Raw genomic sequence first — 72089 nt, forward strand, 5'->3', positions numbered from 1 at the left:
CAGAAATGGAGTGCAGAGTAACAATGGTCAAGATGATGTGTAGGCTTGAAAAAGGTATTAACGAAAATATTAATGAGAATATAGAATCTCTAAGGGTGGAAATGAGAGCGAATCTGGCAGAAATTAAAAATGCTATGAATCAAATGCAGTCAAAACTAGACGTTCTGACGGCCAGGTAAATGAGGCAGAAGAACGAATTAGTGAATTGGAAGATGGGATGGTAGAAGAGAAAGGTAAAACAGAAACTTGGCTCAAAAAAATCCAATCTCAAGAATGTAGGTTACAGGAGATTACTGACTCAATGAAATGTTACAATGTCAGAATCATCGGCATCCCTGAGGGGGTGGAGAAAGAGAGAGGTTTAGAAGAGATATTTGAACAAATTGTAGCTGAAAACTTCCCCATTCTAGCAAAGGAAACAAGCATTCGTGTCCAAGAGGCAGAGAGGACCCCTCCCAAATTCAACCATGACAAACCTACGCCACGTCACGTCACGTCATAGTGCAAGTCACAAATATTAGATCCAAGAATACAGTATTGAAATTGGCCAGGGCAAGGAAATTTCTCACGTACAAAGGCAAAAATATTAGGATTACGTCACACCTGTCTACACAGACCTGGAATGAGAGAAAGGGTTGGGGGGCATTTTTAATGCTCTTTCAGAGAAAAACATGCAGCCAAGGATCCTTTATCCAGCAAGGCTGTCATTCAGAATTGATGGAGAGATAAGGATCTGCCAGAATCACCAGTCACTGACCAATTTCGTAACCACGAAACCAGCCTTACAGGAGATATCCAGGGGGGGTTCCATAAAAGTAAGAAGGCCCCAAGAGTGATACAGAACAGAAAGTTACAATCTATAGAAACAAAGACTTTACAGGCAACATGACATCATTAAAATCATATTTTTCAATAATCAGTCTCAATGTGAATAGCCTAAATGCTCCCATAAGATGCCACAGGGTTGTAGGTGGGATAAAAAGACATGACCCATCCATATGCTGTCTACAAGAGACTCATTTTGAACCTAAAGATACATCCAGACTGAAAGTGAAGGGATGGTAAACCATTTTTCATGCCAACGGACCTCAAAAGAAAGCTGGGGTAGCAATTCTCATATCAGACAGATTGGATTTTAAACTAAAGACTATAGTTAGAGGTGCAGAAGGACACTATATTATTCTTAAAGGATGTATCCAACAAGTGGATATGACAATTATAAATATCTGCGCCCCTAACAGGGGAGCAGCAAGATACACGAGACAGCTCTTAACCGGAATAAAGAGACAAATAGATAAAAATACGTTAATAGTAGGGGACCTCAACACTCCACTAGCAGCAATAGACAGATCACCTATGCAGAAAAGCAACAAAGAAACAAGAGCGTGGATGCCATACTAGACCAGATGGACTTCATAGATATATATAGAACACTACACCCCAGAACAAAAGAATACTCATTCTATTCGAATGCACATGGAACGTTCTCCAGAATAGATCACATGGTGGGCCACAAAACAGGTCTCGACTGATACCAAAAGATTGAAATCATTCCCTGCATATTCTCAGACCACAATGCATTGAAATTGGAACTCAATCACAAGGAAAAATTTGGAAGAAACTCAAACACTTGGAAACTGAGAACCATACTGCTCAAGAATGATTCGATAAACCAGGAAATCAAAAATTATTTTAAACAATTTATGGAGACCAACGAGAATGAAAACACAATGGTCCAAACCCTAAGGGACACTACAAAGGCAGTCCTAAGGGGAAAATACATAGCCCTCCAAGGCTCCCTCAAAAGAATAGAAAAATCTAAAATGCAGTTTTTATATTCTCACCTCAAGAAGCTGGAACAGGAATAGAAGATTAGGCCTAATCCATGCACGATAAAGCAGTTGATTAAGATTAGAGCAGAGATCAATGAATAAGAAACCAGGAGCACAGTAGAGCAGATCAACAGAACCAGAAGCTGGTTCTTTGAAAGATTAGATAAGATCGATAAGCCACTGGCAAGACTTATTCAAAAGAATAGAGAAAGAGAAACGACCGCAATTAACAAACTTATGAATGAAAAAGGAGAGGTCACAACCAACACCAATGAAATAGGAAGGATCATTAGAAGCTTTTATCAACAGCTTTATGCCAATAAATTAAATAATCTGAAAGAAAAGGATGCCTTCCTGGAAACCTATAAACTACCAAAACTGAAACAGGAAGAAATTGATGATTTAAACAGACGAATTAATTATGAAGAAATTGAAGCAGTGATCAAAAACCTCCCGAAAAACAAGACTCCAGGGCCTGATGGATTCCCTGGGGAATTCTACCAAACATTCAAAGAAGAAATAATACCTATTCTACTGAAGCTGTTTCAAAAAATAGAAACAGAAGGACAACTACAAAACTCATTCTATGAGGCCAGTATTACCTTGATCCCCAAACCAGGCAAAGACCCCCTCAAAAAGGAGAATTACAGACCGATTTCCCTAATGAATATGGACGCCAAAATCCTCGACAAGATCCTGGCTAATAGAATCCAACAGCACATTAAAAGGATTATCCATCAGAACCAAGTGGGATTCATCCTTGGGATGCAAGGATGGTTCAACATTCACAAATCTATCAGTGTGATACATCATACCAACAAGAAAAGTGTCAAGAACCATAGGATCCTCTCAATAGTTGCAGAAAAAGCATTCGACAAAATACAGCATCCTTTCCTGATTAAAAGCCTTCAGAGTGTAGGGATAGAGGGCACATTCCTCAATCTCATAAAAACCATCTATGAAAAGCCTAGAGTGAATACCATTCTCAAAGGGGAAAAGCTGGAAGCCTTTCCCTTAAGATCAGGAACACGACAAGGATGCCCACTCTCTCCATTATCATTTAACATAGTACTAGAAGTCCTTGCAACAGCAATCAGACAAGAAAAAGGGACAAAAGGTCTCCAAATTGGCAAAGAAGAAGTCAAACTGTCTCTCCTCACAGATGACATGATACTTTATATGGAAAACCCAAAAGGATCCACCCCAAACTACTAGAAGTTATAGAGCAATTCAGTAATGTGGCGGGATACAAATCCAATGCTCAGAAATCAGTGGCATTTCTATACATGAACAATGAGGCTGAAGAAAGAGAGATTAGGGAATCCATTCCATTTAGAGTAGCACCAAAAATCATATGTTATCTCCGAATTAACTTAACCAGAGAGGTAAAGGACCTATATTCTAGAAACTACAGATCACTCTTGAAAGACATTGAAGAAGACACAAAAAGATGGAAAAATATTCCGTGCTCATGGATCAGAAGAATTAACATAGTTAAAATGTCTATGCTACCCAGAGCAATCTACACTTTCAATGCCATCCTGATCAAAATACCAAGGACATTTTTCAAGGAACTGGAACAAACAGCCCTTAAATTTGTGTGGAACCAGAAAAGGCCCCGAATTACCAAGGAATTGTTGAAAAGGAAAAACAAAGCTGGGGGCATCATGTTGCCAGATTTCAAGCTATACTACAAAGCTGTGATCACAAAGACAGCATGGTACTGGCACAAAAACAGACACATAGACCAATGGAACAGAATAGGAAACCCAGAAATGGACCCTCGGCTCTTTGGACAACTAATCTTTGACGAAACAGAAAAAAAAATCCAGTGGAAAAAAGAGAGTTTCTTCAATAAATGGTGCTGGGAACATTGGGCAGCTACATGCAAAAGAATGAAACTTGAGCACTCTCTCACACCATACACAAAGATAAACGCCAAATGGATGAAAGACCCTGATGTGAGACAGGAATCCATCAAAATCCTAGAGGAGAACATAGGCAGCAACCTCTACGACATCGGCCACAGCAACTTCTTTCATGACACATCTCCAAAGGCAAGAGAAACAAAAGAAAAAATGCACTGTGGGACTTCATCAAGATAAAAATCTTCTGCACAGCCAAGGAAACCGTCAAAAAAAACTAAGAGGCAGCCCATGGAATGGGAGAAGATATTTGCAAATGACACTACAGATAAAACACTGGTATCCAAGATCTACAAAGAACTTCTCAAAGTCAATACACAAGAAACAAATAAACAAATCATAAAATGGGCAGAAGATATGAACAGACACTTTTGCAATGAGGACATACAAATGGCTAACAGACACATGAAAAAATGTTCAAAATCTTTAGCCATCAGGGAAATTCAAATCAAAACCACAATGAGATAACACCTTACACCAGTTAGAATGGCAAAAATGGACAAGGCAGGAAACAGCAAATGTTGGAGAGGATGTGGAGAAAGGGGATCCCTCTTACATTGTTGGTGGGAATGCAAGTTGGTACAGCCACTTTGGAAAACAGTGTGGAGGTCCCCAAAAAAGTTAAAAATTGAGCTACCCTATGATCCAGCAATTGCACTACTAGGGATTTAACCTAAGGATACAGACATAGTGAAGAGAAGGGCGTTATGCACCTCAGTGTTCACAGCAGCATTGTCCACAATAGCTAAATCGTGGAAGGAGCTGAGATGCCCTTCAACAGATGACTGGATTAAGAAGATGTGGTCCATATATAGAATGGAATATTACTCATCTATCAAAAAGAACTATTTCTCAACATTTGCTGAAACATGGACGGGACTGGAGGAGATAATGCTTAGCGAAATAAGTCAAGCAGAGAAGGACAATTACCATAGGTTTCATTCATTTGTGGTATATAAGAAGTAGGAAGATCAGTAGGAGAAGAAGGGGCAGAAGAAAGGGGGGGTAATCAGAAGGGGGAATGAACCATGAGAGACTATGGACTCTGGGAAACAAACTCTGAGGGCTTCAGAGGGGAGAGGGTGGGGGAATGGGATAGGGTGGAGATGGGTAGTAAGGAGGGCATGTATTGCATGTTGCATTGGGTGTTATACGCAAGTAATGAATTATGGAACTTTACATCAAAAACTAGGGATGTACTGTATGGTGACTAACATAATATATATATATTAAAGATTGATAAGCCACTGTCCATACTTATTCAAAAGAATAGAAAAGGGACCCAAATAAATAAAATTATGATTAAAATGGGAGAGAACACGACCAACACCAAGGAAATAGAAACAATCATTAGAAACTATTATCAACAACTACACGCCAATAAATTAAACAACCTGGATGAAATGGATGCCTTCCTAGAAACCTATAAACTACGAAGACTGAAACAGGAAGACATTGATTATCTAAACAGACCGATTAATCATGAAGAGAATGAAGCAGTGATCAAAAACGAGTGTCCAGGGACTGACGGATTCCCCTGGGAGTTCTAGCAAACATTCAAAGAACAAATAATACCTATTCTCCTGAAGCTGTTTCAAAAAATAGAAACAGATGGAAAACTAACAAACTCATTTTATGAGGCCACTATTACCTTGATCCCAAAACCAGACAAAGACCCCATGAAAAAGGAGAATTACAGATCGATATCCCTGAGGAATATGGATGCCAAAATTCTCAAGAAGATCCTAGCTAATAGGATCCAACAGTACATTAAAAGATTTATCCATCGAGACCAAGTGGGATTCATCCCTGGGATGCAAGGGTGGTTCAACATTCACAAATCAATCAGTGTGATAGATCACACTAAGAAGAGAAGAGACAAGAACCATATGATCCGTTCAACTGATGCAGAAAAAGCATTTGACAAAATACAGCATCCTTTCCTGATTAAAACCCTTCAGGGTGTAGGGATAGAGGGTACATTCCTCAATTTCATAAAAACATCTATGAAAAGCCTACAGCAAATATCGTTCTCAATGGGGAAAAGTTGAAAGCATTTCCTTTAAGAGCAGGAGCACGACAAGGATGCCCACTCTCGCCATTTTTGTTCAACATAGTACTAGAAGTCCTGGCAACAGCAATCAGACCACAAAAAAGAATAAAAGGTATTCCAATTAGCAAAGAAGAAGTCAAACGCTCTTTCTTCACAGATGACATGATACTTTATGTGGAAAACCCAAAAGACTCCACCCCCAAATTACTAGAACTCATAGAACAATTCAGTAATGTGGCAGGATACAAAAATCAATGTTCAGAAATCAGTTGCATTTCTATACACGAACAATGAGACTGAAGAAAGAGAAAGTAGGGAATTGATTCCATTTACAATAGCACCAAAAATCATAAGATATCTCAGAATAAACTTAACCAGAGAGATGAAGGATCTATACTCCAGAAACTACAGAACACTGCTGAAAGACATGGAAGAAGACACGAAAAGATGGAAAAACAGTCCATGCTCATGGGTCGGAAGAATAAAGATAGTTAAAATGTCTATGCTGCCCAGAGCAAACTATACTTTCAATGCCATCCCATTCAAAATACCAATGACATTTTTCAAAGCGCTGGAACAAACAATCCTAAAATCGTGTGGAACCAGAAAAGACCCCGCATCGCCAAGGAAATGTTGGAAAAGAAAAACAAAGCTGGGGGCATCACGTTGCCTGATTGCAAGCTATACTACAAAGCTGTGATCACAAAGACAGCATGGTGCTGGCCCAAAAACAGACACATAGACCAATGGAACAGAATAGAGACTCCAGAAATGGGCCCTCGGCCCTATGGTCAACTCATCTTTGACAAAGCAGGAAAAAACATCCAGGGGAAAAAAGATAGTCTCTTCAATAAATGGTGCTGGGAAAATTGGACAGCTATTTACAAAAGAGTGAAACTTTTCCGCTCTCACACAAAGATAAACTCCAAGTGGAAGAAAGACCTCGATGTGAGACAGGAATGCATCAAAATCATAGAGGAGAACATAGGCTGTAACCTCTTTGACATCAGCCACAGCATCTTCTTTCATGACATGTCTCAAAGGCAAGAGAAACAAAAGAAAAAATGAACTTGTGGGACTTCATCAAGATTAAAATTTTCTGCACAGCCAAGGAAACAGTCAAAGGAAAGACAAAGGAAAACAAAGAGACAACCCAGAGAGTGGGAGAAGATATTTGCAAATGAAACTAGAGATAAAAGGCTGATATCCAAGATGTATAAAGAACTTCTCAAACTCAATACATGAGAAACAAATAATCAAGTCAAAAAATGGGCAGAAGATATGAACAGACACTTTTCCAATGAAGACATATCAATGGCTAACAGACACATGAAAAAAATGTTCAAAATCATTAGCCATCAGGGAAATTCAAATCAAAACCACCTTGAGATTCCACCTTATGCCAGTTAGAATGACAAAAATTGGCAAGGCAAGAAACAATAAATGTTGGAGAGGATGTGCAGAAAGGGGAACCCTCTTATACTGTTGGTGGGAATGCAAGTTGGTACAGCCACTTTGGAAAACAGTGTGGAGGTCCCTCAAAAAGTTAAAAATAGAGCTACCCTATGACACAGCAATTGCACTACTGGGTATTTACCCCAACGGTACAGACATAGTGAAGAGAAGGGCCATATGCACCCCAATGTTCACAGCAGCATTGTGCCCAATAGCTAAATTGTGGAAGGAGGTGAGATGCCCTTCCACAGACGAATGGATTAAGAAGATGTGGTCCATATATGCAATGGAATATTACTCAGCCGTCAGAAAGAACGATTACCCAACATTTTCACCAATATGGATGTGACTGGAGGAGATTATGCTAAGTGAAATAAGTCAGGCAGAGAAAGACAATTATCATATGGTTTCACTCATTTGTGGAACATAAGGAATAGCAGGGAGAGCGGTAGGAGAAGGAAGGGAAGAATGAAGGGTGGGTAAACAGAAGGGGGAATGAACCTCGAGAGACTATAGACTCTGGGAAACAAACTGAGGGTTTCAGAGGGGAGGGGGTGGGGAATTGGGCTAGGCTGGTGATGGGTATTAAGGAGGGCACGTATTGCATGGAGCACTGGGTGTTATACGCAAACAATGGATCATGGAACACTACCTCAAAAACTAAGGATGTACTGTATGGTGACTAACATAACATTAAAAAAAAGAAAAACTCTGTGAGAATGACTAAAACGTTGACACACAGACATGAAATGAGCAGATGTTATTGGAAAAAATAGTGCTGATAGACTTGCTGGACAAAAGGCTGCCACATCTTCAATTTGTAAATATCTCAGTATCTGTGCTCTGCAAGAAAATGAGGATGCCTCTATTTTAAACTCTAAGGCAGACACTAAAAATAATTAAAATAGAGGTATAAATAATGAGTGAGTCACATGAAGCAGTAAAATGAAACTTGAAAAGTACAGGCATAGACTTCCAGTTTCTGGTACAACATGTGAGAAGCTCTGAAATCACACTGCATCCCAAGAAGTAAAAAGCCAAAACACTGAAAAATCAACCAGTCTTCTTAGGTTCATTAGAGAGTGAGATCACTCTTCTTAGGTACAATTGGAGAGTCACATAGGCAGATACAGAGAGTGTCAGTTTACCAGAGAAGAAATTCACCAGCAGAACTGTCCATGGGACATGGTGCTGGGGTAAGAAAACCTGCACTGCAGTTGATGAATGGCTAGAGGCTTGGTGTGCAGAAGCCCAAGAGTTAAAAACTCTAGGGGGACCCACTCATAGGAAGAACCCACACTTTTGTGAGTTTTACCTCTAGGAATTTCACCAGGTCCTCACAGTGAATATTGGGGGAAAAAACTGCTGCTGCTTTGGCAGGGGGGCGGGGGGGAAAGTAACCATTTGGAAGTATATCAGAACATTCTGTTCTTCTTAGAGAGGACTGTCCTCCTTAAAAGGAGAAACTATTTAACCAGAGCCAACCTCCCTGGGAGAAAGGATGACCGAAGTCCAGCCACCTCTAGACATCAATCTGTTTCAAACAAAGAGGGGAACAGAGAAGCACTGCTGACCTCTACTGCCCATGGACACAGGATCACTAAGAGACCGACCTACTCAGAAGTTTACAGAATGCATCTCCTCCCCCCCCACCCCCTTACTAGCACGTTGCTAAAGGCCTATTTACTACAATTCCTTTTACCTAGTATATCATGTCAGCCTTTCATCAAGAAATTACAAGGCACACTAACTAGAAAAAAACAGTTTGAAGAGATTGAAGAGGCATTGGAATCAGAGTCAGATATCGCAAGAATGGTGGACATATAAGGTGAGAAATTTAAATTTTATTTGTATGTATTTATTTCTTATTTTTTTATTTTTAACATTGATTATTTATTTATTTATTTATTTATTTATTTATTTATTTATTTATTTATTTACTTATTTTTAAAGTTCCATGACTTATTACTTGTGTAAAACACCCAGTGCACCATGCAATATGTGCCCTCCTTAATACCCATCACCAGCCTATCCCATTTCCCCCCCTCCCATCTGAAGCCCTCGGTTTGTTTCCCAGAATCCATAGTCTCTCATGGTTCAATCCCTCTTCTGTTTATCCCACCTTGCTTCTTCCCTTTTCTCTCCTACCGATCCTCCAACTTCTTATGTTCCATAAATGAGTGAAACCATATGATAATTGTCTTTCTCTGCTTGACTTATCCGTATCACCAAGGAATTGTTGAAAAGGAAAAACAAAGCTGGGGGCATCACGTTGCCTGATTTCAAGCTGTACTACAAAGCTGTGATCACAAAGACAGCATGGTACTGGCATGGAAACAGACACATAGACCAATGGAACAGAATAGAGAACCCAGAAAGGGACCCTTGGCTCTTTGGGCAACTAATCTTTGACAAAGCAAGAAAAAACATCCAGTGGAAAAAAAGACAGTCTCTTCAATAAATGGTGCTGGGATCATTGGACAGCTATATGGAAAAGAATGAAACTTGACCACTCTCTCACACCATACACAAAAATAAACTCCAAATGGATGAAAGACCTCCATGTGAGACAGGAATCCATCAAAATCCTAGAGGAGAACATAGGCAGCAACCTCTTTGACATTGGCCACAGCAACTTCCTTCATGACACATCTCCAAAAGCAAGAGAAACAAAAGAAAAAATGCACTTGTGGGACTTCATCAAGATAAAAAGCTTTTGCACAGCCAAGGAAACAGTCAAAGAAACTAAGAGGCAGCCCACGGAATGGGAGAAGATATTTGCAAATGACACTACAGATGAAACACTGGTGTCCAAGATCTACAAAGAACTTCTCAAAGTCAATACACGAGAAACAAATAAACAAATCAAAAAATGGGCAGAAGATATGAACAGACACTTTTCCAATGAAGACATACAAATGGCTAACAGACACATGAAAAAGTGTTCAAAATCTTTAGCCATCAGGGAAATTCAAATCAAAACCACAATGAGATATCACCTTACACCAGTTAGAATGGCAAAAATGGACAAGGCAGGAAACAGCAAATGTTAGAGAGGATGTGGAGAAAGGATCCCTCTTACATTGTTGGTGGGAATGCAAGATGGTACAGCCACTTTGGAAAACAGTGTGGAGGTCCCCTAAAAAGTTAAAAATTGAGCTACCCTGTGATCCAGCAATTGCACTACTGGGGATTTACCCCAAAGATACAGATGTAGTGAAGAGAATGGCCATATGCACCCCAATGTTCATAGCAGCATTGTTCACAATAGCTAAATCGTGGAAGGAGCCGAGAGGCCCTTCAATGGATGACCGGATTAGGAAGAAGTGGTCCATATATACAATGGAATATTACTCAGCCATCAAAAAGAACGATTTCTCAACATTTGCTGCAACATGGATGGGACTGGAGGAGATAATGCTAAGCGAGAAATTTATATTTTAAAACATATGATTAATATGCTAAGGGCTTTAATGGAAACAGTAGACAATATACAAGAACAGATAATGAAGCAGGGAGACAAAAGTGCTAAGAAAGTATTTCAAAGAATGTTAGAGGTGAAAATAATGTAACATAAATGAAGAATGCTTTTGATGGGCTCATTAGTATACTAGACATTCTTGAGGAATTGGAACTTGAGGATATATCGATAGAAATACCTAAATTTAGAAGCAAAGAGGAAAAGGAAAGCAAATAACCCCAAGAATACCCAATAACTGTAGGACAACTACAAAACCATAACATACCTGTGATGGGAATACCAGAAGGAGAAGAAAGGAACAAGCAATATCTGAAGTAATACTGATTGAGAATTCTCCAAAATTAATGTTAGGCACCAAACTACACATCAGGAAGCTCAGAGAACACCAAGCAGAATAAATTACAAAAATGTAATATTTAAACTAAAAAAATCCAATATAAAGAATAAATCTTGAAATCAGTCAGGAGAAAAAAAATGTCTTACTGACATAGAATCAAAGTATATCCGACTTTTCTTCAGGAGCCATGCAGGCAAGAAGAGAGTAGAGTGAAATATTTAAAACACTGACAGAAAATAAACACAAACCTAGAAATATGTATACTGCCCAATCATCACTTAAAAGTGAAGGAGAAATAAAGACTTTCTCAGATTCAAATTAAAAAAAGGAAGAATGAGGGGCACCTGGGTGGCTTAGTTGGTTAAGCATCTGCCTCTGGCTCATGGCATGATCTCAGGGTCCTGAGATTGGGCCCTAGGTTGGGCTCCCTGCTTAGCGGGGAGTCTGCTTCTCCTTCTACCTCTGCCCCCCACCCCCATTCGTGCTCACACACAAACACACACACACACACACACTCTCTCTCTCTCTCTCCCTCTCTCTCTCTCCAATAAAAAAATAAATAAAATCTTTTTTTAAAAAGGACAGAATGAAAAAAAAAACTAAGGGGATATATAGCCAGGATCTCCACCTTGTAAGGAATGTTAAAAGAAGTTCTTTTAGACAGATGGAAGGTGAAATAAACCAGAAACTAAGGTCTGGATAAAGAAGAGACTCAGTAATAAGAAAACAACTTAAAAATGGACAAAACCTCTGACAGACACCTCCCTACAGAAGATATGTGTATAGAAAATTCAACATTGTGTGTCATTAGGGATTTGCAAATTAAAACAATTAAGGGGCCCAACATGGAATACTGACAACATCGAATGTTGATAAAGAGGTGGAGCAACAGGAACTCTCATTCACTGATGTTGGGAAATGCAGAATGGTATAAGCAGTTTGGAAGAGTTTGAGAGTACTCTTCCAGCAATTGTGCTCCTTGGTATTTACCCAAATAAATAAAAATCTTATGTCTGCACAAAACTCTGCACATGTTTATAGTAGCTTTATTAATAACTGCCAAAACTTGGAAGCAATCAAGATGTCCTTAGGTAAGTGAATGGATAAATACACTTTAGGATATCCGGACAGTGGAATAGTACTCAACACTGTAGAGAAGGAGCTGTCAATCCATGAAAAGATAAGGAGAGAACTTAAATGTATATTACTAAGTGAAGGAGGCCACTATGAAAAAACTACGTGCTATGTGAATCCAACTATATGCCATTCTGGGAAAGGCAAAACTATGGAGACAGCAAGAAAAAAAAATATCAGTGTTTTCCAGGGGTTGTGGTGAGGAAAGTGATGAATAGGTGAAGTACAGAGGATTTCTAGGGCAGTAATACTATTCTGTATGATACTACAATAGGGGATACATGTCATTATGTATTTGTTATAACCCATAGAATGTACAACACTAAGAGTGACTCCTCATGTAAATTACAGACTTTGGGTGCTAATGATGTGTCCACGTAGATTAATCAATTGTAACAAGTGTGCCACTCTGGCTGGGCTCTCTATAGTAGAAAAGGTTGTAAGTGTGTGGTATACAGGAACTCTTTGTACTTTGTCCTGAAATTTTTTTTTTGTGAACTTAAAACTTCTCTGAAAATAGTTTATTTTAAAAAATGAAAAAGGTGGAAATTTGATCTCTTCTAAACAGTTTTATATTTTAGAATGTCCACTTAATTTGCTCAGCATAATATTCTCTAGCTCCATCCATGTAACGAACTGGAATTTAAATAAAAACGTATAAAAAAATATGCCCACTTAATCTCAAGAAGGCAGAAAAGAGTAAGTGGGAAAGAGAGAAAAATGGAAAACAGACATCAAATGTTACATTTTAATTTAATTATGTCAATAACTATGATAAATATGAATGCTTTCAGCTCACCAGTTAAAAAACAAAGATTGTCAGAATGCATAAAACATAATCTGGTGGGGCGCCTGGGTGGCTCAGTCGTTAAGCGTCTGCCTTCGGCTCAGGGCATCATCCCAGGGTCCTGGGATCGAGCCCTGCATCTGGCTCCCTGCTCCGCTGGGAGCCTGCTTCTTCCTCTCCCACTCCCCCTGCTTGTGTTCCCTCTCTCGCTGGCTGTCTCTCTCTCTCTCTGTGTCAAATGAATAAATAAAATCTTTTTAAAAAAAATCATAATCTGAAATTCTGTGCAGTCTACAATAAACCTACTCTAAGTGTAAAGCCCTAGGTTGAAAGTAAAAGGATAAGAAAGAGACACAGGAACCCTAATCTAAAGAAAGCTGGAGTAGCTCTGTTAATTTTAAAGAAGACATAGGAACAAGGAAGAAAGTTTAGGATTAAGAAAGTATTACACAGTGATATGGAGGTCAACTATCTAAGAATACATAGAAATCCTAAGTGTGTATGAATGAAACAAAAGAATTTCATGATGCATGAAGCAAAAACTGATATACACAAAAAGAGAAAAAGAGAAATTCACTAATATCTTTGGAGATTTCAACATTCCTCTTTCAGTAATTAATAAAATAAGTTGGTAGAAAATTATAAGGATACGGACACCCTAAAGAGCACTACCAACTGACTGGGCTTAACAAATATTTATAAATCAGTCCACCCAACAACACAGACTATATGTTTTCCCAAATGTACATGAAACATGAATCAAGATAGATTGCATGGTGCACTGGGTGTTATACGCAACTAATGAAGCATCAAACTTTACATCAAAAACCAGGAATGTACTGTATGGTGACTAACATAATATAATAAAAAACATTTTAAAAAAAAGATAGATCATATTCTGGGCAAAGCCCAGACAAAGCCTTACATGTTTAAAACAATAGAAATCTTACAAAGTATGTTCTTAGACCAGAATGGGAATTAGCTATATAAAAGATATCAGGAAAATCTCAAGATACTGAAAATTAAAAAAAAAAAAAAAAGCATACTAATCCATTGGTCAAAGAAAGAACCATAAAATACAAGGAGCTCCCATAGGCATAATCTGGGATCATTTGAGAATGGAATAAGTAATACTATTAATGAAGTATAACCCACTGAATAGAATAGGAACCCATATACATCCATGCTACTAGAATGCCAACTAATAAACAGAAACGAAGGGCAGTGGGTGGGGGATGGGTTAAATAGGTGATGGGGATTAAGGAGGGCACTTGTGATGAGCACTGGGTGTTATATGTAAGTGATGAATCACCAAATTCTATTCCTGAAACTAATACTATACTATATGTTAACTGACTAGAATTTAAATAAAAATTTTGAAAGAAAGAAAGAAAGAAAGAAAGAAAGAAAGAAAGAAAGAAGAAAGAAGAATCACAAGAGAAATTTTAAAATATGTTAACTTCAATGAAAAATGTCAAAATTTTGGGATACAGATAAATTAGTTCTTAGTGGAAAAATTATAGCATTAGATGCACATATGCGTGTGCATATGTGGAAAGGAAAGATCTAAAACCAATAATGTAAGGTTCAATTTAAACTAGAGAAATAAAAGCAGGTTATACATAGAGCAAACAGAAATGAGAAACTAATAAAAGTTACAGCAGAAATGAGTGAAGTTGAAAACAGAAAGACAATTGAGAAAACAATTGATTCCAAAATCAAACAAAAACTGTACAAGAAAGCATATTCCTTTTTTTTTCTCTCTCTCTGCCAGCTCAACTTCAAGCACTTTACTTTTTTAAAAAATTTTATTTTATTATGTTATGTTAGTGGCCATACAGTACATCATTAGTTTTTGATGTAGTGTTCCATGATTCATTGTTTGAGTATAACACCCAATGCTCCATGCAATATGTGCCTGGCTAACCCATCCCCCCCCTCCTCTGAAACCCTCAGTTTGTTTCCCGGAGTCCATAGTCTCTCATGGTCCATCTCCCCTTCTGATTCCCACCCACCCTTCATTTTTCCTTCCCTTCTCCTGATTTCCTCCATGCTATTCCTTATGTTCCACATGTAAGTGAAACAATATGATAATCGTCTTTCTCTGCTTGACTTATTTCACTTAGTATAATCCCCTCCAGTTCCATCCATGTCGATGCAAATGGTGGGTATTCAACCTTTCTGATGGCTTGAGTATATATGAACCACAACTTCTTTATCCATTTCTCTGTTGAAGGGCATCTTGGCTCCTTCCACAGTTTGGCTATTGTGGACATTGCCGCTGTGACCATTGGGATGCATGTGGCCCTTCTTTTCACTACATCTGTATCTTTGAGGTAAATACCCAGTAGGGCAATTGCTGGGTCATAGGGTAGCTCTATTTTTAACTTTTTGAGGAACCTCCACACTGTTTTCCAAAGTGGCTGTAATAACTCCACATCCTCTCCAACATTTGTTTCTTGCCTTGTCAGTTTTGCCCACTCTCACCTCTATTTTTCAGCATAGTACTAGAAGTCCTAGCAACAGCAATAAGACAACAAAAAGAAATAAAAGGTATCCAAATTGGCAAGGAAGAAGTCAAATTCTCCCTCTTCACAGATGACATGATACTTTATGTGGAAAACACAAAAGACTCCACCCCAAAATTACTAGAACTCATATAGCAATTCAGGAATGGCCAGGATACAAAATCAATGCACAGAAATCAGTTGCTTTCCAATACACTAACAATGTAACTGTAGAAAGAGAAGTTAGGGAGTCAATTCCATTTAAATAGCTCCAAACACCACAAGAATCCTTGGACTAAACCTAACCAAAGAGGTAGAGGATCTATACTCTAGAAACTACAGAACACTTGTGAAAGAAACTGAAGAAGACACAAAAAGTTGGAAAAACATTCCATGCTCATGGATCGGAAGACTAAGCATTGTTAAAATGTCTATGCTCCCCAGAGCAATCTATACTTTCAACGCCTGTCGCAATCAAAATACCGATGGCATTTTCCAAAGTGCTGGAACAAACAATCCTAAAATTCGTGTGGAACCAGAAAAGACCTCGAGTCGCCAAGGAAATGTCTAAAAAGAAAAACAAAGCTGCGGGCATCACTTTGCCTCATTTCAAGCTATATTGCAAAGCTGTGATCAGCAGGACAGCATGGTACTGGCACAAAAACAGACACATAGATCAACGGAACAGAATAGAGAGCCCAGATATGGACCCTCAACTCCATGGTCAACTAATCTTCAACAAAGCAGGAAAGAATATCCAATGGAAAAAAGACAGTCTCTTCAATAAATGGTGCTGGGAAAATTGGACAGCTATATACAGAAGAATGAAACTCGACCATTCTCTTACACCATACACAAAGATAAACTCTAAATGGATGAAAGACCTCAATGTGTGACAGGAATCCATCAAAATCATAGAGTCGAATATAGGCAGTAACCTCTTCGACATCAGCTACAGCAACTTCTTTCATGACACATCTCCAAAGGCAAGGGAAACAAAAGCAAAAATGAACTTGTGGGACTTCATCAAGAAAAAAAAGCTTCTGCACAGCAAAGGAAACAGTCAACAAAACAAAGAGGCAACCCACAGAATGGGAGAAGATATTTGTAAATGACACTACGGATAAAGGGCTGGTATCCAAGATCTATAAAGAACTTGTCAAACTCAACACCCAAAAAACAAATAATCAAGTCAAAAACCAGGCAGAAGACACAAACAGACACTTCTCTAAAGAAGACTTATGAATGGCTAACAGACACATGAAAAAATGTTCAACATCTTTAGCCATCATGGCAATTCAAATCAAAACCACATTGAGATACCACCTTACACCAGTTAGAATGGCAAGAAAGCATATTCCTAAATGCCCCTTGAATATAAAGGCAAAAATCCTTAATAAAATATTTGCAAAAAAAAATCCCCAACAATATTTTAAAAGGTAATATAGCATGATGAAGTTTGTTTATTCACGAAAACATGAGGGTGCTTTAACATTTCAAATATAATCCATGTACATTACCTTATTAAATTGCTACAGAACAAAAACCATATCATAACAATATAAGCAGAAAACACACTCAACAAAGTACAACCTCCATTCATGATAGAAAGTCTCAGCAACCAGGAAAAGAAAGGTGCTTTCTTGACTGAATGAAGGGTTTCTATGAAAAAAACTAAAGCTGAGAGAACATTCTTAATAGTGAGAATCCAAATTCTTCTCTTGTAATTTCAGCATGATAATCGATGTCCTCTCTCACCACTTCTATTCAACATTGTACTGGAAGTCGTAGGTAGTGCAGCAAAACAAGAAAGAAAGAAAGAAAGAAAGAAAGAAAGAAAGAAAGAAAGAAAGAAAGAAAGAAAGAAAGAAAGAAAGAAAGAAAGAAAGAAAGAAAGAAAGAAAGAAAGAAAGAAAGAAAGAAAGAAAGAAAGAAAGAAAGAAAGAAAAAACTTTGGATGTGTTGTGGGATCCCAGACCAGGTGGACAGTGGATGGAATGGAGGCAACCTTGGAGCAGCACTTGGAGGACACAATGAAGAATCCTTCCACTGTTGGAATCTTGCACACAGATTCACAAGGACTTAATTTGGGCTGCTGTGAGACCCTGTCAGATGAGCATGCTGGAGTCCACTGTTCTAGACTACCAAGCAGCAAGCTAACCTCAGATCCCACTGATACTCCTGTGGTGTGTCTAGAATCAGATATTGGGAGCACTATGATCCAGAAACATGACAGCATCACAGTGGCAGTGTGAAAAATGACCTCTTAACATGTCATATCAGTTCTCCAGCAGCCTGTCATAGGGGTTGCCTCCTACCTATGCTAATTATCTTGTAGAACTATTCAAGTTCCAGTAGGTAGGCCATTCATTTGGCGTGCATTGGGCACTTTTCTATTAATTTTGGAATAAGCTTCTTTTTGACACTCAATAGACCGAGTTATCAAGATATTAGTAAGAAAGGATCGTGTTTTGAAGTAGCAAGTCCAAGTCACTTTGTATATATAATTTTCATATGTTCAATAAATCTGGTTGGAGGGAAAGAAAGACAAACATTGGGAAGGAAGAAATAAAATGTATGTGCTTACAGAAGACATGATTGTGAGTGTAGAAAATCCCAAAGACTTTACTAAAAAAAAAAATCCTGGAATTAATGAATGAGTTTAGCAAGGTCACAGGACAAAGGTCAATATATAAAAGTCATCTTGATTCCTACATATTTGCAGTGAAAAAGTTGTATCTGTTGCTAGTGGGAATATAAAGTGATATAGCCACTTGGAAAACGGTTTGTCAGTTTCTCAAAAAACTAAACATGCAACTACTCTGTGATCCAGTAATCACATTCTTGGGCTTCCATGTCAGAAAAATGAAAGCTTATATTCACACGAATCCTATACACAAATGTTCATAGCAGTTTTATTTGTAATAGCCCAAAACTGGCAAAAACCCAAATGTCTTTCGATGGAGTGAATGAATAAACAATCTGTGGTACTTCCACACCCAGAATATTATTCAGCAATAAAAAGAAACAAAGTATTGATACATGAAATAAACTGGATGAACATCCAGAGAACTATGCCTAGTGAAAAAATCCAATTCTGGAGGTTACATGCTGTAAGATTCCATTTACATATTCTTGAAATGACAAAATTATATAAATGAAAAGTAGATTGGTGGTTGTCTGGAATTATGGAAGCTGGGTGGGAGGAAGTAGCAGGAGGAAAGTAGGTGTGCCAATAAAAGGGCAACATAAGGAATCCTTGCGGTGACAGAAATATTCTATATCTTGTCTGTATCAATGTCAATATCCTGCAATATTGTACTACAGCTTTTCAAAATGTTACCATTACAGGAAACTGGAAAAAATGTAATTTAGATCTCTCTGTATTGTTTCTTATAGCTCCATGATAATCTACAATTTTCTCAAAATAAAAAGTTTAATTAAAAAAAAGAAAGAAAAAGTTGTATCTGAAATTTTTAAAAACCCCACATGTATAGTTTCAAAATTTGTATTTGAAAATTTTTAAAAGCCCACATTTGCAAAAACTTCAAGAAGTGAATTAACTTGATTCATAAACTCTAGAGATCTGATATACAACATTGTTACCAGTACTATCTTGTATACTTAAAAATGTGTTAAAATGGTACAATTCATGTTAAGGGTTCTTACCAGAATAAAAAAGTCAAAAACAAAAACAAGGGTCAAAAGAAACTTTCACAGGTGATGGATGGACAAGTTCATTATCATGATTTTGTTGGAAGTTTCCTATGTGAACCTATGTTGAAAATTTCCAAATTGTGCATTTTTAGTGTGTGCAGGTTACTGTATGTCAAATATATCACAGTAAATTTGTTAATTTTTTCTTATTATTTGTTCCAGTTAATATTAGTGTAATATTAGTTTCAGATGTACAATTTAGTGATTCAGCACTTCCATAAACACCCGGTGCTCAGCACAATAAGTGCACTCCTTAATGGTGATCACCTACTTGATCTAGCTTACAACCACCTCCCCTCTGAGAACTATAGAGAACAAACTGATGGTTAAGAGTCTGTTTCGTGGTTTGCCTCTCTTTTTTCCCCTATGCTCCTTTGCTTTGTTTCTTAAATCCCACATGAGTGAAATCATGTGCTATACACCATACACAAAAATAAATTCAAAATGGATTAAAGACATGTGAGACACGAAACTATTAAAATCCTAGAGGAGAAACCAGCTCTAACCTCTTTGACATCACCTGTAGCAAGTTCTTTTAAGATAGGTCTCCTCAGGCAAGAAAACAAAAGGAAAAAAATGAACTATTGGGACTTCGTCAAAAAAAAAGCTTCTGTACAGTGAAGGAAAAAAGCGACAAAACCAAAAGGCAACCAGTGGAATGGGGGGAGATATTTGCAAATGACATATGTGATAAAGGATTAGTACTCAAAATATATAAAGAACTTATAAAAACATTCAAAAAAATGAGTAATTCAATTAAAAAATTGGGAAGACCTGAATAGACGTTTTTCCAAAGAAGACATCCAGATAGCTAACAGACACATGAAAAGATGCTCAACATCACTCATCATCAGGGAAATACAAATCAAAACAATAACAAGATATCACCTCACACCTGTCAGAATGGCTAAAATCAAAAACACAAGAAACAATAGGTGTTGGCGAGGATGTGGGGAAAGAGGAACCCTCTTGCAAGGTTGGTGTTAATGCAAACTGGTGCAGCCACTCTGGAAAACATTATGGAGTTGCCTCAAAAAGTTAAAAATAGAACTACCTTACAATCCAGCAATTGTACTACTAGGTATTTACCCAAAGGATACAAAAATACAGATTTGAAAGGATACAGACTTCCTGATGTTTATAGCGGCATTATCAACAATAGGCGAATTATGGAAACAGCCCAAATGTCCATCAACTAATGAATAGGATAAAGAAGAAGTGGTACACACACACACACACACACACACACACACACACACACACACACACTGGAATATTGCTCAGCCATAAAAAAAAGAATGAAATCTTACCATTTGCAATGATATGGATAGAGACAGAGAGTATTATACTAAGTGAAATAAGTCAGTCAGATAAAGACAAATTGTTAACTTTTAAGAAAGTAAATTAACTAGGTATAAACTTCACAAAATATGTGCGGATCAGGACAGTGGAAGGTATAATGCAATGATGAAAGGAATAAGATCCAAATTAATGGAGAAATAAACCATGTGCATAGAATGACAATTATCTCAATTTGATCTATAAATTCAGTGTAATCTCTAAGAAAATTATAGAAAATATTTTGTAGTTACAAACGAGCTGGCTCTAAAGTGTATTGTAGTACACCAAAGCAAATTGAATAGCCACAACAATCCTAAAACAACAACAACAACAAAATCACAATATTCACATTGTTGGATTTCAAAACTTACTAGAATCACCCAGAATCAAGACAATGTAGTATTGACAAAACGATAGATACATGGATCATTAGAGCCAGACAGAAGGTGGAGCAGAGACCTGCCCAGTCATGTCAGCTGATTTTTCACCAAATCGTAAAGACACTTTAATAGAGAAAGGACAACCTTCGATAAAACATCAAAAGCTCACTTCATGAAAGGAAAATTGTTAAATTTGACTTTATCTTTGATAAATAAATGAAAACTTTTGCTTTCTGGAAAGATAACATTATAAGAATATAAACCAAGCCATATTCCACGAGAAAATATATGTAGTCAAATAACTGATAAAAAATTTTATATTCAGAAGATATATACAAAAACATTTAAAACCTCAAAAATAAGAAAGCAAACTATTCAATTTTTATTTTTTAATAATATTTTTATTATATTATGTTAGTCACCATACAGTACATCCCTGGTTTTTGATGCAAAGTTCGGTGATTCATTAGTTGTGCACGACACCCAGTGCACCATGCAATACGTGCCCTCCTTACTACCCATCACCAGCCTATCCCATTCCCCCACCCCCTCCCCTCTGAAGCCCTCAGTTTGTTTCTCAGAGTCCATAGTCTCTCATGTTTCATTCCCCCTTCTGATTTTTAAAATGGGCAAAAGATACAGACATTTCACCAAGGCAGATATCTGGATGGCAAATAAGCATATGTAAATATTCTGAATCATTGGTCATCAGAGACACTGGAATTAAAACCATAATTACACACTACTATATACCTAGTACAATGGCTAAAATAAAATAAAACTGACAACACCAAATGCTGGTAAGGATGCCGAGCAACAGGAACTCTCATTTAGTGCTGGTGGGAATGAATAGCACCAGTTACTTTGGATGACAATTTGGCATTTCTCTCTTCCCCCCCCTTTCACTCTCTCCCTTTAATAAAGTTAAACATAGACTTACAATATAGCCAGTATTTCACTCACAGGTATTTTCCCAAAGGAACTTAAAACTTATGTTCACACAAAAACCAGTATGTGAATGTTTATAAAGTTTTGCTCATATTCAAAACACCTGTAAGGAAACAAAATGTCCTTCAGCAGGTAAATGGATTAACAGTATGTGGTTCATCCATAAAAGAAAATGCTATTCCGTGATAACAAGGAATGAGTTACTCATGTACATAACAACCTGGATGAATGTTAAATGCATTTTGCTGAGTGAAAGGAGCCAGAACCAAAGGGATACATATTTTATGATGCCACTAGGGGAAATCCTCAAAAAAAAAAACAAAAAACCTTAATTATAGGAATGAAAAACAGAATATTGGTGTCTCAGGGTTATAGGAATGGGGGGACTGGTTGACAGCAAGGGGTAATGGAACCGTTCTGCTCTTTTGGTTAGGACTGAGTGACGGATTCATGCTTCTCTGCATTTCTCCAAAGCCATAGAATTCCACATCACCAAGAGTCATCTCTAATATATGCAAATTAACAAAGCCAAATAGGATATCCAAGGAACCTAGGATGGAATGCCAACTGCCACAATTATCTCATTGTATTACAAATGAATGGCATGACTTCTTTGAGGGAGTGGAGGAAAATCGATCTAAGTAAATTTGGAAAACAGTATTTTGATTGGAAATTCTAAAGTGAAGACAAAAAATAATTATGCATAAACACTAGGCTCTAGTTTGTAAATCTGTTTCTCACAGGGATGTATATTAACATTTCTGAAGGAACTTATATCTGTGTCAGGATTGAACATACAAGTAAACAAAAGGTAGATAATAAAAGCCTGGTTTTTCATGTCAGGGAAGGAAGTGACAAATAAGGGATGGTGGAAGGCTGGAATAACCACTGTGGTTCTCAGTAAGACTCTGCAATATACTATTATTTCATGTTTAGTTTAACACATATACAGATGGTCAAAGAAATTGTTATATTATGCATACATCTAGATATAAATGGATTCATATATAGACATATATTTCCTAGTTCTATTTGCTAAGAGGGTTGAAGCAGTAACATACTGATAACAACAAACACATATGACCCTGATCTTGGTTGGGTTAAATATCATTCTCCAATAAACATGACCAGAGCAACTTGGAGAAATGGCTGATTCTAGGGCTTGAGGAAGGAAAATACATAAGGAACTGTCAACCCTTCACAGTACCAGCAGGTAAGGCATGGCCCAAAGAAAAAACAAAAGTGGAAGCATGCCAAAAACATAAAGGAGCCAACAACCTGAACATAAGGAATAGCAGGGAGATCGGTAGGAGAAGGAGGGGAAGAATGAAGAGGGGGGGTAAACAGAAGGGGGAATGAACCATGACAGACAGTGGACTCTGGGAAACAAACTGAGGGCTTCAGAGGGGAGGGGGGTGGGGGATTGGAATAGGCCAGTGATGGGTATTAAGGAGGGCACATATTGCATGGTGCACTGGGTGTTATACACAAATAATGAATCATGGAACACTACATCAGAAACTAAGAATATACTGTATGGTGACTAACATAACATAATAAAAAATTATTATTAACAAAAAAAGTCCTCCATGGCCAAGGCTGGAATAATTTTAGCAAGAAAATAAATAATCTAATATAGGATTATAATCCAAAGTATGAAATAAATACACGTGAGTTCATATTGATATAAATTAAATCACTGAATACATGCATATATGCAAATATATATGAGAGAAGAGATCAAGTCTTCCTTCTAGAGTATTTCAATAATACACGTACACACTACACTCCTTACCAGGAGATCGAACTTAATTCCCACCATCATTACTCCATATACCTTTGAGATGGGGATAGACAGTGATTTACTTACAAAGAATAGAGTAGAGAAAGAGAAAAACTACTTTTACAGTACATAAAAAATACCTTCACCAAGTAATGAAAGTGAACTCATCAATGATAAATCCTGTTATGGTCGTATAAGGCCTCACGTAGAGCCTTATATGATGACATGAAAAGGATACTTCAGATCTGTAGTATTCTTTCCCCAAACCCATAACCACAGTCTAATCATGAAATAAAAGAATCAGTCAAACCCCAGTTTGAAGACATTCTTACAGCACACCTGGCCATTGCACCTCAAGATTGCCAGGATCATGAAAAACAAGGAAAGACAGACAATGTCACAGATCAGAGGACACTGGGGACACCTAACATTTCGATTCAGTATGACACTCTGGATTGGATCCTAAAATAAATAGAGCATATGAGTGGAAAAATTGATGAAAGCCAAGTCAAGTCTGAGTCTAATTGACAGTAATGTGCCAGTGTCAATTTTTTAGTTTTTGACATGTACACCATGGTAACATAAGATGTTATTAAGGGAGACACCTGAGTGAGGGGTTGTTATGGGTTGAAGTGTGTCCTCGAAAGAAGATATGTTGAAATCTTATCCCCAGGACCTCATAATGTGATCTTGTTTGGAAATAGGGTCTTTGCAGAGAAAATCAAATTAAGAAGAGGTCATTAGGGTAACTCCTCATCCCACATTATACTAGCCCTACAAAAAGGGAAAAGTTGACACAGAGACAGGCATGCACAGAGGGAGGTCCGCTATGTGAAGACCAAGGATTGGAGGGAAGGATCTATGTACCGAGGAACGTCAAAGATTGCCAGCAAACAGCAGAAGCTAGGAGGATGTAGTCAATAATTGTTCCCTGTAGGTTTCAGAAGAAGTGTGGTCCTGTCAACGCTTTGAATTTGGTTGCTCCAAGAGTATAAGACAATACATTTCTTTTGTTCTAAGCCCCTCAGTTGGTGATACTTTGCTATGGCAGCTCTAGAAAAGCAAATGCAAGGGTATAAAGGAACTCTCTGAAGTATTCATGCAATTGTTTTCAAGTCCAAAATAACAAGTTTATATGAAAGAAACAACAACAAAAACCCCCATCATGTTTCTATATACTGGCAATGTATTACATGAAAACCAAAGTAAAGATACCATTTGCAAAATGTTAAAGAAAGAAAGAAAGAAAGAAAGAAAGAAAGAAAGAAAGAAAGAAAGAAAGAAAGAAGAAAGAAAGAAAGAAAGAAAGAAAGAAAGAAAGAAAGAAAGGGAGAGAGAGAAAGAAAGAAAGAAAAAAGAAAAGAAAGAAAAAGAAAAAGAGAGAAGAGAAAGAAAAGGAAAAGAGAAAGTAAATGAAAAATATAAGGAAATTTATCAAAACGTGTACAAAATCTGTATGCTGTAATCTATAAAGTCCTGAAAATCAAAAAGACCAAATAAGTGGAGAGAGACATCATTTTTATGGTTTGGAAGACAACATAGGAAACATGACAATTCCTTCCACTTTGATTGATAGATATAATGCAATTCCTACAGAAATCTCAGGAGGAATGTTTGTAGATTTAGACAAGCTAATATTAAAATTTATGTGTAAAGGCAAAGAAACTAGGAGAATCAACAATTTTTGAAAATGAAGAATAAAGTTAGAATCATACTTCCTAATTTTATTTTTTCCCATACTTTCTAATTTTAAAACTGACTATAAAGCTATGGTAATCAAGGCAGTGTAGTGTTGGTAAAGAGACACATACATAGATCAATTGGCACAGAATAGAGCCCATAAATTGACTTACGTAGGTATGGATAGTTGATTTTTGAAGAAAGGTGTAAAATCGATTAAAGGGAGAGAGGTTTTTGCAACAATTGAGCATGCAAATGCAAGAAAAACTTAACCTCCAGGACCGGACTGTTTTCCTGGGGAATTCTACCAAACATTCAAAGAAGAAATAATACCTATTCTCCTAAAGCTATTTCAAAAAATAGAAACGGAAGGAGAGCTACCAAACTCATTCTATTAGGCCAACATTACCTTGATCCCCAAACCAGGCAAAGACCCCAGCTTTGGGGGAGAGAGAATTACTCTCTCTAGATTACAGGAGAATTACAGACCAATTTCCCTAATGAATATGGACGCCAAAATCCTCAACAAGATCCTGGCTAATAGAACCCAACAGTACATTGAAAGGATTATCCATCATGTCCAAGTGGGATTCATCTCTGGGATGCAAGCGTGGTTCAACATTCACAAATTGAGCAGTGTCATAGATTTTATCCAGAAGGAAAAAGCCAAAAATCACATGATTCTCTCAATAGATTCAGAAAAAGCATTTGACAAAATACAACACCCTTTCCTGATTAAAAGCCTTCATAGTGTAGGGATAGAGGGTACATTCCTCAATCTCATAAAATCCATCTATGAAAAGCCTACAGCAAATATCATTCTCAATGGGGAAAAGCTGGAAGCCTTTCCCTTAAGATCAGGAACACGACAAGGACGCCCACTCTCGCCACTATTATTCAACATAGTACTAGAAGTCCTTGCAACAGCAATCAGACAAGAAAAAGGGATAAAATGTATCCACATCAGCAAAGAAGAAGTCAAGATGTCTCTCTTCACAGATGACATGATACTCTATATGGAAAACCCAAAAGAAGCCACTCCCAAACTACTAGAAGCTATAGAGCAATTCAGTAATGTGGCGGGATACAAAATCAATGCTCAGAAATCAGTTGCATTTCTATACACGAATAATGAGACTGAAGAAAGAGAAATTAGGGAATCCATCCCATTTACAATAGCACCGAAAACCATACGTTACCTTGGAATTAACTTTACCGGAGACGTAAAGGATCTATTTTCTAGACACTATAAATCACTCTTGAAAGACATTGAGGAAGACACAAAAAGATGGAAAAATATTCCATGCTCATGGATGGGAAGAATTGAGACAGTTAAAATGTCCATGCTACCCAGAGCAATCTACACTTTCAATGCTATCCCGATCAAAATACCGAGGACATTTTTCAAAGAACTGGAACAAATAGTCTTTAAATTTATATGGAACCAGAAAAGGCCCCAAATCGCCAAGGAATTGTTGAAAAGGAAAAACAAAGCTGGGGGCATCACGATGCCGGATTTCAAGCTGTACTACAAAGCTGTGATCACAAAGACAGCATGGTCCTGGCACAAAAACAGACACATAGACCAATGGAACAGAATAGAGAGCCCAGAAAGGGACCCTCGGCTCTGGGCAACTAATCTTTGATAAAGCAGGAAAAAACATCCGGTGGAAAAAAGACAGTCTCTTCAATAAATGGTGCTGGGAACATTGGACAGCTGCATGCAAAAGAATGAAGCTTGACCACTCTCTCACACCATACACAAAGATAAACTCCAAATGGATGAAAGACCTCCATGTGAGACAGGAATCCATCAAAATCCTAGAGGAGAACATAGGCAACAACCTCTACAACATCGGCCACAGCAACCTTTTTCATGACACATCTCCAAAGGCAAGAGAAACAAAAGATAAAATGAACTTGTGGGACTTCATCAAGATAAAAAGCTTCTGCACAGCCAAGGAAACAGTCAAAGAAACTAAGAGGCAGCCCACGGAATGGGAGAAGATATTTGCAAATGACACTACAGATAAAAGACTGGTATCCAGGATCTACAAAGAACTTCTCAAACTCAATACGCGAGAAACAAATAAACAAATCATAAAATGGGCAGAAGATATGAACAGACACTTTTCCAATGATGACATGCAAATGGCTAACAGACACATGAAAAAATGTTCAAAATCATTAGCCACCAGGGAAATTCAAATCAAAACCACACTGAGATACCACCTTACGCCAGTTAGAATGGCAAAAAATGACAAGGCAAGAAACAACACTTGCTGGAGAGGATGTGGAGAAAGGGGATCCCTCCTACAGTGTTGGTGGGAATGCAAGTTGGTACAGCCACTCTGGAAAACAGTCTGGAGGTCCCTTAAAAAGTTAAAAATTGAGCTACCCTATGACCCAGCCATTGCACTCCTGGGTATTTACCCCAAAGTTACAGACGTAGCGAAGTGAAGGGCCATATGCACCCCAATGTGCATAGCAGCAATGTCCACAATAGCTAAATCATGGAAGGAGCTGAGATGCCCTTCAACAGATGACTGGATTAAGAAGTTGTGGTCCATATATACAATGGAATATTACTCAGCTATAAGAAAAATGAGCTCTCAACATTTGCTGCAACATGGACGGCACTGGAGGAGATAATGCTAAGTGATATAAGTCAAGCAGAGAAAGACAATTATCATATGGTTTCTCTCATCTATGGAACATAAGAACTAGGAAGATTGGTAAGGGAAGAAAGCGATAAAGAAGGGGGTGTAATTAGAAGGGGGAATGAAGCATGAGAGACTATGGACTCTGAGAAACAAACTGAGGGCTTCAGAGGGGAAGGGGGTGGGGGAATGGGATAGGCTGGTGATGGGTAGTAAGGAGGGCATGTATTGCATGGTGCACTGCGTGTTCTACGCAACTAATGAATCATCGAACTTTACATCAGAAATCAGGGATGTACTTTATGGTGACTAACATAATATAATAAAAAAACATTTAAAAAAACTTACCCTCCAACTAAGCTTCACTCCTTATGCAAAAATTAATTCAAGATCACTCATAGATATAAATGCAAAATGTAAAATTACTTTAAAAACTTTTAGAAGATATAGATTAAAAATCCTTGTGTCTCTGGTTTATGCAAAGATTTCTTTTTTTTTCTTTTTTTTTAATTAATTTATTTTTTTTAATGATTTTTTATTATATTATGTTAGTCACCATACAGTACATCCCCGGTTTCCGATGTAAGGCTCGATGATTCATTAGTTGTGTATAACACCCAGTGCACCATGCAATACGTGCCCTCCTTACTACCCATCACCGGTCTATCCCATTCCCCCACCCCCCTCCCCTCTGAAGTCCTCAGTTTGTTTCTCATAGTCCATAGTCTCTCATGTTTCATTCCCCCTTCTGATTACCCCCCCTTTCTTTATCCCTTTCTTCCCCTACCGATCATCCTAGTTCTTATGTTCCATAGATGAGGAAATCATATGATAATTGTCTTTCTCTGCTTGACTTATTTCACTTAGCATTATCTCCTCCAGTGCCGTCCATGTTGTAGCAAATGTTGAGAACTCGTTCTTTCGGATAGCTGAGTAATATTCCATTGTATATATGGACCACAACTTCTTAATCCAGTCATCTGTTGAAGGGCATCTCGGCTCCTTCCATGATTTAGCTATTGTGGACATTGCTGCTATGAACATTGGGGTGCATATGGCCCTTCTCTTCACTACGTCTGTATCTTTGGGGTAAATACCCAGTAGTGCAATGGCTGGATCATAGGGTAGCTCAATTTTTAACTTTTTAAGGGACCTCCACACTGTTTTCCAGAGTGGCTGTACCAACTTGCATTCCCACCAACAATGTAGGAGGGATCCCCTTTCTCCACATCCTCTCTAACAATTGTTGTTTCTTGCCTTGTCTATTTTTGCCATTCTAACTGGCGTAAGGTGGTATCTCAGTGTGGTTTTGATTTGAATTTCCTTGATGGCTAATGATTTTGAACATTTTTTCATGTGTCTGTTAGCCATTTGTATGTCTTCATTGGAAAAGTGTTCATATATTCTGCCCATTTTTTGATTTGTTTATTTGTTTCTCGTGTATTGAGTTTGAGAAGTTCTTTGTAGATCTTGGATACCAGTCCTTTATCTGTAGTGTCATTTGCAAATACATTCTCCCATTCCGTGGGCTGCCTCTTAGTTTTTCTGACTGTTTCCTTGGATGTGCAGAAGCTTTTAATCTTGATGAAGTCCCATAAGTTCATTTTATCTTTTGTTTCTCTTGCCTTTGGGGATGTGTCATGAAAAAGGTTGCCTTGGCCGATGTCGTAGAGGTTGTTGCCTATGTTCTCCTCTAGAATTTTGATGGATTCCTGTCTCACATCGAGGTCTTTCATCCATTTGGAGTTTATTTTTGTGTATGGTGTGAGAGAGTGGTCAAGTTTCATTCTCTTGCATGTAGCTGTCCAGTTTTCCCAGCACCATTTATTGAAGAGACTGCCTTTTTCCCACCGGATGTTTTTTCCTGCTTTATCAAATATTAGTTGCCCAAAGAGCCGAGGGTCCATTTCTGGGCTCTCTATTCTGTTCCATTGGTCTATGTGTCTGTTTTTGTGCCAGTACCATGCTGTCTTTGTGATCACAGCTTTGTAGTACAGCTCGAAATCCGGCATTGTGATGCCCCCAGCTTTGTTTTTCCTTTTCAACAGTTCCTTGGAGATTCGGGGCCTTTTCTGGTTCCATACAAATTTAAGGACTGTTTGTTCCAGTTCTTTGAAAAATGTCCTTGGTATTTTGATCGGGATAGCATTGAAAGTGTAGATTGCTCTGGGTAGCATGGACATTTTAACTATGTTAATTCTTCCGATCCATGAGCATGGAATATCTTTCCATCTTTTTATGTCTTCCTCAATGTCTTTCAGGAGTGATTTATAGGGGCGCCTGGGTGGCACAGCGGTTAAGCGTCTGCCTTCGGCTCAGGGCGTGATCCCGGCGTTATGGGATCGAGCCCCACATCAGGCTCTTCTGCTATGGGCCTGCTTCTTCCTCTCCCACTTCCCCTGCTTGTGTTCCCTCTCTCGCTGGCTGTCTCTATCTCTGTCAAATAAATAAATAAAATCTTTAAAAAAAAAAAAAGGAGTGATTTATAGTTTCTAGAATATAAGTCCTTTACGTCTCTGGTTAGTTAATTCCAAGGTAACGTATGTTTTTTGGTGCTATTGTAAATGGGATGGATTCCCTAATTTCTCTTTCTTCGGTCTCGTTATTCGTGTATAGAAATGCAACTGATTTCTGAGCATTTATTTTGTATCCTGCCACGTTACTGAATTGCTCTATAACTTCTAATAGTTTGGGAGTGGCTTCTTTTGGGTTTTCCATATAGAGTATCATGTCATCTATGCAAAGATTTCTTAGCTACAACACCAAAATCATGGTCCAATAAAAATAAATATTAATAAATTGGACATCATCAAAATGAAAGACAACTGCTCTTTAAAAGATACTATTTAGACTGTGAAAAGACAGCCACCAGATAAAAAGAAGATGTTTGTAAATCATATACCTGATAAAGGATCTCTGTCCAAAACCTGTTAAAAATTTTCAAACACAAATGAACAGGCAACAAACCAACTAAAAATGTAGGCAAAACTTCAACAGACACTTCACCCCCAGAAAATATACAACAGGCCGGTAAGCATAAGAAAAGATGCTAAACATCATTAGTTATTAAGGAAACACAAATTAAAACCAAAATGAGATCCAACTACACACCCAATAGAATAGCTAACATTAAAATCAAACCAAAACAACAAAACAGACCACGCCAGGCCCTGGTAACGATATGGAGGAACAATGGCACTACTGGAATCTGGACCTTACCAGGAAGTGTGGCCTGAAGAGAGAGAAGCCTCAGCCCCACCTTCAGACAGTGCTTGTTCTATTCTCATGGTCCCTGTGTTGCCCATCCTCTGAAGGGACAGTCAGGCTAGTTCCTGTGACCTCCCACTCTCCTGCGTCGTGAATGTTTCTGATGCTGGCTCAGAGGCATATCATCTATTTGCTAAAATCTAGTGTTTATATTAACACTCTGCACTCAAGGGGGAGGCCCTGTCCTTGCCACAGTCCTCTGACTGTCCCTATATGCACCTATATTCAGTAGAACCACGAGGTCTGATAGAATCATTCCGAAGTCCTTCTCCTTCTTCAGTCCAGATCCCAGTACAAAGGTCTAGAGTGTCTCTACCCACATTCCAGGGCTCTGTTCTTCCTCTTCATGTTCACCACATGAGACAAGATGATCATCTAAATATCACAGAATGAGAAAGGGGGGCTGCTGTTCTTACCTGTCTTAATCCCATAAACATGCGAGGAGATCATGTCTAATAGGACAGGAGGTATTTGGGTTATGGAAACAGGAAGAGAGGAAGAGAAAAGTAATGTCCAGGTAAAGAAGTAGAAAGGAGAGTGGGACAAGAGAAGCACCAGGACTACAGAGGAACTTGGGGAAAGCGGTACAAAAAGAGAAATGTAGTTCGAGCCCAAAAAGCTTCCAGTGGTGCTGTGGGCAGATATAGAGAGGGCACAAAGTAAATTGCCCTTACTTTAACTGAATGCACCCATGAATCCAAGAGGAAGATAATCCTTGGAGAACAGCAGCCAAGTTGTAGGGAATATGGGATGCTGATAGAGGAGGTGACAGGCAACATTTCCTGTATGTTTCAAAGCTACTCTCAGGTGGTATAAAATTCCATTTCATGGAATTGACACAAAGCTGCTGTTCATTAAGACCCAAAGGGGACAACACAGCTGAGAGTAATATGGCGTCACAGTTAAGAGTGTGGTTTCTGAAGCCAAACTACTGGGTGAGAGCCCCAGCCCCACTGCTTACCAGCCCAGACACCTTGAGACACCTGTTTCTCATTTGCAAACAAAGTGTCTGTCTCTCAGGGGGAGACTGGACCAGGGCCTTGAACAACTGTCCACCATTACTCTTGTTAAGTATATAAACAGAATGACAATAAAGGAGAGAGGGAGCACGCTCGAGAGAAGGGCAAAAAGAGAGGGATGAAAGGAAACGTAGAGAGACAAGTAGCAAGTGGTAAAAACCCAGCAACAGACTGAGAGAAAACCTACATTTGAGTCAGAAATAGGTAAAAGAGCCACAAAAAACCCTAAAAGGTTTTTAAAACTTTAAAATTGGTAAGGGAAAAATGATGTTGGGACATCGACACATTGGATATAATCCAGGGTGGAGATTGCATCTGTTTCTCGCACTCAGGGTTTCAAGACCCCACCCCCACCCTCATGGTCATGCCCCACAGTAGTAACAGATCTCAACTATCACTTCTTGCAGCTCCCCGACCTGGCTAAAAGTCACAGCAGAGAATGGCCAAAGTTCTCAACTAAGGAGCTCAAATCTAACAGTTGGCCTTTAGACAGTCTGACCTTCTTTCATTTAGCTCTCAATTTGTATGATGCTACCTTTGGGCTCCCACAACCCCCAGAATGGATCTATAGATTGCTCCCTCATGATATCGAGCCTTTCCATAGCTATTAATCAGAGTTTCTCAGAGCCACAGAGGGTCTCAGCTGCCTTTAGACATAGGTAAGATCAGGAAACCCCTGTAGGTTCATTGTGGAGCCACAAAGGGATGGGAGAATTGATAGAGTGTATGAGGACTCTAGGCATGGTAAAGCATGAGAATTGAGTTCATGAGTTCTGGGAACTTATTTCTCACCAAGCACCCAGCGAAGCTCACATCCAGGACTCAACGTTCCTTTTGCTTAATGAAGCTGTAGCTTGTCAGGTGTCCTTGAATAGAGTTCCCTAGATTAGGGAGGTTTGGATGTAGATTAGTCCCCATTCTAGCTTTGAGAGCAAGCACCTAACTGGCACAGAGAACAGAGCTCCTCATAGCTTTCCCCCATTCTTCATTCTCTGGGAGACATGGCCCCAGCAGCATGAATATAATATTCCTAAGTGGGACACTAATCACACACCCCCAAGCCCCATCCTAGTTCTCCTGAAAATAGGCATGTAAGCAGCCTCCTGGGGTCAGAGGTTCTAGGGAGGACACCCCTCTCCTCTGATCCTCAGAGGGAAGTAATAGCCAGGGGAGGAAAAGTGAAACAGGGAAGGAACAGAGACAAAAACAAATGGGATGAATTGCTTCCTTTATGCCAACTCATTTATACAAATCAAAGCCACAAAAGATAACAATCAAAATAACCATCTGTACTGTTCCTCTCGAATCCACTAAGTGAAACCTTTCTTTAATATTCACCTCCGCTTAGCCCAGCCCTTACTTCAGATCAGCTTCTCAAAGGGCAGAAAAGAATGAGAAAGAGTGATAAAAAGGAAGGAAGGAAGGAAGGAAGGAAGGAAGGAAGGAAGGGAGGAAGGATGGAAGGAAGGAAGGAATGGGAGGAAGGAAGGAATGGAAGGAAGGAAGGAAGGAAGGAAGGATGGAAGGAAGGAAGGAATGGAAGGAAGGAAGGAAGGAAGGTGAGACAGAGAGAGAGAAGGAGAAAGAAAGAGAGAAAGAAAGAACGAAAGAGAGAAAGAAAGAAAGAGGAAAAAGGAGAAAAGGAAGAAAGAGGAAAAGGAAGAAAGAGGAAAAGGAAGAAAGAGGAAAAGGAAGAAAGAGGAAAAGGAAGAAAGAGGAAAAGGAAGAAAGAGGAAAAGGAAGAAAGAGGAGGGGCGCCTGGGTGGCTCAGTTGTTAAGCGTCTGCTTTCAGCCCAGGGCCTGATCCCAGGGTCCCTGCTTCTTCCTCTCCCACTCCCCCTGCTTGTGTTCCCTCTCTTGCTGGCTCTCTCTCTCTCTCTCTCTCTGTCACATAAATAAATTAAGTTTTAAAAAAAGGAAGAAAGAGGAAAAGGAAGGAAGGAAGGCTCCTAGATCTCATTCAGGCTTGAAAAACATGACGTCTGTTTATTGCTACTTTTCTCCAGAGAGACAGAGAGAGAGAGAAAGGGAGAGAAAGAGAAAGAGAAAGAAAGAGAAAGAGAAAGAGAAAGAGAAAGAGAAAGAGAAAGAGAAAGAGGGAGAGAGAGAGAAGGGGAGAAGGGGAGAAGAGTAGAAAGGGAAAAAGAGAGAAAGAGAGAGAGAAAGATAAATCCTGGATCTCATTCAGCCTTGAAAACCATGACCTCTTTTTCTTGCTATTTTTCTCCAGACACAAGAGCGCCTCAAAAATTACAAAACCTTTGGGGTGCCTGGGTAACTCAGTTGGTTAAGCATCTGACTCTTGGTTTTGGCTCTGGTCATGATCTCCGATTCATGAGATCGAGCCCTGCACCCAGGGCAGAGTCTGCTCGAGATTCTCTCTCTCCCTCTCTCCTCTGCCTTCTCTCTCTCTAAAATAAATAAAATCTTTAAAAAATATTACAAAGCTCTCTGGAGGGATGGGAATATCTGCCTTTCTTCTCTCCCCTTCTCATGTGCACATGCATGCTCACACACACTCAGATTCAGACTTCTTCAAAAGGATACAGACATTGTTGTGATTAGGGATTAGTGAAATACATCTCAAATTATTTATTCTGTAGAAGTTTTGCTAATCCTGCATTTTCCCAAGAAGGATATCAAAAGTGCACCTGATTTCACAGCATGGAGATCTCTCTCTCTCACCGCCCCCCCCCCCAATCCCTCTCTCAGTACATATGAAAGCAACCTTAGCAGTCAGTTCCAATTTTTTGGCTAATTTTCTTAATATCATTTCCTTTCAATGAATTACAAAATTTTAAAAAATGTAACCAGAAGTATTAGCAAATATTAACAATATCACTGAGAAAAACTCTTTCTGTATTATGGGTTACAATGATTTAATGTAACTTCCTTCCATTATATAGCATTTTACAAACATACTGCAAGTAGCAAAATTGTGTGTGCACAGTTGTGTTAGGAGAGCAGAGGCAGACTGCTATCCCTACGGCATTTACAGACCTTTGCATGAAGAGCATGAAGCCTCTTTCAGTAACAGAAATGAAACTCAGAACCTGCCAAGGGGCTCTGGAGGCATGTCTCCAGGCGTAGAAGGGGGTTCTCCAGTTCCACTTCTTTGAAGGCTTTCTGGATAACCACTGTCACCATCGAGGTGATGATGGGTTAGTGTGTGTGTGTGTGTGTGTGTGTGTGTGCGTGCGTGCGTGTGTGTGTGTTCCACAGGCATATGCTGCTTGAAGCTGGTCCCACCTCCAAATGGGGGGCAGAGATGAGGCTGGCACTTTGATTAAAGCCTTCAGGAAAACTACAAGGAAAGAAAAGCAAATAGTAACCAGAAGCAGGGCAATCTTGTTTTAGACAACTTACTTTGCTCACCTTCCAGTTGGTACTTCTCCTCAGGGAACCTCCCTCGCCTGTTCCCGTCTGCCCCCACCATGCGGAACTGATTCTCTGTATCTCTACCTAGACTGTCTAGGTTCAGAGAGGGGAGGATTTGAGGGGGAGAAGACAAAAGAAGCTTCCCTTCCCAGCTGTGCTGTGTTTCCTTTCTGAGAAAGCATCCTTCTCAGAGATTAACCTTAAGACTGCATTAACTTAGGAGGTGCATCTGAATCACCTGCAGGGCTTGTTAGAACACAGACCACCAGGCCTCAATCACAGAGATTCTTGATTCAGCAGGGCCAGGGTGTGGCTGGAGAGTTTGCACATCTAACAAGTTCTAAGGTGCTGGTGCTGGTCCTGATGCCTGGACCATCCTCTGAGGACCTCTGACTTAGGCCACTGTTCATGAATGATGATGCTTTTAGGTTGTATGCTGGAAAGCACAAGGATGGAAGTTCAGGCTGCGGACTTGCTGCTGTGGCTTTTTGTGGTGTGTGGTGGGAGAAGGGAGTGGTGGGAAATGCAGGCGCTTCTGCCCCTGCAGCCCCAGTGCTTTGGGAAGGGGGCAGGATGGAACCTATGCAGCACCCTTGGCAAAGGCAATCTGCACGTTCTTAAAATATTAATATAAATTGACCAGAGAACCCAGAAATCCCACACCTAGGTGTGTACCCAAGAGAAATAAAAGCATGTCTGTACAAAGACCTGAACTCAAATATTCATAATAGCCTTAATTTTGACAGCTAAAAATGGGAGCCCTCAGATTTAAGAATAGCTCTTCATAATGTGATTTTGCTAAAAAAAAAAAAAAAAACAAAAAAAAAACTTTTAAAAATTATTTTGGCTAGATTTTTTTTATAGAAATGATTCTGCTGATAATATGTACATATTCACATTTGCATTATGTGAATAACATATGTTATGTTTTAATAAAACTACTTTTAATAAAGCTAGTAATACAAAGAAGAACCACCAGCCCTAGTAAAATATTTACCACCTGAAATCCATTCCTAGCTGCTAACAATTAAATATACTGAATAAATGTATAAGTTTTATGGAACATTAAATGATTTACCTTAAATCTCACCATTGCTCCAGTCACTTCCATTTTTGATTTTTTATGTCATTCTTTTTACCTATTAAGCAACTGACTCATTGGGAGCCTGGGTCATATTTCATTTTTCCACTATCATTCACTCTTCATCTTGCAAATATCATTACAAGGAAATATTCAGTTATGAAAGGTTTTCATGGTCAAATAATGCACTTGTTTCTGAAAATAATTGTAATAATGAGCAAAAGGGGAACGAGTACCCACATGATCCCAACAAAAAGTAATAGATCACATACACACTGCTAATGTGTGTCTTATTAATAACAGGTCTTATTCCCAAATATGTTGGGGATGAAAGAACATAAAGGGACAAATCAAGAGGTATAAATTAAAGGGAAAATAGAGGTCAAATTGCTATGACCAAAAATTAAACTAAATGTTATTTTGTAGATTTTCAGAGGCCAAAACAGGTAATTATTCACTTTTAGATAGGCAATTTGCCTTTTGGCTTTTACATTCATCATTTCACCAATTTGTTTGCTATTAACAAGGTATGAGTGAAGGGTAAAAATTCTAGAGTAACCCTCCCAATAAAGCAGGTGTAGTGATGGAAATATATTCTGGGGAAACAAACTGAGGGCTTCAGAGGGGAGGGAGGTGGGGGATTGGGATAGGCCAGTGATGGGTATTAAAGAGGGCACATATTGCACGGAGCACTGGGTGTTATATGCAAATAATGAATCATGGAACATTACATCAAAAACTAAGGATAAACTGTATGGTGACTAACATAACAAAATAAAAATTATTATAAAATAAGAAATATATTTTTGGAAACAAATGATGTAAGTTTAAGGGAATATAGATTTCAGTTGAGAGAAAGAATTTCCATGCAGCTGCCCTAATACACCATTCCTCAATTTTTAGCTGCAGGAGTTCCATATCCAGCTTATGGCAAATTTTCTTCTTAAGAGTTCCCTCTCATGAGCCATTCTGGCTGTATATTCCTGGAGTTACTGACAAATATGCTTGTCCTCCCTTTCAGGTCTCTCTGTATGATTCTATTCCTCACGGAGACATGGAGGCATCTTCTAATAACCGGCTCTGATTGCTTCTCTCCTTAAATTCATAACCCAGCCAAGACATTGGGTCACTCAGAATATAAACCCATTTTTATTTCTTCTATTGAATCTCACTGATTCTCTGCCTCATGACAGATCAATCTGTTACGCCTAGGGCTTAGCCTTGCCAATTCACAGAGGCCTCAGAACTTTCTCCCTCCCCCCTCCTTTTCTGTACCAGGATCGAAATTCTTTTAATCAACCAATTTCACCCACTTATTAAGTTCTTGATGAAGTGCACATTGAGAGCCTCCCTGACAAGTGAATTCCTGACTCTTCTCTTCCAGCTCACATGTTTGCAAAGTAACCCCGCTGGGTGCTCAAGAGGTGGGTTTTGGAGCTATATGGGCTGGACTGCAATCCATTATTTAGCCCTACTTCTGAGATCTGGGGCATCCTTCATTCTCATCCCCACTCCCTGCTCCTCCTTTCCTCTTCCCTTCCTTACTGTTCTACAGAGTACTACCAGACTCTAACACATCATATGTTCTACTTAATTAATGTCAGATATATCTCATTCCCTGAATGAGATTTTTGGTTTTATAGTAAAAGGATTTCATGTGTCTTGTTTGCAGCTCTGTTTCCATTAACTAGAGTACACAAAATATAGATACAAATAAATGTGACATAGCTAATCCCATCCCTCTCTATTCCTCATCTTATTTCTTTCATTTTACTTGTCACATCTAACACTATATCATCTATTTTTATTTATTTTTTATTTTTTTAATGATTTTTTATTATATTATGTTAGTCCCCATACAGTACATCCCCGGTTTCCGATGTAAGGCTCGATGATTCATTAGTTGTGTATAACACCCAGTGCACCATGCAATACGTGCCCTCCTTACTACCCATCACCGGTCTATCCCATTCCCCCACCCCCTCCCCTCTGAAGTCCTCAGTTTGTTTCTCATAGTCCATACTCTCTCATGTTTCATTCCCCCTTCTGATTACCCCCCCCTTTCTTTATCCCTTTCTTCCCCTACCGATCATCCTAGTTCTTATGTTCCATAGATGAGAGAAATCATATGATAATTGTCTTTCTCCGCTTGACTTATTTCACTTAGCATTATCTCCTCCAGTGCCGTCCATGTTGTAGCAAATGTTGAGAACTCGTTCTTTCGGATAGCTGAGTAATATTCCATTGTATATATGGACCACAACTTCTTAATCCAGTCATCTGTTGAAGGGCATCTCGGCTCCTTCCATGATTTAGCTATTGTGGACATTGCTGCTATGAACATTGGGGTGCATATGGCCCTTCTCTTCACTACGTCTGTATCTTTGGGGTAAATACCCAGTAGTGCAATGGCTGGATCATAGGGTAGCTCAATTTTTAACTTTTTAAGGGACCTCCACACTGTTTTCCAGAGTGGCTGTACCAACTTGCATTCCCACCAACAATGTAGGAGGGATCCCCTTTCTCCACGTCCTCTCCAACAATTGTTGTTTCTTGCCTTGTCTATTTTTGCCATTCTAACTGGCGTAAGGTGGTATCTCAGTGTGGTTTTGATTTGAATTTCCTTGATGGCTAATGATTTGGAACATTTTTTCATGTGTCTGTTAGCCATTTGTATGTCTTCATTGGAAAAGTGTCTGTTCATATCTTCTGCCCATTTTTTGATTTGTTTATTTGTTTCTCGTGTATTGAGTTTGAGAAGTTCTTTGTAGATCTTGGATACCAGTCCTTTATCTGTAGTGTCATTTGCAAATACATTCTCCCATTCCGTGGGCTGCCTCTTAGTTTTTCTGACTGTTTCCTTGGATGTGCAGAAGCTTTTAATCTTGATGAAGTCCCATAAGTTCATTTTATCTTTTGTTTCTCTTGCCTTTGGGGATGTGTCATGAAAAAGGTTGCCTTGGCCGATGTCGTAGAGGTTGTTGCCTATGTTCTCCTCTAGAATTTTGATGGATTCCTGTCTCACATCGAGGTCTTTCATCCATTTGGAGTTTATTTTTGTGTATGGTGTGAGAGAGTGGTCAAGTTTCATTCTCTTGCATGTAGCTGTCCAATTTTCCCAGCACCATTTATTGAAGAGACTGCCTTTTTCCCACCGGATGTTTTTTCCTGCTTTATCAAATATTAGTTGCCCAAAGAGCCGAGGGTCCATTTCTGGGCTCTCTATTCTGTTCCATTGGTCTATGTGTCTGTTTTTGTGCCAGTACCATGCTGTCTTTGTGATCACAGCTTTGTAGTACAGCTCGAAATCCGGCATTGTGATGCCCCCAGCTTTGTTTTTCCTTTTCAACAGTTCCTTGGAGATTCGGGGCCTTTTCTGGTTCCATACAAATTTAAGGACTGTTTGTTCCAGTTCTTTGAAAAATGTCCTTGGTATTTTGATCGGGATAGCATTGAAAGTGTAGATTGCTCTGGGTAGCATGGACATTTTAACTATGTTAATTCTTCCGATCCATGAGCATGGAATATCTTTCCATCTTTTTATGTCTTCCTCAATGTCTTTCAGGAGTGATTTATAGTTTCTAGAATATAAGTCCTTTACGTCTCTGGTTAGTTAATTCCAAGGTAACGTATGTTTTTTGGTGCTATTGTAAATGGGATGGATTCCCTAATTTCTCTTTCTTCGGTCTCGTTATTCGTGTATAGAAATGCAACTGATTTCTGAGCATTTATTTTGTATCCTGCCACGTTACTGAATTGCTCTATAACTTCTAATAGTTTGGGAGTGGCTTCTTTTGGGTTTTCCATATAGAGTATCATGTCATCTGCAAAGAGAGACATTTTGACTTCTTCTTTGCCGATTTGAATACCTTTGATCCCTTTTTGTCGTCTGATTGCTGTTGCAAGGACTTCTAGTACTATGTTGAATAATAGTGGTGAGAGTGGGCATCCTTGTCGAGTTCCTGATCTTAAGGGAAAGGCTTCCAGCTCTTCCGCATTGAGAATAATATTTGCAGTAGGCTTTTCATAGATGGCTTTTATGAGATTGAGAAATGTACCCTCTATTCCTACACTCTGAAGGGTTTTAATCAGGAAAGGATGCTGTATTTTGTCAAATGCTTTTTCGGCATCGATTGAGAGGATCATATGGTTCCTGAGTCTTTTCTTGTTGATATGATGTATCACGCTGATTGATTTGCGAATATTGAACCACGCTTGCATCCCAGGTATGAATCCCACTTGATCGTGATGGATAATCCTTTTAATGTACTGTTGGATTCTATTAGCAAGTATCTTGTTGAGGATTTTGGCGTCCATATTCATTAGGGAAATCAGTCTGTAATTCTCCTTTTTGAGGGGGTCTTTGCCTGGTTTGGGGATCAAGGTAATATTGGCCTCATAGAATGAGTTTGGTAGCTTTCCTTCTGTTTCTATTTTTTGAAATAGTTTTAGGAGAATAGGTATTATTTCTTCTTTGAATGTTTGGTAGAATTCCCCAGGAAAACCGTCCAGGCCTGGAGTTTTGTTATTTGGAAGGTTGTTTATCACTGACTCAATTTCTTCATAATTAATTGGCCTGTTTAAGGAATCAATTTCTTCCGGTTTCAATCTTGGTAGTTTATAGGTTTCCAGGAAGGATTCCATCTCTTCCAGATTGCTTAGTTTATTGGCATATAGCTGTTGATAAAAATTTCTAATAATCCTTCCAATTTCAATGGTGCTCGTCATGACCTCTCCTTTTTCATTCATAATTTTAATAATCTGGGTCCTTTCTCTTTTCTTTTGGATAAGTCTTGCCAGTGGTCTGTCAATTTTATTGATTCTCTCCAAGAACCAGCTTCTAGTCCTGTTGATCTGCTGGTTTCTGCTTGATTGATTTCAGCTCTAATTTTGGTCAACTGCTTCCTCGTGCGTGGATTAGGCCTGTCCCTCTGTTGCTGTTCCAGCTTCTTGAGGTGAGAATATAAAAACTGCATTTTAGGTTTTTCTATTCTTTTGAGTGAGGCTTGGATGGCTATGTATTTCCCCCTTAGGACTGCCTTTGCAGTATCCCATAGGTTTTGGACTGTTGTATTTTCATTCTCATTGGTCTCCATAAATTGTTTAATTTGATTTTTGATTTCCTGGTTTATCGAGTCATTCCTGAGCAGGATGGTTCTTAGTCTCCAAGTGTTTGAGTTTCTTCCAAATTTTTCCTTGTGGTTGAGTTCCAATTTCAGAGCGTTGTGGTCTGAGAATATGCAGGGGATAATTTCAATCTTTTGGTATCGGTCGAGACCTGTTTTGTGTCCCAGAACATGGTCTATTCTTGAGAATGTTCCATGGGCATTAGAATAGAATGAGTATTCTTTTGTTCTGGGGTGTAGTGTTCTATATATATCTATGAGGTCCAACTCATCGAGTATGGCATTCAAAGCCTTTGATTCTTTGCTTAGTTTTTGCCAGGGTGTTCTGTCTATTTCTGATAGTGGAGTGTTGAGGTCCTCCACTATTAATGTATTTTTATTTATATGTCTCTTTATTCTGGTTAAGAGTTGGCTTGTGTATCTTGCTGCTCCCCTGTTGGGGGCATATATATTTATAATTGTCATATCCACTTGTTGAATACTTCCCTTAAGAATAATATAGTGCCCTTCTGCGTCTCTAACTATAGTCTGTAGTTTAAAATCCAATTTATCTGCTATGAGAATTGCTACCCCAGCTTTCTTTTGAGGTCCATTTGCGTGAAAGATGGTACTCCATCCCCTTACTCTCAGTCTGAATGCATCTTTGGGTTCGAAATGAGTCTCTTGTAGACAGCAAATGGATGGGTCATTTCTTTTTATCCAATCTGCAACCCTGTGGCGTTTTATGGGATGGTTCAAACCATTTACATTAAGACTGATTACTGAGAGATATGATTTTAAAAATGCCATGTTGCCAGTAAAGTCTTCTTTGTATTGGCTGTGACTTTCTGTTCTGTATCACTCTTGGGGCCTTTTTACTTTTATAGAACCCCCCGTAATATCTCCTGTAGGGCTGGTTTCGTGGTTACAAAATTGGTTAGTGACTGGCGATTCTGAAATGTCTTTATTTCTCCGTCAATTCTGAATGACAGCCTTGCTGGATAAAGGATCCTTGGCTGCATGTTTTCCTCTGAAAGAGCTTTAAATATGCTCCCCCAACCCTTTCTCTCATTCCAGGTCTGTGTAGACAGGTCTGACGTAATTCTGATGCTTTTGCCTTGGTACGTGAGAAATTTCTTTGCCCTGGCCGCTTTCGATACTGTATCCTTGCATCTAATATTTGCGAATTGCACTATGACGTGACGTGGCGTAGGTTTGTCATGGTTGAGCTTGGGAGGGGTCCTCTCTGCCTCTTGGACACGAATGTTTGTTTCCCTCGCTAGATTAGGGAAGTTTTCAGCTACAATTTGTTCAAATATCTCTTCTAGACCTCTGTTTTTCTCCACCCCCTCGGGGATGCCGATGATTCTAACATTGGATCGTTTCATTGAGTCAGTAATCTCCCGTAACCTACATTCGTGGGCATGGATTTTTTTAAGACCATCTTCTATTTTCATTTTTTCCTCTATTAACCCATCCTCCAATTCACTAACCCGTTCCTCTGCTTCTGCGACCCTGGCCGTCAGAGCCTCTAGTTTTGCCTGAATTTGGCTCATAGAATTTTTAATTTCTGTCAGATTCGCTCTCATTTCTGTCCTTAGGGATTCTATATTCTCAGTAACCTTTTCGTTAATAGTTTTTTCAATTCTACTCATCATTTTGACCATCGTTACTCTGAATTCCATTTCTGATAATTTGGTTACATCCATGTCCATTATTTCTGTGGCAGAGGCCACAGACTCACTGTCTTTTCTTTGCTGGGGGGGGGGGGCTTCTCCTTCTTGTCATTCTGATGAGAAGAGGTTGCGGGGTTTCCAGAGCCCAAATTATTGACTGGGTGCCAGGCCGTGCCCCTTGTTTTATAGGGATCTTAGGGATGTGGGCTTCTTCTTTAAAGATTTTATTTATTTATTTATGTGGCAGCCAACCAGCGAGAGAGGGAACAGAAGCAGGGAAGTGGGAGAGGAAGAAGCAGGCTCCCAGCGGAGGAGCCCGATGAAGGACTCCTTTCCGGAACGGCGGGATCACTCCCTAAGCCGAAGACAGGCGCTCAATGACTGCGCCACCCAGGCGCCCGGGTTGTGGGCTTCTTGATTTTTCAGCCTGCCTTCTGTGTTCTGGGGGAGGGGCCTGCCACGCCGATACTCAGGCAACCCTGTTTGGGTAGAGTCTCCGTGTCCCCTGCGAGGGGGGATGGCGATGGGCACTCCCTGAGCCGGTATTTCCAGGCTTTTGTTCTCTGGCGGCTTTCCCTGGTGGTTTGCTGTGCCTCTTCTGAGAGTCAGAGCAGCAGCGGCCGAATTTCAGCCTCTGTCACAGAACAGAGGGATTGCGGCCCATTCTCTACTAATGTTCTGGCCACTTTAACTCTGTTACTGTTGGTGCTGCTCAACCCTGCAGCGTCCCGGGATGTGCGCCCCACACCCGGCGTCCCAGCCCTCACTTCCAGGGCCGGCGCGTCTCTGTCCTTTGTGTTTCTAACGCCGCCAGCGGCCAGCCGCCCCGCACGCGCTCCGGGAAGCTCCCGGTCTCAGTCTGGATCCAGTGAGCGCACCGGGATTCCAGTGTTCCGCGAGATGCCTGGTGGCGCGCGCACCCAGCTCACGGTCTCAGTCTGCTGTTTTACAGGTGCCGTCCGCGAGCCCCGCCCGCTCTCCCGTGCAAGTGGCTACCGCTTCCTGGTGCCCCGAACGCGGCGGCTCCCTCCCCCTTCCGTTTATCTTCCGATATCTGTGCACAGTTTCATGGCTCCCCGCTTCGTACCTCAATACTCAGCGCTGGAGATGTTCATTTGTAGAGATCCAGATGCGTCTTCCTGCGTCTCAGGCTGGTTCTGTGGTTGTTTAGGCTGGTCTGGTACCTATCCAGCTTGACTCGGAGGACCGGCTGAAAACGGTGTCTCCTACTCCTCCGCCATCTTAACTCCTCCTCCATATCATCTATTTTTAGTTATCAATTTCTGTGCCTTCCACTGATATGTGGAATTGGTGATGGCAATGGCACTACTGCATCATCAGCACCTGCAGGAATATCTACACTTAGGATGAACTCGTTACATGTTATTCAATGAATGATTAGATCTCAATGAGTACATGTAAGTCTATCTGGTGATGTGTTTCAGATGTATTATTTAGAGAGCATGTTTTAGAAACCATTTGTGAGCCAAGTCGACTAGCAGAGATAATTGGAGGAATTCATAGGAGATACTAAAGGCTTGAGTTAAGGAATTAGGAACGTGGAGGACAAGATACACCTGAGAGATACAGGGGCTGACATGATATGGGAACTGAGGAAGAAAACAGTGTCTAGACCAAATCTCGGTTTTCCAGTATGAGTAAGGGAGTGGGTGGCAGTCCCAATAACTGAAATTAGGAAGACAAGATGAGGAGAACCTCTCAAGGAGGAAACCTAATGGACCCTTTTAGATGGGGTACTTAGATGGAGGGAGAGAGAATTTACATCTGCCTGCGATGCAGATGGCTGCATGGATCTGCATCTCAGAAACAAAAATAATGAAACAAGAAACAGGATTTGGGAGTCCTGAGCATTGCTTCTTAAAATCAGGGGGCATATAGGAAGAGAAATGAAAACAGAATATTTAATGAAGTGAAATAATTTGTTTTTATTTTTGCCTATTGACGATCACTCTCTCTGAGATATCATTCTGCAATAGTATCTACTGCTGACTAAAAAGGAGAATGTTTGAAAGAGGCTCATAAAATACAAATTCTGCTGAGGTAGAAAACCTTATAATCGTGCTTGCCTGAGCTTGTTGGAAATTGCCTAACATGTCTTCTTACCATAACTTTCATGATTTTCCCTTGACCAAATGTATATATTGACTCTAGGATATTTAAATCTTTCAAATATCTAGCATTTGCTGACTATGCGGATATTGATTATAATAATGGGAGTAGCTCAGTATGCCATGGAAAGATATGCGGAATAACTATGAAAGTATACAAGGCTTTACACAAGAGACAGGAAAATCTACTGTGTCTACAATTTTCTATACACCAGGGGAACCAACATGTGCGTACCACAAAAACTAAGAGAGGGGTCATTTTCACAAAAAGAAAACAAAAGGGGGTGGGGGAGGTAGAATGTCAAATGTCCTAATAGAGAAGATAAATCTGTCAGGCTTGTATTAGTCAGGCATCAACCTTAATGGGGGAGTGGGGGTCAGAATGGGCAGGAGAAGGAAGGGGAGAGGAAGAGGATGAAGGAGAGCTGGAGGGAGAGAGAATTTACAAGGATTGACTTCTACAAGAACTATAGAATTAGCTAAGCAAATCTGAGAACAGAGGGGCAATCTTTCAGGGAGGGAAAGCAGGAGCAGTTTAGAACCTTCCATAGGCAGTCTGGAGCAATTGGAGCAATGTAGACCCCCCAATTGCTCTTTGGAATTTTATTCAGGGAATTCCCAAACCTTTCCTTGAAAGGCCTTTGTTGGGGGTGCCTGGGTGGCTCCATTGGTTAAGTGTCTGCCTTAAGTGTCAGCTCAGGTCATGATCCTGGGTCCTGGAATGGAGGCCCATGTCGGGCTCCCTGCTTGGTGGGGAGCCTGCTTTACCCTCTGCTGCTCCCCCTGCTTATGCTCCCTTGCTCGCTCGCTCTCTGTCAAAGAAATTAAATAAATAAATAAATAAATAAATAAATAAATAAATAAATAAAAGTAAATAAAGACTTCTGTTGATTCAGTCAGATCCACCTGGATAATCACCCTGGTTTGGAGTCTTTTAAGGACTTTCATTACATCTGCCAAATCCCTTCACAGCAGCACCTAGATTAGGATCTGCTTCGATAACTGCAAGAGATTTGAAGATGCTAAGAAGTCCTTAAACCCCTCCCTTATATCCCTGTAGTTTAGCCTAACCAGACTGACACATCAAGAAACATCACAAGGCTTTATGCTGTTAAATATAAGAAAGTATAAGGAGTGCCTGGGTGGCTCAGTCGGTTAAGCATCCAACTCTTGATTTCTGCTCAGGTCATGATCTCAGGGTCCTGAGATGGAGCTTCAGCTCCACATTGAGCTCCTTGCTGAGCATGGAGCCTGCTTGAGATTCCCTCTTTCTCCCTCTGCCCCTCCCCGCTGCTGGCACTCTCAAGCAGTCTCTCTCTCTCTTAAAACAAACAAAAATAAAGGAAAGTGTTTCAATCGACACTTAACTATGTAGAACCATCTACCAAAAGAACGTCCTGATACAATCTGTGACTGAATAATTGCATTGCTTTAGTCAACGTTTCTTATGTCATGCTCATAATATTGTAACACAAATAATGCGATTGAAATCCTGGTTTCATAAATCACCCACTTGGAGCTTGATTGATATCGGTGTATTGTTATTTTCAATTTTATATCCTTCAGAGTATGCATTGCTTTGTAATTGTGGTTGCCATGTGGATGCAGTGGTTTTTAAAGCATTAATAAATCACTTCGTTAAAACACACATCCACAAGATATCATGCACTAAACCTCCATTTATCAATATCTTCCTTTATATAATGTGTTAATTATTATATAATATTTTAAAGTTATTCTCCATATTGTAGACTTTTCAAGTTATTTAGTTATTCGGCTATTGAAAGTAGGAAATTGCCTCTTGATGTTCTGAGAAAAATTTTAAGAACAAGGTGCATAATAAATAGGGGCCCAGAGAATGGGCCTATAAGCAAGTGCAGCAGAACCACCCAGCAGTTAGGGAGGGCATAAGGAACCTGGGTGGGTGAGGAAGACCAGAAGCACATTTAAAAAAGGAACCAGGGGTGCCCGGGTGGCTCAGTCGGTTAAGCATTTTTTAATACGTTGGGTTGTGGGTGGGGAGGTTTTCATCAGTTTTTCTAAGTTTTTATTTAAATTCCAGCTAGACAGTTGTATTTTCGAGAGCAACCAATGGCAAAGTTAAGAGCACAGACATTGGAGGCTGATACCTTAGTTCAAAAGTCATTGAAATATCTCATGGCTCAGTTTTTTTTCATTGGAAATACTGGATTATTAAAGTTTCTGTATGTAAAGAAGAGAGAACTCATTTATATGGAAATCACGCTCGCAGTAAGGGCTCAGTAACTGTAAACTCTTAGGACTAGCACTGACAAATGAAAAGACTGGCAAAGTGACATTTAGGTGACATGTTCCAGGCCACACAGCAACACTGGATCCCAAGTATGGTAGACTGCAATGTCCCCAGCATTAATCCTTTTCTAGTCCAGAACACCAACTTGATTCAATCAACAAGGTTACTTTATTGGTTTCTCACAATACGTCCAGCAAGTATATTTGGTGGTGGAAAGACAATGGAGACTCTGCAATCCAGCGTGGGACAAGAACAGCTGAAACAGAAAGCAGCGCAATCTTGTGTGATGATGAAATGGGGACAGACAGACGGTAAGGGGCATGTGTTCACATACTGTTCTTCTGTCCTCCTGACAAGGAGAACAAAGGCAAGAGAAATGTAGCCCTATTTAAGTCTCCTTCCAACTTGCAGCCCACTGATAAGTCCCTGAGTCATGCAAGCGTGTCATTGCTCAAGAAACTCATGGCTGCCTTAATGTTATGTTTTGTTGGAGACTGAAAGCAACCATATCTTAATAGCTAGCCCTCCAATTCCTGGAGACTTTGCTTTTAACAGGCACCTATGACCTAGAAACTTACTTGAGCCCTAACCTCCACTAACTAAAAAGTATATAATCAGTCACTCCTCACAATCACAGTGCGGCTCCTCCTGCCCACAGGTCCTGTCCCAACAGGTATTTAAAAAAAAAAAAAGCATCCTTTGGCCTTGAAAAGGTCTTAAGAATTCTTTCTTGACCCTTTGCTTGGCAGCCCCATATCACTGCCATCCCATCCAATCCCATCCTTCAAGGCCCAAGTGGTGATCTTAAATGCAAATAAGTGTATGACCACCCCGAGTATAACCACACACGCAGGTCCCTTGCCAAACAGTCTCTTCACTTCCCGCCTCCCCACCCAGATGCACTTTCCTGAAGACAAAACTCCATGGTGTCAGCTCAACCTGTATAATCTGTTTTGGACCCCCGCCTTCAAATCCTGGAAATGTGAACTTTGGATTCCCTCGCTGTCCCTGACTATTACAGCAAACTTCCCTTCAGATAAGATCATGGTCTCATGATCGTTAGATTTCTTCATTCGCATGTTTGGTGAACTTATCCCTGATATGCAGCCAACCTGTTACCCTCTGAGAATACAGTGGTGGGCATATGAGGCACTTCTTTTCTCCATCCCTTGTCATTTATACTACAGGAAAGCCAAAAGGCCCAGCTATACTGGGCTCACTAAAGCAATGTCCTGTCCTTGTGCAGAGGGTCAGGATGATTCCTGTCAAATTGGGTTTTTGCCCCTGAGGCAAATCGATCCATGTGTGGGATAAACTACATCAAGAGGAAGAAACTGGGTTGCAGACCACATGGGAGTCTCAGATAACCAGGCCCATCTCTGACGTACAAACCCCCTGTTCCTGTGTTTGGACCATGAGGTTCCAATCACACTCATCTGTTTTGGCAATCTCAAAATGGGTAACCAATGATGGCACACATATTCTAGGTGAAAGGCCCACAAGAGATTCTGATGTCTAAGAAGATGGAATGAATGAAGTGACAAAATTCTGGGTTTCAAGACATCTTTATTTGAACAGCAGGTTACATCCAAGTAGAAAAAGCAGAAAAGGCAATCAGCTAACATTCATTGGCTTTGATGGACTGGCACTCCCTCAGGTACCAGGTTCCTGGGTGTCCCAGGTCAGGCTCTTGACTTAGCCCTCATCTGTGGCCAGAGCACATGAAAGGCCTGACAGGAGATTTCAAGCAGCCCTCGTGGTACCTCCAAATGATCCAATGCTTTGCCACATCCACAAAAATCAAACTTCCAGCGTCAAAATCAAGGAACACACCAACCTTGCCCTGAGGTTTCTCTGTGAACACAGGAGACAGAGGGCTGGTGGCCCAGAGCCTGTAACCACCATCCTCCTTTACACACGTAAGGAGGAATGTGCCACTCAATTCTTCCAATGGGCCAATGTTCCTCATCCAGGAATTGTCACTGAAGCCTTCACAGACACCCACAGCGCAGTCCCAGGAGTCACCTCTAATTCCCAGTAATGTTTGCCGCTACTAAAGCACTGGTTTCCCCATGATGCAAAGTAGTCAGATGTTCCAGGAACCAAGGATGCATACAAATGGTCACAGTCATACCTCAATCTTCTCGCGTCTTCAAATAGCTTCATATCGTGATTGGTTATCACCCTGCTGAATGTCACATTGACCATCAAAAGGAAAATTCCAGTCGAAATCAATGGGAACAATACAATGGTTCCAGAGAGAAGAAAGAAAGTCTATCTACAGTCTCACTGGAAAAGAAAAAAAACATTCCAACATTAGAAGGGCAATTCTGACTGCAGAATTTTGGATCCAGATGTTGCCAGCACATCTCTCAGACAAATACCTCCTTAAAATGGGGGGAAAAACCAAAACCAAAACCAAAACCACCTTCCTAAAAATTCAGAGATCATGAAGAAGGTCCTATGGACTTCTGGCTGCTTATTTTGCCCAACACGGGAAAGTCCGGACACCTAAGCCTTGTCTTCAAGCCCACAGCAATATAACTTAGCTCGACCACCCCTTAGGCTGGATAAATGGTGGTATCCCTTCATCAGGATATCACTACATTCCAGTTAAGCACGTTGACACTGAAGAGGAAAACCTTAAGATGACTTCCTAGATGTGGCTTCCTACAATGTTCTGCCTATGATATCTACTTCCATCTGAGGTCTTCTCTTCCTCTCTGCTAAATTAAATCTCTGGGTTTAAGTTTTCCATGGATATCTGTATGATATGACGTCATCAACCACCTTTTTGCTTTATTGTTATATTTCATAAATTCTTTGTTTCTTCACTGAAGCATGATTTTATGCTTATGCACTTTTCCTCACTGCATAAATGGAAACTAATGCAATTACTAGGAAACTTTTTAAAGCAAAAAGATTTTCAAAGACTAACTGTACTTTCTTTGAAATTGAAATGTCTTGAATTCACATCTACTTTTCTATGACTGGGTGAGCAAGTGAGACTGCATGTGATAGTTTCTAGGGCTCAAGGTGCCCTCTTCTGGAACACACTTGCTTTCCCATTTTATAAGTAATTTATCAAATGTATAACCTAGTAGGGCCTGAACCACATATCAATATACACACACCTATTCTGGTTCCTCTTTAAAAGACTGTCCACAGAAAACCATGATTGAAGGGCCTGGCATGGTGGCCTTGCCAGTGGGGCTGTTGGGCTGACACTCACCTAGGAAGCTGCTTAGCCTGTCCACCAGTCCCTCGTGCCCTGAGTTGTGGCTGCACATGTGGAGGCAGGTTTGGCTGATTTCTCTTAATCCTGTAAGGAGGAAGATGAGCTTAGTCTTTCTGGTGTCTGAGACTTCTTAGAAACACAGTGGTTGACAAAGTCATCACCCTTCAGCCAACCATTCTTCATCAGCATCCTTTCCTCCACAATCATGGGATAAGACTGTACCATTCTTGGGGAACCATTTTTCTTCTTTGCCTGCTTCTGCCCACCCTCATCTCTCCGAGGTGCTCTTGCCTGTCTCACCAAATCACTGGGAAAATTAGTCTTTCTGCTTCCAATAGGTATACAACTGTGAATCTAAAACCACATAGCTGGTTCTAGAAACTTCTGTATTGAGTACTTTCCTCAGCCACAAGGAGAAAGGAAGTCTAACTTCTGATAAAGGAGCACAAGAAATCACACTCAGCAAAACATGCACAAACATGGGCATACATAAGCAACTGGGTATAGTCCAGCAATGATGTCTTTGCTTGGACAGAAGTGCAGAGCTTGAGCTCTTCCACAGCCTCACCCTGCCCTAGGTAGCACGGATGTCCAAACTCACCTTGCCAAAGGGTCTCCTAATTCCTGTCAAGAAAATAGAGAAAATACTTCAGGCATAGGACATTCTTCTGCCAGTCTTTGGGTTTGGGAAACATCAGAAAAAGTAATAATCACCACCCCCACCACCCACACACTGTTCTGTTAACCCCTTTTCCTTTCTCCTTTTCCTCCCTAAAGATAATCCCACTGTAACAGATAGACAGAATGGAAATTCTTGATGAATTTAGAACCCTCAGTGTAAAGAGAGGACAAAAGTACTGACTGTGCACTGCTGCAACCCTCAGCTGTCTGCAAAGTAGCCTTTCCTGGGCTTGTCCCCCAAGGGTAGTATGTCCCAAATTAAGAGCAATTTAAACCTAGGACTTCCCTACTGAAGCAGGAAGTAGGTGAGCTTTTCCCAAATTTCCCCACACTTCCCAATTGGAGACAGGAAATTTGACATCTATTGAGTAAGTTGCGTCTTTCGGGTCTTGGAGAAGCAAGCTCCACAAGAAGAATTTGAGAAGGGATTATTCCCTGGGGAAATCTCCCTAATGAGTCCCATGAGGCTTCCTTGTTCATGACTAGGATAGGAATTGCAGTTGATATAGACTATTCCCAATCAGGAGAGACACCCACCAGAGGTGCAAGACATGGAAGAATACAACTTTGCTAAGCAGTAAAGCATGGAAGTCAAAGGTGAGCCACAGTTCTTACCTGGAGGAGCTTCCCATCTGGCTTTTGGCACATAGCCACCAGCTCCATGTACATTTCTTATAGGTACCTCATACAATTGGTCAGATGACCTTGATTCCTCCAGAATTGGTCACATATCTCATTGCCCTCTTCTCAGAGGCATTCTAAAGTTTCACTTTCTTCTATGAGAACTGGACATGGTGTCTCATGAGCAGGAATGACGTTTTCATGTTGAGTCACAAAATGCTGCAAGGACATGGGTTAAGTAGATTGAATACTTAGGTCAGTCTCATCCCTGGCCGCTTAAATGGCATCCAGTTTGCTCTACCACTGGGCTCCATACATCCTAAATTCATGAACTCTCCCTTCTCAGAAACCATTCATTCCCCCCTCCATTTGTTTTCCATTCTTTCAAAATTATTCCAAAAGCCAAGCCCACACATTCCCTCAAACCACTTGCATCCACTTCATGAGTTCCTGAAATTAGAGAAAAGCTTGTCATTGATATCTTTCATACCCAGCCTCTCCAATCTGAAAGACTACAGGCAAGCCACTGAGACGTATGGGTGACTCAAATCATTATATGCAATATTCTGCTTTCTGGGTTACCTTAGGAAATGTATTTCCAGTCTCAAACCTCCCTCCTCCACAGCCTGACATTTCTCTCTTCCTTCATGGCAATGTTGCAGGATTAGAAGCTCCCAGAAAGGATCTTCCTAAAATCCTCACCACCTGCCCTCAAAATGGATGTCCGTCCTCATAGCCCTATCTTCTGTTAGGAGGGCATCCTCCATATTCTTTTCAAGGACACTAGTCCTTACTCCTTTGCACCTTTCCACCCAGGATTTATGGGGTCACTCTCTGCTTCAGCTTTTCCATTGCTCCTTTTCCTTGGTTTATTTTATTTTTTAAACGTGTTACATTTTCTCCTACTTGAACATGTGTCGTTCTCTATCTCCAGTACTATCAATTTTCACCATGAGGGGCACACTTATTAAATTGCTGTTCAGGTTTCCTTTCTATCCCCAGACTCACTGGAGAAATCAGATGGAAATACCTGCAGTCCCCAAGGATATGCTCTTTAATACCTAGAGGGTTTGACATACAGAAATCTCTGCCTGAAATATCTGTGGATTTTTCACATGTACTTGACCTTGAGAACTTAGATTGGCCTTCGCCCTGAGGAATTTGTCCTCAGAGCCTGAATGATGGCTACTGAATTGGTCCAGATCATGCTCTGTGCCTCCCAGCTTAGCACTTGTTGCACATTCTCCTCATGGTTTTTTGGTAGTTACTGGCATAGCAGATTCTAAGAATCCTAAGAGGCATGCCGCCTTCCATTGAATCGGTGGATTGATCATTCCTCCCACTGCTCAACCCATTCACAGAATTTCATGACACATGATGATTTAGCTCAAGTTCCTAATGGCTAAGTTCCTACATCCTCTGTCTCAACCTGATTGAGGGGGAAATGCACTCTCATACTTACCATCGAAGGCACAGTCATTCTGCCATATTTATTGAGACTCTCCTGGATTCCTTGGATGTTTTTCCATAAAGATCTCATCTCATCAGAGAGCTTTTCCTGTAAAAGAACTATGGACTTTAGCACCAGAGCAGCATTTTGGTTTCAGAACTCCAATTGTGGAGAGAATAACCGAGGGATGTTAGATAAATGTACTTCAGGGAGAGCAGAAGGATCATCATTTGCCCATTTGCCCTCTGTAGTGATCAAATTTTAGATTGAACTGTAGAACCACACAATGTCATGTCATCTACCTGGGAAAATGGTCAGCATTTTACTTAGCACAGCCACTTTTCAGAACATGTGGCATCTTGCAGCCCAATATGCTCCTAGTGATGTTTGTCCCTTGCTCATTCCAATGCACTTTATCCCATCTGTGTCTGCTGCTGGGAAATACATAGCCTATAAAAAACCTTTCTGTACTTTTGAAGTTTTCATAGCCAGTGGCTCTTTCTCAAGAAGAGGACTTTGCACTGCCTTGAGCATGATGCCTTCTGTCCTGTCAATTAAATCATGACCATTAACTTAATCACCCTCCCATAAAGAGTAGTAGACTGGTGTCTTCACAGCCTCATCGTGCTTACCTAATACCTGGCATTCATGAGAGGACTGAGGAGCCCTCATGCCCCTCATGTCCTTACAATCCCTTAGCCATCTTGTCTCCACCTTTCAAAGTGCTCCCAGAGCCATCACTTACCTGTTGTTCTTCAACAGCCTCTTTAATAGAGTAGTATCTGTGAGCCTTTGCTCTGGGGAGTCAGAACAGAGCTGACAGAGCAGGCTCTCCTCCTCTCTACAGAAGATCATCTTTGTCTCTTTGTGGGTCCCACACATCTGTTCCTCAGAGCAAAAGAATTCCCTCAGATTGCCTTTCCTGGCAATGTACACTAGATTCTTAAGAACAATGTTGATTTTGAACTCTCTCTCCTAGGATGGTTCACAGCATACAGGACATTGGTAAGGGGATTTCAGCTGCCTCCCAGAAAAGGTAGAGACAGGATCTACAGAACCTGTGCCCCCAGCATATAGTCACTGGGTCTGTAAAGGTATTCAGGCAGACAGGGCAGATGAATTCTTTCTGGATGGGTTCTGGCAAGGCTGTGTCCAAGCTTCTGAGGGAAGAGAAGAAGATGTGTTTATTCCACTGTCCTGGGGAAATACAGAGGCCTAAGCAAAATGTGATTCAGGGTGTGACTCCATAATACACTGGATCTTGAGCAGAATAGGCTTGATTTTGCAGAGGAAACAAAATGGAAAGCCAAGTCACAACAGATCTCTAAGATATGTAGAAAATTGTCCTAGCTGCCTAGCCAACACCATTACTCCCAGCTCCCTATCCTTCTCTCCTGCATTAAGAGAGTGCCCAGAGGTTTAATTTAGCAGAGAGGAAGAGGAGACCTCAGATAGAAGAAGATATCATAGGCAGAACATTGTAGGAAGCCACATCTAGGAAGTCATCTTAAGGTTTTCCTCTTCAGTGTCAACGTGCTTAACTGGAATGTAGTGATATCCTGATGAAGGGATACCACCATTTATCCAGCCTAAGGGGTGGTCGAGCTAAGTTATATTGCTGTGGGCTTGAAGACAAGGCTTAGGTGTCCGGACTTTCCCGTGTTGGGCAAAATAAGCAGCCAGAAGTCCATAGGACCTTCTTCATGATCTCTGAATTTTTAGGAAGGTGGTTTTGGTTTTGGTTTTGGTTTTTCCCCCCATTTTAAGGAGGTATTTGTCTGAGAGATGTGCTGGCAACATCTGGATCCAAAATTCTGCAGTCAGAATTGCCCTTCTAATGTTGGAATGTTTTTTTTCTTTTCCAGTGAGACTGTAGATAGACTTTCTTTCTTCTCTCTGGAACCATTGTATTGTTCCCATTGATTTCGACTGGAATTTTCCTTTTGACGGTCAATGTGACATTCAGCAGGGTGATAACCAATCACGATATGAAGCTATTTGAAGACGCGAGAAGATTGAGGTATGACTGTGACCATTTGTATGCATCCTTGGTTCCTGGAACATCTGACTACTTTGCATCATGGGGAAACCAGTGCTTTAGTAGCGGCAAACATTACTGGGAATTAGAGGTGACTCCTGGGACTGCGCTGTGGGTGTCTGTGAAGGCTTCAGTGACAATTCCTGGATGAGGAACATTGGCCCATTGGAAGAATTGAGTGGCACATTCCTCCTTACGTGTGTAAAGGAGGATGGTGGTTACAGGCTCTGGGCCACCAGCCCTCTGTCTCCTGTGTTCACAGAGAAACCTCAGGGCAAGGTTGGTGTGTTCCTTGATTTTGACGCTGGAAGTTTGATTTTTGTGGATGTGGCAAAGCATTGGATCATTTGGAGGTACCACGAGGGCTGCTTGAAATCTCCTGTCAGGCCTTTCATGTGCTCTGGCCACAGATGAGGGCTAAGTCAAGAGCCTGACCTGGGACACCCAGGAACCTGGTACCTGAGGGAGTGCCAGTCCATCAAAGCCAATGAATGTTAGCTGATTGCCTTTTCTGCTTTTTCTACTTGGATGTAACCTGCTGTTCAAATAAAGATGTCTTGAAACCCAGAATTTTGTCACTTCATTCATTCCATCTTCTTAGACATCAGAATCTCTTGTGGGCCTTTCACCTAGAATATGTGTGCCATCATTGGTTACCCATTTTGAGATTGCCAAAACAGATGAGTGTGATTGGAACCTCATGGTCCAAACACAGGAACAGGGGGTTTGTACGTCAGAGATGGGCCTGGTTATCTGAGACTCCCATGTGGTCTGCAACCCAGTTTCTTCCTCTTGATGTAGTTTATCCCACACATGGATCGATTTGCCTCAGGGGCAAAAACCCAATTTGACAGGAATCATCCTGACCCTCTGCACAAGGACAGGACATTGCTTTAGTGAGCCCAGTATAGCTGGGCCTTTTGGCTTTCCTGTAGTATAAATGACAAGGGATGGAGAAAAGAAGTGCCTCATATGCCCACCACTGTATTCTCAGAGGGTAACAGGTTGGCTGCATATCAGGGATAAGTTCACCAAACATGCGAATGAAGAAATCTAACGATCATGAGACCATGATCTTATCTGAAGGGAAGTTTGCTGTAATAGTCAGGGACAGCGAGGGAATCCAAAGTTCACATTTCCAGGATTTGAAGGCGGGGGTCCAAAACAGATTATACAGGTTGAGCTGACACCATGGAGTTTTGTCTTCAGGAAAGTGCATCTGGGTGGGGAGGCGGGAAGTGAAGAGACTGTTTGGCAAGGGACCTGCGTGTGTGGTTATACTCGGGGTGGTCATACACTTATTTGCATTTAAGATCACCACTTGGGCCTTGAAGGATGGGATTGGATGGGATGGCAGTGATATGGGGCTGCCAAGCAAAGGGTCAAGAAAGAATTCTTAAGACCTTTTCAAGGCCAAAGGATGCTTTTTTTTTTTTTTTAAATACCTGTTGGGACAGGACCTGTGGGCAGGAGGAGCCGCACTGTGATTGTGAGGAGTGACTGATTATATACTTTTTAGTTAGTGGAGGTTAGGGCTCAAGTAAGTTTCTAGGTCATAGGTGCCTGTTAAAAGCAAAGTCTCCAGGAATTGGAGGGCTAGCTATTAAGATATGGTTGCTTTCAGTCTCCAACAAAACATAACATTAAGGCAGCCATGAGTTTCTTGAGCAATGACACGCTTGCATGACTCAGGGACTTATCAGTGGGCTGCAAGTTGGAAGGAGACTTAAATAGGGCTACATTTCTCTTGCCTTTGTTCTCCTTGTCAGGAGGACAGAAGAACAGTATGTGAACACATGCCCCTTACCGTCTGTCTGTCCCCATTTCATCATCACACAAGATTGCGCTGCTTTCTGTTTCAGCTGTTCTTGTCCCACGCTGGATTGCAGAGTCTCCATTGTCTTTCCACCACCAAATATACTTGCTGGACGTATTGTGAGAAACCAATAAAGTAACCTTGTTGATTGAATCAAGTTGGTGTTCTGGACTAGAAAAGGATTAATGCTGGGGACATTGCAGTCTACCATACTTGGGATCCAGTGTTGCTGTGTGGCCTGGAACATGTCACCTAAATGTCACTTTGCCAGTCTTTTCATTTGTCAGTGCTAGTCCTAAGAGTTTACAGTTACTGAGCCCTTACTGCGAGCGTGATTTCCATATAAATGAGTTCTCTCTTCTTTACATACAGAAACTTTAATAATCCAGTATTTCCAATGAAAAAAAACTGAGCCATGAGATATTTCAATGACTTTTGAACTAAGGTATCAGCCTCCAATGTCTGTGCTCTTAACTTTGCCATTGGTTGCTCTCGAAAATACAACTGTCTAGCTGGAATTTAAATAAAAACTTAGAAAAACTGATGAAAACCTCCCCACCCACAACCCAACGTATTAAAAAATGCTTAACCGACTGAGCCACCCGGGCACCCCTGGTTCCTTTTTTAAATGTGCTTCTGGTCTTCCTCACCCACCCAGGTTCCTTATGCCCTCCCTAACTGCTGGGTGGTTCTGCTGCACTTGCTTATAGGCCCATTCTCTGGGCCCCTATTTATTATGCACCTTGTTCTTAAAATTTTTCTCAGAACATCAAGAGGCAATTTCCTACTTTCAATAGCCGAATAACTAAATAACTTGAAAAGTCTACAATATGGAGAATAACTTTAAAATATTATATAATAATTAACACATTATATAAAGGAAGATATTGATAAATGGAGGTTTAGTGCATGATATCTTGTGGATGTGTGTTTTAACGAAGTGATTTATTAATGCTTTAAAAACCACTGCATCCACATGGCAACCACAATTACAAAGCAATGCATACTCTGAAGGATATAAAATTGAAAATAACAATACACCGATATCAATCAAGCTCCAAGTGGGTGATTTATGAAACCAGGATTTCAATCGCATTATTTGTGTTACAATATTATGAGCATGACATAAGAAACGTTGACTAAAGCAATGCAATTATTCAGTCACAGATTGTATCAGGACGTTCTTTTGGTAGATGGTTCTACATAGTTAAGTGTCGATTGAAACACTTTCCTTTATTTTTGTTTGTTTTAAGAGAGAGAGAGACTGCTTGAGAGTGCCAGCAGCGGGGAGGGGCAGAGGGAGAAAGAGGGAATCTCAAGCAGGCTCCATGCTCAGCAAGGAGCTCAATGTGGAGCTGAAGCTCCATCTCAGGACCCTGAGATCATGACCTGAGCAGAAATCAAGAGTTGGATGCTTAACCGACTGAGCCACCCAGGCACTCCTTATACTTTCTTATATTTAACAGCATAAAGCCTTGTGATGTTTCTTGATGTGTCAGTCTGGTTAGGCTAAACTACAGGGATATAAGGGAGGGGTTTAAGGACTTCTTAGCATCTTCAAATCTCTTGCAGTTATCGAAGCAGATCCTAATCTAGGTGCTGCTGTGAAGGGATTTGGCAGATGTAATGAAAGTCCTTAAAAGACTCCAAACCAGGGTGATTATCCAGGTGGATCTGACTGAATCAACAGAAGTCTTTATTTACTTTTATTTATTTATTTATTTATTTATTTATTTATTTATTTAATTTCTTTGACAGAGAGCGAGCGAGCAAGGGAGCATAAGCAGGGGGAGCAGCAGAGGGTAAAGCAGGCTCCCCACCAAGCAGGGAGCCCGACATGGGCCTCCATTCCAGGACCCAGGATCATGACCTGAGCTGACACTTAAGGCAGACACTTAACCAATGGAGCCACCCAGGCACCCCCAACAAAGGCCTTTCAAGGAAAGGTTTGGGAATTCCCTGAATAAAATTCCAAAGAGCAATTGGGGGGTCTACATTGCTCCAATTGCTCCAGACTGCCTATGGAAGGTTCTAAACTGCTCCTGCTTTCCCTCCCTGAAAGATTGCCCCTCTGTTCTCAGATTTGCTTAGCTAATTCTATAGTTCTTGTAGAAGTCAATCCTTGTAAATTCTCTCTCCCTCCAGCTCTCCTTCATCCTCTTCCTCTCCCCTTCCTTCTCCTGCCCATTCTGACCCCCACTCCCCCATTAAGGTTGATGCCTGACTAATACAAGCCTGACAGATTTATCTTCTCTATTAGGACATTTGACATTCTACCTCCCCCACCCCCTTTTGTTTTCTTTTTGTGAAAATGACCCCTCTCTTAGTTTTTGTGGTACGCACATGTTGGTTCCCCTGGTGTATAGAAAATTGTAGACACAGTAGATTTTCCTGTCTCTTGTGTAAAGCCTTGTATACTTTCATAGTTATTCCGCATATCTTTCCATGGCATACTGAGCTACTCCCATTATTATAATCAATATCCGCATAGTCAGCAAATGCTAGATATTTGAAAGATTTAAATATCCTAGAGTCAATATATACATTTGGTCAAGGGAAAATCATGAAAGTTATGGTAAGAAGACATGTTAGGCAATTTCCAACAAGCTCAGGCAAGCACGATTATAAGGTTTTCTACCTCAGCAGAATTTGTATTTTATGAGCCTCTTTCAAACATTCTCCTTTTTAGTCAGCAGTAGATACTATTGCAGAATGATATCTCAGAGAGAGTGATCGTCAATAGGCAAAAATAAAAACAAATTATTTCACTTCATTAAATATTCTGTTTTCATTTCTCTTCCTATATGCCCCCTGATTTTAAGAAGCAATGCTCAGGACTCCCAAATCCTGTTTCTTGTTTCATTATTTTTGTTTCTGAGATGCAGATCCATGCAGCCATCTGCATCGCAGGCAGATGTAAATTCTCTCTCCCTCCATCTAAGTACCCCATCTAAAAGGGTCCATTAGGTTTCCTCCTTGAGAGGTTCTCCTCATCTTGTCTTCCTAATTTCAGTTATTGGGACTGCCACCCACTCCCTTACTCATACTGGAAAACCGAGATTTGGTCTAGACACTGTTTTCTTCCTCAGTTCCCATATCATGTCAGCCCCTGTATCTCTCAGGTGTATCTTGTCCTCCACGTTCCTAATTCCTTAACTCAAGCCTTTAGTATCTCCTATGAATTCCTCCAATTATCTCTGCTAGTCGACTTGGCTCACAAATGGTTTCTAAAACATGCTCTCTAAATAATACATCTGAAACACATCACCAGATAGACTTACATGTACTCATTGAGATCTAATCATTCATTGAATAACATGTAACGAGTTCATCCTAAGTGTAGATATTCCTGCAGGTGCTGATGATGCAGTAGTGCCATTGCCATCACCAATTCCACATATCAGTGGAAGGCACAGAAATTGATAACTAAAAATAGATGATATGGAGGAGGAGTTAAGATGGCGGAGGAGTAGGAGACACCGTTTTCAGCCGGTCCTCCGAGTCAAGCTGGATAGGTACCAGACCAGCCTAAACAACCACAGAACCAGCCTGAGACGCAGGAAGACGCATCTGGATCTCTACAAATGAACATCTCCAGCGCTGAGTATTGAGGTACGAAGCGGGGAGCCATGAAACTGTGCACAGATATCGGAAGATAAACGGAAGGGGGAGGGAGCCGCCGCGTTCGGGGCACCAGGAAGCGGTAGCCACTTGCACGGGAGAGCGGGCGGGGCTCGCGGACGGCACCTGTAAAACAGCAGACTGAGACCGTGAGCTGGGTGCGCGCGCCACCAGGCATCTCGCGGAACACTGGAATCCCGGTGCGCTCACTGGATCCAGACTGAGACCGGGAGCTTCCCGGAGCGCGTGCGGGGCGGCTGGCCGCTGGCGGCGTTAGAAACACAAAGGACAGAGACGCGCCGGCCCTGGAAGTGAGGGCTGGGACGCCGGGTGTGGGGCGCACATCCCGGGACGCTGCAGGGTTGAGCAGCACCAACAGTAACAGAGTTAAAGTGGCCAGAACATTAGTAGAGAATGGGCCGCAATCCCTCTGTTCTGTGACAGAGGCTGAAATTCGGCCGCTGCTGCTCTGACTCTCAGAAGAGGCACAGCAAACCACCAGGGAAAGCCGCCAGAGAACAAAAGCCTGGAAATACCGGCTCAGGGAGTGCCCATCGCCATCCCCCCTCGCAGGGGACACGGAGACTCTACCCAAACAGGGTTGCCTGAGTATCGGCGTGGCAGGCCCCTCCCCCAGAACACAGAAGGCAGGCTGAAAAATCAAGAAGCCCACAACCCGGGCGCCTGGGTGGCGCAGTCATTGAGCGCCTGTCTTCGGCTTAGGGAGTGATCCCGCCGTTCCGGAAAGGAGTCCTTCATCGGGCTCCTCCGCTGGGAGCCTGCTTCTTCCTCTCCCACTTCCCTGCTTCTGTTCCCTCTCTCGCTGGTTGGCTGCCACATAAATAAATAAATAAAATCTTTAAAGAAGAAGCCCACATCCCTAAGATCCCTATAAAACAAGGGGCACGGCCTGGCACCCAGTCAATAATTTGGGCTCTGGAAACCCCGCAACCTCTTCTCATCAGAATGACAAGAAGGAGAAGCCCCCCCCCCCAGCAAAGAAAAGACAGTGAGTCTGTGGCCTCTGCCACAGAAATAATGGACATGGATGTAACCAAATTATCAGAAATGGAATTCAGAGTAACGATGGTCAAAATGATGAGTAGAATTGAAAAAACTATTAACGAAAAGGTTACTGAGAATATAGAATCCCTAAGGACAGAAATGAGAGCGAATCTGACAGAAATTAAAAATTCTATGAGCCAAATTCAGGCAAAACTAGAGGCTCTGACGGCCAGGGTCGCAGAAGCAGAGGAACGGGTTAGTGAATTGGAGGATGGGTTAATAGAGGAAAAAATGAAAATAGAAGATGGTCTTAAAAAAATCCATGCCCACGAATGTAGGTTACGGGAGATTACTGACTCAATGAAACGATCCAATGTTAGAATCATCGGCATCCCCGAGGGGGTGGAGAAAAACAGAGGTCTAGAAGAGATATTTGAACAAATTGTAGCTGAAAACTTCCCTAATCTAGCGAGGGAAACAAACATTCGTGTCCAAGAGGCAGAGAGGACCCCTCCCAAGCTCAACCATGACAAACCTACGCCACGTCACGTCATAGTGCAATTCGCAAATATTAGATGCAAGGATACAGTATCGAAAGCGGCCAGGGCAAAGAAATTTCTCACGTACCAAGGCAAAAGCATCAGAATTACGTCAGACCTGTCTACACAGACCTGGAATGAGAGAAAGGGTTGGGGGAGCATATTTAAAGCTCTTTCAGAGGAAAACATGCAGCCAAGGATCCTTTATCCAGCAAGGCTGTCATTCAGAATTGACGGAGAAATAAAGACATTTCAGAATCGCCAGTCACTAACCAATTTTGTAACCACGAAACCAGCCCTACAGGAGATATTATGGGGGGTTCTATAAAAGTAAAAAGGCCCCAAGAGTGATACAGAACAGAAAGTCACAGCCAATACAAAGAAGACTTTACTGGCAACATGGCATTTTTAAAATCATATCTCTCAGTAATCAGTCTTAATGTAAATGGTTTGAACCATCCCATAAAACGCCACAGGGTTGCAGATTGGATAAAAAGAAATGACCCATCCATTTGCTGTCTACAAGAGACTCATTTCGAACCCAAAGATGCATTCAGACTGAGAGTAAGGGGATGGAGTACCATCTTTCACGCAAATGGACCTCAAAAGAAAGCTGGGGTAGCAATTCTCATAGCAGATAAATTGGATTTTAAACTACAGACTATAGTTAGAGACGCAGAAGGGCACTATATTATTCTTAAGGGAAGTATTCAACAAGTGGATATGACAATTATAAATATATATGCCCCCAACAGGGGAGCAGCAAGATACACAAGCCAACTCTTAACCAGAATAAAGAGACATATAAATAAAAATACATTAATAGTGGAGGACCTCAACACTCCACTATCAGAAATAGACAGAACACCCTGGCAAAAACTAAGCAAAGAATCAAAGGCTTTGAATGCCATACTCGATGAGTTGGACCTCATAGATATATATAGAACACTACACCCCAGAACAAAAGAATACTCATTCTATTCTAATGCCCATGGAACATTCTCAAGAATAGACCATGTTCTGGGACACAAAACAGGTCTCGACCGATACCAAAAGATTGAAATTATCCCCTGCATATTCTCAGACCACAACGCTCTGAAATTGGAACTCAACCACAAGGAAAAATTTGGAAGAAACTCAAACACTTGGAGACTAAGAACCATCCTGCTCAGGAATGACTCGATAAACCAGGAAATCAAAAATCAAATTAAACAATTTATGGAGACCAATGAGAATGAAAATACAACAGTCCAAAACCTATGGGATACTGCAAAGGCAGTCCTAAGGGGGAAATACATAGCCATCCAAGCCTCACTCAAAAGAATAGAAAAACCTAAAATGCAGTTTTTATATTCTCACCTCAAGAAGCTGGAACAGCAACAGAGGGACAGGCCTAATCCACGCACGAGGAAGCAGTTGACCAAAATTAGAGCTGAAATCAATCAAGCAGAAACCAGAAGTACAGTAGAGCAGATCAACAGGACTAGAAGCTGGTTCTTGGAGAGAATCAATAAAATTGACAGACCACTGGCAAGACTTATCCAAAAGAAAAGAGAAAGGACCCAGATTATTAAAATTATGAATGAAAAAGGAGAGGTCATGACGAGCACCATTGAAATTGGAAGGATTATTAGAAATTTTTATCAACAGCTATATGCCAATAAACTAAGCAATCTGGAAGAGATGGAATCCTTCCTGGAAACCTATAAACTACCAAGATTGAAACCGGAAGAAATTGATTCCTTAAACAGGCCAATTAATTATGAAGAAATTGAGTCAGTGATAAACAACCTTCCAAATAACAAAACTCCAGGCCTGGACGGTTTTCCTGGGGAATTCTACCAAACATTCAAAGAAGAAATAATACCTATTCTCCTAAAGCTATTTCAAAAAATAGAAACAGAAGGAAAGCTACCAAACTCATTCTATGAGGCCAATATTACCTTGATCCCCAAACCAGGCAAAGACCCCCTCAAAAAGGAGAATTACAGACTGATTTCCCTAATGAATATGGACGCCAAAATCCTCAACAAGATACTTGCTAATAGAATCCAACAGTACATTAAAAGGATTATCCATCACGATCAAGTGGGATTCATACCTGGGATGCAAGCGTGGTTCAATATTCGCAAATCAATCAGCGTGATACATCATATCAACAAGAAAAGACTCAGGAACCATATGATCCTCTCAATCGATGCCGAAAAAGCATTTGACAAAATACAGCATCCTTTCCTGATTAAAACCCTTCAGAGTGTAGGAATAGAGGGTACATTTCTCAATCTCATAAAAGCCATCTATGAAAAGCCTACTGCAAATATTATTCTCAATGTGGAAGAGGTGGAAGCCTTTCCCTTAAGATCAGGAACTCGACAAGGATGCCCACTCTCACCACTATTATTCAACATAGTACTAGAAGTCCTTGCAACAGCAATCAGACGACAAAAAGGGATCAAAGGTATTCAAATCGGCAAAGAAGAAGTCAAAATGTCTCTCTTTGCAGATGACATGATACTCTATATGGAAAACCCAAAAGAAGCCACTCCCAAACTATTAGAAGTTATAGAGCAATTCAGTAACGTGGCAGGATACAAAATAAATGCTCAGAAATCAGTTGCATTTCTATACACGAATAACGAGACCGAAGAAAGAGAAATTAGGGAATCCATCCCATTTACAATAGCACCAAAAAACATACGTTACCTTGGAATTAACTAACCAGAGACGTAAAGGACTTATATTCTAGAAACTATAAATCACTCCTGAAAGACATTGAGGAAGACATAAAAAGATGGAAAGATATTCCATGCTCATGGATCGGAAGAATTAACATAGTTAAAATGTCCATGCTACCCAGAGCAATCTACACTTTCAATGCTATCCCGATCAAAATACCAAGGACATTTTTCAAAGAACTGGAACAAACAGTCCTTAAATTTGTATGGAACCAGAAAAGGCCCCGAATCTCCAAGGAACTGTTGAAAAGGAAAAACAAAGCTGGGGGCATCACAATGCCGGATTTCGAGCTGTACTACAAAGCTGTGATCACAAAGACAGCATGGTACTGGCACAAAAACAGACACATAGACCAATGGAACAGAATAGAGAGCCCAGAAATGGACCCTCGGCTCTTTGGGCAACTAATATTTGATAAAGCAGGAAAAAACATCCGGTGGGAAAAAGGCAGTCTCTTCAATAAATGGTGCTGGGAAAATTGGACAGCTACATGCAAGAGAATGAAACTTGACCACTCTCTCACACCATACACAAAAATAAACTCCAAATGGATGAAAGACCTCGATGTGAGACAGGAATCCATCAAAATTCTAGAGGAGAACATAGGCAACAACCTCTACGACATCGGCCAAGGCAACCTTTTTCATGACACATCCCCAAAGGCAAGAGAAACAAAAGATAAAATGAACTTATGGGACTTCATCAAGATTAAAAGCTTCTGCACATCCAAGGAAACAGTCAGAAAAACTAAGAGGCAGCCCACGGAATGGGAGAATGTATTTGCAAATGACACTACAGATAAAGGACTGGTATCCAAGATCTACAAAGAACTTCTCAAACTCAATACACGAGAAACAAATAAACAAATCAAAAAATGGGCAGAAGATATGAACAGACACTTTTCCAATGAAGACATACAAATGGCTAACAGACACATGAAAAAATGTTCCAAATCATTAGCCATCAAGGAAATTCAAATCAAAACCACACTGAGATACCACCTTACGCCAGTTAGAATGGCAAAAATAGACAAGGCAAGAAACAACAATTGTTGGAGAGGACGTGGAGAAAGGGGATCCCTCCTACATTGTTGGTGGGAATGCAAGTTGGTACAGCCACTCTGGAAAACAGTGTGGAGGTCCCTTAAAAAGTTAAAAATTGAGCTACCCTATGATCCAGCCATTGCACTACTGGGTATTTACCCCAAAGATACAGACGTAGTGAAGAGAAGGGCCATATGCACCCCAATGTTCATAGCAGCAATGTCCACAATAGCTAAATCATGGAAGGAGCCGAGATGCCCTTCAACAGATGACTGGATTAAGAAGTTGTGGTCCATATATACAATGGAATATTACTCAGCTATCCGAAAGAACGAGTTCTCAACATTTGCTACAACATGGACGGCACTGGAGGAGATAATGCTAAGTGAAATAAGTCAAGCGGAGAAAGACAATTATCATATGATTTCTCTCATCTATGGAACATAAGAACTAGGATGATCGGTAGGGGAAGAAAGGGATAAAGAAAGGGGGGGGTAATCAGAAGGGGGAATGAAACATGAGAGAGTATGGACTATGAGAAACAAACTGAGGACTTCAGAGGGGAGGGGGTGGGGGAATGGGATAGACCGGTGATGGGTAGTAAGGAGGGCACGTATTGCATGGTGCACTGGGTGTTATACACAACTAATGAATCATCGAGCCTTACATCGGAAACCGGGGATGTACTGTATGGGGACTAACATAATATAATAAAAAATCATTAAAAAAATAAAAAATAAATAAAAATAGATGATATAGTGTTAGATGTGACAAGTAAAATGAAAGAAATAAGATGAGGAATAGAGAGGGATGGGATTAGCTATGTCACATTTATTTGTATCTATATTTTGTGTACTCTAGTTAATGGAAACAGAGCTGCAAACAAGACACATGAAATCCTTTTACTATAAAACCAAAAATCTCATTCAGGGAATGAGATATATCTGACATTAATTAAGTAGAACATATGATGTGTTAGAGTCTGGTAGTACTCTGTAGAACAGTAAGGAAGGGAAGAGGAAAGGAGGAGCAGGGAGTGGGGATGAGAATGAAGGATGCCCCAGATCTCAGAAGTAGGGCTAAATAATGGATTGCAGTCCAGCCCATATAGCTCCAAAACCCACCTCTTGAGCACCCAGCGGGGTTACTTTGCAAACATGTGAGCTGGAAGAGAAGAGTCAGGAATTCACTTGTCAGGGAGGCTCTCAATGTGCACTTCATCAAGAACTTAATAAGTGGGTGAAATTGGTTGATTAAAAGAATTTCGATCCTGGTACAGAAAAGGAGGGGGGAGGGAGAAAGTTCTGAGGCCTCTGTGAATTGGCAAGGCTAAGCCCTAGGCGTAACAGATTGATCTGTCATGAGGCAGAGAATCAGTGAGATTCAATAGAAGAAATAAAAATGGGTTTATATTCTGAGTGACCCAATGTCTTGGCTGGGTTATGAATTTAAGGAGAGAAGCAATCAGAGCCGGTTATTAGAAGATGCCTCCATGTCTCCGTGAGGAATAGAATCATACAGAGAGACCTGAAAGGGAGGACAAGCATATTTGTCAGTAACTCCAGGAATATACAGCCAGAATGGCTCATGAGAGGGAACTCTTAAGAAGAAAATTTGCCATAAGCTGGATATGGAACTCCTGCAGCTAAAAATTGAGGAATGGTGTATTAGGGCAGCTGCATGGAAATTCTTTCTCTCAACTGAAATCTATATTCCCTTAAACTTACATCATTTGTTTCCAAAAATATATTTCTTATTTTATAATAATTTTTATTTTGTTATGTTAGTCACCATACAGTTTATCCTTAGTTTTTGATGTAATGTTCCATGATTCATTATTTGCATATAACACCCAGTGCTCCGTGCAATATGTGCCCTCTTTAATACCCATCACTGGCCTATCCCAATCCCCCACCTCCCTCCCCTCTGAAGCCCTCAGTTTGTTTCCCCAGAATATATTTCCATCACTACACCTGCTTTATTGGGAGGGTTACTCTAGAATTTTTACCCTTCACTCATACCTTGTTAATAGCAAACAAATTGGTGAAATGATGAATGTAAAAGCCAAAAGGCAAATTGCCTATCTAAAAGTGAATAATTACCTGTTTTGGCCTCTGAAAATCTACAAAATAACATTTAGTTTAATTTTTGGTCATAGCAATTTGACCTCTATTTTCCCTTTAATTTATACCTCTTGATTTGTCCCTTTATGTTCTTTCATCCCCAACATATTTGGGAATAAGACCTGTTATTAATAAGACACACATTAGCAGTGTGTATGTGATCTATTACTTTTTGTTGGGATCATGTGGGTACTCGTTCCCCTTTTGCTCATTATTACAATTATTTTCAGAAACAAGTGCATTATTTGACCATGAAAACCTTTCATAACTGAATATTTCCTTGTAATGATATTTGCAAGATGAAGAGTGAATGATAGTGGAAAAATGAAATATGACCCAGGCTCCCAATGAGTCAGTTGCTTAATAGGTAAAAAGAATGACATAAAAAATCAAAAATGGAAGTGACTGGAGCAATGGTGAGATTTAAGGTAAATCATTTAATGTTCCATAAAACTTATACATTTATTCAGTATATTTAATTGTTAGCAGCTAGGAATGGATTTCAGGTGGTAAATATTTTACTAGGGCTGGTGGTTCTTCTTTGTATTACTAGCTTTATTAAAAGTAGTTTTATTAAAACATAACATATGTTATTCACATAATGCAAATGTGAATATGTACATATTATCAGCAGAATCATTTCTATAAAAAAAATCTAGCCAAAATAATTTTTAAAAGTTTTTTTTTTTTTTTTTTTTTTTTTTTAGCAAAATCACATTATGAAGAGCTATTCTTAAATCTGAGGGCTCCCATTTTTAGCTGTCAAAATTAAGGCTATTATGAATATTTGAGTTCAGGTCTTTGTACAGACATGCTTTTATTTCTCTTGGGTACACACCTAGGTGTGGGATTTCTGGGTTCTCTGGTCAATTTATATTAATATTTTAAGAACGTGCAGATTGCCTTTGCCAAGGGTGCTGCATAGGTTCCATCCTGCCCCCTTCCCAAAGCACTGGGGCTGCAGGGGCAGAAGCGCCTGCATTTCCCACCACTCCCTTCTCCCACCACACACCACAAAAAGCCACAGCAGCAAGTCCGCAGCCTGAACTTCCATCCTTGTGCTTTCCAGCATACAACCTAAAAGCATCATCATTCATGAACAGTGGCCTAAGTCAGAGGTCCTCAGAGGATGGTCCAGGCATCAGGACCAGCACCAGCACCTTAGAACTTGTTAGATGTGCAAACTCTCCAGCCACACCCTGGCCCTGCTGAATCAAGAATCTCTGTGATTGAGGCCTGGTGGTCTGTGTTCTAACAAGCCCTGCAGGTGATTCAGATGCACCTCCTAAGTTAATGCAGTCTTAAGGTTAATCTCTGAGAAGGATGCTTTCTCAGAAAGGAAACACAGCACAGCTGGGAAGGGAAGCTTCTTTTGTCTTCTCCCCCTCAAATCCTCCCCTCTCTGAACCTAGACAGTCTAGGTAGAGATACAGAGAATCAGTTCCGCATGGTGGGGGCAGACGGGAACAGGCGAGGGAGGTTCCCTGAGGAGAAGTACCAACTGGAAGGTGAGCAAAGTAAGTTGTCTAAAACAAGATTGCCCTGCTTCTGGTTACTATTTGCTTTTCTTTCCTTGTAGTTTTCCTGAAGGCTTTAATCAAAGTGCCAGCCTCATCTCTGCCCCCCGTTTGGAGGTGGGACCAGCTTCAAGCAGCATATGCCTGTGGAACACACACACACGCACGCACGCACACACACACACACACACACACACACACTAACCCATCATCACCTCGATGGTGACAGTGGTTATCCAGAAAGCCTTCAAAGAAGTGGAACTGGAGAACCCCCTTCTACGCCTGGAGACATGCCTCCAGAGCCCCTTGGCAGGTTCTGAGTTTCATTTCTGTTACTGAAAGAGGCTTCATGCTCTTCATGCAAAGGTCTGTAAATGCCGTAGGGATAGCAGTCTGCCTCTGCTCTCCTAACACAACTGTGCACACACAATTTTGCTACTTGCAGTATGTTTGTAAAATGCTATATAATGGAAGGAAGTTACATTAAATCATTGTAACCCATAATACAGAAAGAGTTTTTCTCAGTGATATTGTTAATATTTGCTAATACTTCTGGTTACATTTTTTAAAATTTTGTAATTCATTGAAAGGAAATGATATTAAGAAAATTAGCCAAAAAATTGGAACTGACTGCTAAGGTTGCTTTCATATGTACTGAGAGAGGGATTGGGGGGGGGGGCGGTGAGAGAGAGAGATCTCCATGCTGTGAAATCAGGTGCACTTTTGATATCCTTCTTGGGAAAATGCAGGATTAGCAAAACTTCTACAGAATAAATAATTTGAGATGTATTTCACTAATCCCTAATCACAACAATGTCTGTATCCTTTTGAAGAAGTCTGAATCTGAGTGTGTGTGAGCATGCATGTGCACATGAGAAGGGGAGAGAAGAAAGGCAGATATTCCCATCCCTCCAGAGAGCTTTGTAATATTTTTTAAAGATTTTATTTATTTTAGAGAGAGAGAAGGCAGAGGAGAGAGGGAGAGAGAGAATCTCGAGCAGACTCTGCCCTGGGTGCAGGGCTCGATCTCATGAATCGGAGATCATGACCAGAGCCAAAACCAAGAGTCAGATGCTTAACCAACTGAGTTACCCAGGCACCCCAAAGGTTTTGTAATTTTTGAGGCGCTCTTGTGTCTGGAGAAAAATAGCAAGAAAAAGAGGTCATGGTTTTCAAGGCTGAATGAGATCCAGGATTTATCTTTCTCTCTCTCTTTCTCTCTTTTTCCCTTTCTACTCTTCTCCCCTTCTCCCCTTCTCTCTCTCTCCCTCTTTCTCTTTCTCTTTCTCTTTCTCTTTCTCTTTCTCTTTCTCTTTCTTTCTCTTTCTCTTTCTCTCCCTTTCTCTCTCTCTCTGTCTCTCTGGAGAAAAGTAGCAATAAACAGACGTCATGTTTTTCAAGCCTGAATGAGATCTAGGAGCCTTCCTTCCTTCCTTTTCCTCTTTCTTCCTTTTTTTAAAACTTAATTTATTTATGTGACAGAGAGAGAGAGAGAGAGAGAGAGAGAGAGAGAGAGAGCCAGCAAGAGAGGGAACACAAGCAGGGGGAGTGGGAGAGGAAGAAGCAGGGACCCTGGGATCAGGCCCTGGGCTGAAAGCAGACGCTTAACAACTGAGCCACCCAGGCGCCCCTCCTCTTTCTTCCTTTTCCTCTTTCTTCCTTTTCCTCTTTCTTCCTTTTCCTCTTTCTTCCTTTTCCTCTTTCTTCCTTTTCC

At 40.5% G+C, this 72089-nt stretch overlaps 2 pseudogenes; one reads left to right on the top strand and one right to left on the bottom strand.

The window, feature by feature from the left end:
• The first annotated feature begins 17508 nt into the window (after positions 1 to 17508).
• Positions 17509 to 17781, top strand: LOC123800077 (ragulator complex protein LAMTOR5 pseudogene; annotated as a pseudogene).
• A 31868-nt stretch (positions 17782 to 49649) lies between these two features.
• LOC123791744 (tripartite motif-containing protein 43-like) lies at positions 49650 to 57873 on the bottom strand (annotated as a pseudogene).
• Positions 57874 to 72089: the final 14216 nt, after the last annotated feature.

This window comes from Ursus americanus, chromosome 21, assembly GCF_024610735.1.
Source record: "Ursus americanus isolate L20-20 chromosome 21, mUrsAme1.1.p, whole genome shotgun sequence".
Taxonomy (NCBI): Eukaryota; Metazoa; Chordata; class Mammalia; order Carnivora; family Ursidae; genus Ursus; species Ursus americanus.